The sequence below is a fragment of the Lipotes vexillifer genome, unplaced genomic scaffold, assembly GCF_000442215.2.
Source record: "Lipotes vexillifer unplaced genomic scaffold, Lipotes_vexillifer_v1.1 scaffold1486, whole genome shotgun sequence".
NCBI lineage: Eukaryota > Metazoa > Chordata > Mammalia > Artiodactyla > Lipotidae > Lipotes > Lipotes vexillifer.
Genome location: NW_006779719.1, coordinates 188,671 through 259,963, shown reverse-complemented (window position 1 = coordinate 259,963; position 71,293 = coordinate 188,671). Strand labels below are relative to the sequence as shown.

The 71,293-nt window shown below is 38.4% G+C and overlaps 2 protein-coding genes across 4 annotated transcripts; one reads left to right on the top strand and one right to left on the bottom strand.

Moving 5' to 3' along the window:
* The first annotated feature begins 10,925 nt into the window (after window positions 1-10,925).
* AK3 (adenylate kinase 3) lies at window positions 10,926-35,209 on the top strand. 2 transcript variants are annotated; one of them, XM_007452923.1, is made up of 5 exons: window positions 10,926-11,076; window positions 23,564-23,683; window positions 24,862-25,034; window positions 25,674-25,792; window positions 35,089-35,209. In XM_007452923.1, the coding sequence occupies exons 1-5, from the start codon at window positions 10,926-10,928 to the stop codon at window positions 35,207-35,209; spliced, it is 684 nt and encodes a 227-aa protein (XP_007452985.1). The 2 variants fall into 2 exon arrangements, with proteins under 2 accessions (XP_007452985.1, XP_007452986.1); XM_007452924.1 differs by lacking the exon at window positions 23,564-23,683.
* Window positions 35,210-41,047: 5,838 nt separating this feature from the next.
* CDC37L1 (cell division cycle 37 like 1, HSP90 cochaperone) lies at window positions 41,048-64,049 on the bottom strand. Of its 2 annotated transcripts, XM_007452922.1 has the most exons (7): window positions 63,816-63,976; window positions 59,679-59,960; window positions 56,918-57,011; window positions 49,986-50,101; window positions 49,501-49,623; window positions 45,602-45,766; window positions 41,048-41,652 (listed from the first exon to the last, which is right to left on the bottom strand). In XM_007452922.1, the coding sequence occupies exons 1-7, from the start codon at window positions 63,945-63,947 to the stop codon at window positions 41,551-41,553; spliced, it is 1,014 nt and encodes a 337-aa protein (XP_007452984.1). In that variant the 5' UTR covers window positions 63,948-63,976; the 3' UTR covers window positions 41,048-41,550. The 2 variants fall into 2 exon arrangements, with proteins under 2 accessions (XP_007452984.1, XP_007452983.1); XM_007452921.1 differs by lacking the exon at window positions 41,048-41,652 and having other exon boundaries at window positions 45,383-45,766; window positions 63,816-64,049.
* Between the last annotated feature and the right edge of the window lie 7,244 nt (window positions 64,050-71,293).

The following is a 71,293-nucleotide window of genomic DNA, read 5'->3' as shown; positions in this document are numbered from 1 at the left end:
CAAAAAAAAAAAAAAAAAAAAAAAAGTTATTTTTTAATAAATCTGTTTTATAATAAATATATTTTAGGTGACAGTATCTTAACGTGCTATCTTAAAAGATGTTTGTTTTTAATAGCAATCTTTAAAACCTTGAGTCGAAAATGGGGGTGGTAGGGAATAAAGAGAAAGAGACTTACAATTCCAAATCACAAGCTTTGCCTAAAGAGATAATTTGGAGACAGAGCCTTTGTTTACATAATGATAAAACGTGCCCACATTACTAAGATCCTAAGAGCGAGCCTCACCACCACTCTGGGACAGGCGTGATCTCCATTTTACTGTTGAGAGTGAGGCGCAGAAAGGTCAAGTACTTGCCGAAGTTTACAGAGCTAATGAGTGACTGAGGCAGAACTAGGACGCAGCTCTTCTACTTTGCACTTCATTCTTTGTCACTTCATTCTGTTGTAGAGAGTATTTGATGAGGCAGATATTGCAAATGTTCACTGAAGAGATAGTGATATTTAAAAGAATTGCCTGCAGATATAAATTTTCCTTTGCTTTATTATTATTATTATTATTTATTTTTTTCACAGTACTCATTACTATCCTCTTTCCCTTCCACATACGGGAAGGAAAACTTGAGTATAGAGGTTTTGCTGCGTTCACTGCTGCTACATTCCTAGAACATCAGTAAATGCTAATTGGATTAAAATGAATCTAATTCATGAATAATAAAAGCGTGATGTCATCAATTATACTTCAGTAAAGTTTTAAAAAGCTGAAGAAAATCCACTGACTTTTTTTTTAATAAATTTATTTATTTTTGGCTGCGTTGGGTCTTTGTTGCTGTGCGCAGGCTTTCTCTGTTTCTCTAGCTGCGGCAAGTGGGGGCTACTCTTGGTTGCGGTGTGCAGCCTTCTCATTGCGGTGGCTTCTCTTGTTGCTGAGCATGGGCTCTAGGCGCGCGGGCTTCAGTAGTTGTGGTTCACGGGCTCTAGAGCACAGGCTCAGTAGTTGGGGCTCACGGGCTTAGTTGCTTCATGGCATGTGGGATCTTCCCGGACCAGGGCTCAAACCCGTGTCCCCTGCATTGGCAGGAGGATTCTTAACCACTGTGCCACCAGGGAAGCCCTGTCTTTTTTTTTTTTTTTCCTAAGGTGATATATTAGATGGGATTTGTTGGGGTTTTTTTTAAGGTGATCTTTGGGGGGTAAAAATTTTATATGCTCATTAAATTTTTTTTCAAATGAAACAGAAAAGTAAAAAAAATCAACATGTCACATCTGTTATGATGGCATGCACACACAGAAAAGAGGCCATGTGAGGATGCAGTGAGAAAGTGGCCATCTGCAGCCCAGGAAGAGAGCTCTCACCAGACACCAATCCTAATGACACCTAGATCTTGGAATTCCAGCCTTCAGAGCTGTAAGAAAATAAATATTTAAGCCGCTCAGTCCATGGTATTTTGTTACGGCACCCCGGCAGATTAATGCTGGAAGTATGTTTACATTTCTCTTGAGTAAATGCCTAGGAGAGAGACTGCTTGGTTTTTTTTGGTAGGTGTGCATTTAACTTTACAAGAAACTGCCAAACTTTTCCAGAGTGGTTGTACCATTTTGTATTCACATCAGCAATGTATGAGAGTTGTAGTTATCCCAAATCCTCTTCAATATTTGGTGTGACCTGGTTTTTAAAATTTTAGCTGTTCTGGTATCTCATTATGGTTTTATTTTACATTTTCCTGATGACCAGCGATATTAAGCATCTTTTCATATGCCTGTTTTTCAATCATATAGCTTCTTTGATGAAGTATTTGTTCAAATTTTTTGTTCATTTTGTTATCAGGTTGTATGTTTTGTTATTATTGAGTTGTAAGAGGTCTTTACATATCTTAGATACAAGCCTTTTATTAGATATATATTTTGCAAAGATTTTCTCCTAGTGTATGTTTTTCCTTTACATTCTCTAAACATTGTTTTTCAAAGAGCATAAGTTTTTAATTTTGGTTAAACTCCAGTTTATAATGTTTCTCTTTAATGGTTCGTTCTTTTAGTGTCCTAAGAAATCTTTGCCTAAACAAAAGTCACAAAGATTTTCTCTTAGGTTTCTTGTAGAAGTTTTATCATTTTAAACTTTTACATGGAGGTCTATGATCCATTCTGAGTTAATTATGGCATATGGCATGAGGTAAGAATTGAGTTTATGTTTTTCCACGTGGATATCCTATTATTCCAGCAACACTGTTAAAAAGACTACCTTTTTCTCATTTGTCAAAAATGAACTGACTCTATGTATGAGTCTATTTCTGGACTCTATTCGGTTCCATTGATCCATATACCTATCTTTACATCAACACCACAGTCTTAAATACTGCGGCCTTATAGTAAGTCTTGAAATCAGGTAAAGTTCTCCATTTTTGTTCTTTCTCAAAATTGTATTGGCTAATCTAGGTTCCTTTTACTTCTACAAATTTTAAAATCAGCTTGTTAATTTTTATTAAAAAAACAAACCTGCTGAGATTGTGATTGAGACTATGTTGTAGCTATAGATGATTTGGAGAGAACTGAGATTGTAACCAAACTGAGTGGTTTTTTTTGTTTCTGGTTTTTTTTTTTTGCGGTACGCGGGCCTCTCACTGCTGTGGCCTCTCCCATTGCGGAGCACAGGCTCTGGACGTGCAGGCTCAGCGGCCATGGCTCACGGGCCTAGCCGCTCCACGGCATGTGGGATCTTCCGGGACTGGGGCACGAACCCGTGTCCCCTGCATTGGCAGGCGGACTCTCAACCACTGTGCCACGAGGGAAGCCCCAAACTGAGTGTTTTGATTCATATACATAGTATGTCTTTCCATTTATTTAGATCTTCTATAATTTTTCTCCGAATGAGTAGTTTTCAATATTCAGTTCTTGTATTCAATTTCTTAGATCTACCCCCAAATATTTTTTGATGTTATTACAAATGGCATCTTAAAAACTTTTTATTTGCAATTGTCTGTTTCTAGTGTGTAGAGATACCAATGTAGCTTTGTATTTGAATTTGAATCCAGAACACATTAGTTCTAGTAGCTTTATTGTAGATTCTTTATGACTTTTTATATACATGCTCATTTGTGAATAAGAAGTTTTGTTTCTTCTTCTTCAATCTTCCTTGCTTTAGTGCACTGTCTAGGAGCTCCAGAACACTGTTAAAGAGACACGATGACAGCAGATATCTTGGTCTTGTTCCCCACATTTGGGAGAATACATTCACCATTAACTGTGATGTTAGCTTAGGTTTTTTTATAAATGCCCTTTATCAGATTGAGATGGTTCCGATCTATTCCTAGTTTTCTGAGTTTTTAATCATAAATGGGTGTTGAACTTTATAAAATGATTTTTTGCCTCTATTGAGATAATCATATGGTTTTTCTTTTTAATTTGATAATATGGTGAATTATATTGATTGATTTTTTTAAAGGCTATTAAGATATATTTCACACATCATATAATTCACTCACTTAAAGTGTACACTTCAGTGGTTTTTAATATATTCACAAAGGTGTGCAACCATCACTACAGTCTATTTTAGAACATTTTCATACCTCAAAAAGGAACTCTGTACCTTTTAGTTATTACCACCCTATCTTCCTTGTTCCCCATATTCCGCAGCTCCAAACACTACTAATCTACTTTCTGTCTCTATAGATTTCCCTACTCTGGACTTACATATAAATGGAACTATATAATATGGGGCTTCTTTCACTTAGCATAGTGTTTTCAAGATTCATCCATGTTATAGCATGTATCAGTACTTTATTCCTTTTTATGGCCAAATAAAGTTTTGTTGTATGAATATATTACATTTCATTTATCCATTCATCCATCGATGAACATTTGAAATGTTTCCACCTTTTGGCTATTATGAACAATGCTGCTATGAACATTCACGTACAAGTTTTTGTGTGGTGGACATATGTTTTCCATTTTCTTGTGTGTATACCTAGGAGTGAAATTGGGTTATATAACTCTATGTTTAATTGTTTGAGAATTATCAGATTGTTTTCCAAAGTGACTGAATCATTTTACATTTCCAACAGCAGTGCATGGAAACTCAGATTTCTCCATATTTTCACCCACACTTGTTATCTGACTTTTAAATGTTAACCTCCTCCTTTCTTTCCAATTTTTCTCTTTCCTTCTGTCCTTCCCTTATTTCCCTACTCCCTCGCTTCCCTTGGACAAATCTGCACAATTTATAATATTATTGGGACTAAAGTATTTCCACCAAGAAACCCATTCCTCTGTGCTTTTAACCCCTAAAAGCCTCTTCACTTAAAATCACCATTGACCCACATTTCTACTACATTAATCTTTGAATTTCGAATTACAGTGGCCAAGCCTCCATCTGAATGCACTGCACTTCATCAATACTTCTAAGGACCTCAGAGCTTGAGAAGAACCTTGAAAGTTTCCTAGTCTAATTTATTTTGTTTAATGAAGAAAAGGGTGGAGGGAAGAGTGAATGAAAAGAAGGTGGGAAAGAAGAGGAGGGAAGCAGAGCAAGGAGAAGAGAAGCAGCGCCTAGCATATGCCTGGCATTTTACGTACACGATCCTATTTAAATTTCACAACGACCCTATAGGATTAATATCACCCTCCCCCTATTTCATAAATGAGGCAACTGAAGCTAAGAGAGGTTAATTATTTTGCTCAAGGTCCCTCAGCTTGTGAGAGTCAAATTTAGCTGTGTGCAACTCCAAATCCTGTGACCCAGAAAACTCTTGAATTTCAGGGAGGAGGACTACCCTCAGGGGCATATGATTACCCTATCCCTGGGTCCTGGGACAGAAATGCCCTGGATGGACACAACTTCAGAACCGACGAGGCGTTATTAGGGGAATAACACAGTGTCTCCTCTCTGGAGGGAAGTCAGTGCTCTGATAGGAGTAGTTTTGTCCCAAAGGACAAGCAATGCCTCAGGCTAGGACAAAATGGTGAGGAAGTATGTTCTAAGGCCAAGTTACAGTATTTGTCACCTGGCAGGAACGACAAAGTGAGCTATGTGAGATGGTATGGTAAATTCCAAGATAAAACTTCAGAACATGCGTTACCTCAGTAGCAAAGGAAGCAACTCAGATTTCTGCAAGCTATTCAAAGAGCAGTAGCAATTTATAAAAATAGACAGAACCAAGTCATTACACAGCCATGTTCATTTGTTTCATTTTGCCTTTAACTTTTAAGGCTTGCTTTTGGAAACATTAAAAAAAATTAAGTCTTGCTACATACTTAACAAAGTCACTCGTATAAACCAAAGTACAATCAGAGAAGTCTGACCTCCATCTGCCCCATTCCTTCTACCCCATTCCTTCCTTCCCCTAGAGGTAATCAGTTTTTGTTTGTTTAAATAAAACAAAAATTTTAATGTTTTATTTTATTTTTAAATTTTGTTTCTATTTTTCTAAGACATAAAGATATATTCATATCTTCCTCCCCACTCTGGTTAAGTGGTAGTATATAACCTTCAGCTTTGCGTCCTTGACTTTTTTTCACTGGCAATCATGCCATAGCACTCTGTAGAGATATTTCTTTCTCATTTGCTTTTACAGCTGTGTAGTATTCCAATATGTGAGTGGATCCTCATTTATTTGACCATTCTGATGGACTTTGGTATTGTTTCCACTCTTTTGCTATTACAAATAGTGTTCATTGAACAACTCTATGTATATATCTTTTTGTATTTTTGCTAGTGTATCTTTAGGTTAGATTCTTAGAAATGGAATTTCTGGATTGACAAGTGCACGTATATGAAATTTTGCTAGATATTGCCAAATTTCTCTCTCCATGGATTGTACCATTTTTGTATTCCCACTAGCAAAATGTGAATGCTTGTTTCCTCACTACCTTGTCAACACACTACGTTGTCAAACTTAGATTTTTGCCAATCTAATAGTTGAGAAATAGTATCTCACTATAGTTTTAATTTGCATTTCCTTTGTCATAAGTATGATTTAACATCTTTTCATACGGCCCTTTCAAGGGCTGTTAAATAGAGCCCTTTATTTTCATTTCTTTGTGCCTCCTCTTTTCTCTTCCCCTACTTTTGTCTAGATCTTCTCTTTCTTTTTTCTCTAATATCCTTGTTCTGGACAGTTTGAATTCTACTCACAGAATTCCCTCTCAGAGAAAGCATTTTCTATATTTCACCTAACATGTTTTGAAATTACTAATTCAGTTGTTGAATAGCTATGGGATTCTTGGCAAAACTATCCTCTGATATTTTCATCTATGCACTGTAAATGAAAAATAATCTTTTTTTTTTTTTTAACGCTTAGAAATAATTTCAGTCAGTTCTCAGTCCTATCAGCAGAATCTGACTCATTTAATCACTCCCTCCTTCTTGAAACACATTCCATCGACTTCCAAGATACTGCACTCACCTGTTTTCTTCCTAATTAACTTGCCTCTCCTCTAAGGCTCCTTCAGTGTTTCCTCCTCATCCCAAAATTCTGGCGAACCCCAGAACTCAGATTTCAGACCTCTTCTCCTCTCATCTAAATTCACTCCCTAAGTGACTTTGTTCTAGCTCATGAATTTAAATATATCAACAACTCCCAGATTTTATATCTCCAGCCTGGACCTCTACTATGTAGTCAAAATTTGTACATCTAACTGCTTCCTTATCAATTCCTGTGGATGTCCCAAAGGCATCTCCAACTTAACTTACCCAAAACAACACTGATATTCTCCCCAAACCTGTTTCTCCTACAGTTTTTCCAATCTCAGGTAATGACAATTCTATTTTTCTAGTAGCTCAGGGAGAAATTCTTTCTCCACTCTCTAATCCACCTACACCTGGGTTCAGTCCTGTGGCTACAACTGGCAGCTCAGCTGGAATGGCTGGACCGACTCAGATCGCTGGCCCTCTCTCCACGTGGTCTTCTCTCAGACTTCTTTGGATCTGGCCTCTTCAGGAGTCCTAGAGGGCAAGCCCCAACATACAAGCATTTTTAAATCTCTTTTTGACTCACACTTTCTGTTGTATTAATGTATTATTTGAGCTCAGTGTCTTTACCACCGGGGCAAGTTCAAGGGTGAAGAACCAGCCCATACAAATGTGTGTGCATGGCCAAATGACTGTGCTAAGCCCAGCTGCCAGGAGATTTCTCAGTTTGGCAGTTACTTATTCATTCCTCATTCATAATCCACAAACTTTAGCAAAGCTGCAGTTAGTTGGCATTTTGTGGGGCCTGGTGATGTGACCACAACACTCAGCTTTTCCTCCCCAGTGATGGGATGATTCCTCCGCTATTTTGTTTGTTTTCTTTCTAAGCCAAATATCCCCAGGATTTTCTTTCAGGTTTCTTTTGCAGCTAAACCCTCAAATGTTCCCAGCTTTGGAGATTAGAAGGACTCTCTATGCACCTAGTTCTCTAGTGTTTCGTAACTTGTATTTGTCCAGACCTTTTCATTCTTTTGTTAGTTCTGTTTCTTAAGTTCTCTGATCCTTTCATTTATGTTCTTTTTCTTTACTTAATCCCTTCCTCTGCTCTCCATGGGTTATTTTGATGTCTTTTTTCTAACTATATGAGTTGAATGCTTAATTCATTAATTTTCATTCTTTCTTTCTTAGTTATAAATACGTACGAGCTACTAAATTTCTTTCCAAGTACAGCACTGTCTACCTATTAAATACCCCCATCCACTCACCCCGCTCAGATTCACTGGGGAGCAAGATTTCCCTTACCACCTCACTCTGAAATAATTTCTGTCTTTTAAATTGAAAGCAGTTTGGGGCCACTCATTCGGCAACTTCTGAGGAGGATGGAACTGTGTTTATTTTCACAGAGCCTTCTCTCTGCCTTAGCATAGTGACCTTCCACTAAGAAACGATAATAATAGTGGATGACTTTAATGTAATATTGAACACTTAGCCTGTAGCTGGCATTACACACATTATTTTAACAACTCCATACTAGTCTTCCATGCCCATTTTACAGAGGAAATAGGTAGGAAATTTTTGTTTTGTGTTTCTATTCCTGGAACATGACAAACATGCCACGTTAGAGCCTCTTCCCCTTGACTTTGTCCCTCTCCCTCCACCTTCCCATTCAGTGCTAAGAGCAAATGCCATTTCTTCAAAGCTTTACTGACCACCCAATCTAAGACAGCCTCCCTCTACACATTGCATTTTATTTTGTTCATTGTACTATCTCAAATTACCTTGCTCATTTATCTGTTTCCTTGTTATGACCTGCTTCCACCACTAGACGTTCAAATCCAAGGAGCAGGAATTTTACTGAATAAATATTTATGGCATCCACGCAAACAGTGGAGCCTGAGGAGGAGCCAGTACTCGGCTGCGTAAAAGCAACAGTTCCTTTTGAATCCGAAAGTGTTATCCTGGGAAGTAAGAGACACCCCTCAACAGACCTGTGACTTAGAGCGCCTCACTCATTTTCAACTGGGATTCCTCTTCTGTGAAACGAGGAGGAAGGCCCTTTTGGTTCATTGCCACCCACTGGGACTCTACCTAGACAAACGTACCTTACCGGCCTGCGTGAGAACGCGAGGGAGCAGGAAAAGTCGCTCGGCAGCAGAGGAGAGGGGAGGGAACTGCGGGCTTGGGAGGAGGAGAGGCGGCCCTCTGACGACACAGGGAGCCGAGGGGCACGGGTGGTGGCGAGGCGGCAGCAAGTGGGAGCCGCGCGGAGGACGGCGCTGGGGTTGGGAGAGGCCCCGGGCGGGCGCGGTCGATCCCCTGGGACTGGGCAGGACGGGGCGGGACACTGACAGGTGCGAGGTGTGGATCTGAGGGAAGTGGGGGGCATTCAAGAGTCAAGGAGGAGGGCCCCCAGAGGCGGAGGAAAGCAAAGGGGATGCGGGGGGAGTGGGGGGGGGGGGGGGGGGGGTTCCCGGGTCGCCAGGGGCGGGCGCGGCAGCCCGGCGGGGCGTAGGTGGGGCTGGCCTGGAGGCTGTCGCCTCACTTCCGGGAGCGCCTGGGCGCGGAGGCCGTATCTTTCTTGCAGCGCTGCCAGCCGGCCGGCCCCGGCCTGCGGAGCGGGTGAGAGCGCAGCCAGGCCGAAGCCCCACACTCCGTCCCCAGCCTCTCTCGGCGGCCATGGGGGCGTCTGCGCGGCTAGTGCGCGCAGCTATCATGGGGGCGCCGGGCTCCGGCAAGGGCACCGTGTCCTCGCGCATCACCAAACACTTCGAGCTGAAGCACCTCTCCAGCGGGGACCTGCTCCGAGACAATATGCTTCGGGGCACAGGTGGGAGCCCGGGCGGGAGGAGTGTCTGTGCGCTGTCGTCCCGGTGGGGATTTGTGGGCGGAGGGACCGGGGCTCGGGAAGTGGGTCCCAGGAATATGGGTCCAGGGGTGCGGGCGCAGCATCTCCCAGTTGCCGCCCGGGGTGGGGGGTGGGGAAGTCCTCGAGCTGCTGAGATACTGTTCCCGGAAACCTCTGGCCTCTGTGGATAGCTTCAGGTGGGTTATTGAGGGAAGGCACTAGGAAGTTAGGACACATTCGAAGCTCAAAGATTAAAGAAAACCACATGGCTTTGAGAGGTATGTCCAGCCCCAGTCGCAGCTGCTCCTAAGGGTCCATGATCTGTGTGTGGCTTATTCTCTGCCAGCCCTTGCGCTTGGAGAACTGTTAGAGCTCTCTTTCTTTTCTTTTTTGTTTTATAAATTTATTTATTAATTTTTGGTTCTGTTGGGTCTTAGTTGCTGCGCACTGGTTTTCTCTAGTTGTGGCGAGCTGGACTACTCTTTGTTGCCGTGCTCAGGCTCCTCATTGCAGTGGCTTCTCTTGTGGAGCACCGGCTCTAGGTGAGCGAGCTTCAGTAGTTGCAGCGTGTGGGCTCAGTAGTTGTGGCGAGCGGGCTCTAGAGCGCAGGCTCAGTTGCTCTGCGGGATGTGGGGTCTTCCCGGACCAGGGCTTGAACCCCTGTCCCCTGCATTGGCAGGTGGATTCTTAACCACTGACCCCCTCTAAGAGCTCGGCCTATGCTAGGGGCTGGTAAACAAGCACAGATATGGTCCCACCTGGTGGGCACAGAATCAACTCAGAGAGACAGACATTCATCAGGTCATTGCATGGATAAGCAGGGAAATTATGTGCTGAACTAAGTTTCGTGAGGAAAGAAACATGGCTCTTTGATAGGGTTTACCATAGAACTTGACCGAGATGCTGGGGTCATGTAACGTTTCCCTGAAGTGGTGACCTCTGAAGTTATTGATATATCTAAAGGATGAGTAGGAGTCAACTAGGTGAAGGGAATGGAAACAGAAGGAAAAGAGTCCAGGCAGAGGAACAGCATATGCAAAGGCCCTGGGGTGGGAGGGAGCTCAGTGGATTTGAAGAACTGAAAAATAGAGCAATGGTGACTAGAGTGCAGAGACGGGGGTGGGCAAGGGCTTTACGAGAGGCTGGAGAATTGCCAGGGTCCGGAACATGTGGCCTTGCAGGCTGTGTTAAGCTTTTGGGTCTTAATCCAAAGAGCAATGGGAAGCCTTCAGTGTTTCAAACAAGGAGGTGTCACAATCAGATCGGCAGTTTGATGTGGACCACTCTGGCTGCTGTGTGGTGAAAAGATTGGAGGGAATCCCCTGAGACATTGCCAGGAGACCAGACAGGATGCTTTTATAAAAGCCTAGGCAGGAGGTGATGGTATCTGGAGTAGGGTGTTGGAGAGATGGTAAGAGAACATGGGCAGTAGCTGGTGATGGACTGGATACTGGGGGGGGGGGGGGGGGGGGTTCCCGGGTCGCCAGGGGCGGGCGCGGCAGCCCGGCGGGGCGTAGGTGGGGCTGGCCTGGAGGCTGTCGCCTCACTTCCGGGAGCGCCTGGGCGCGGAGGCCGTATCTTTCTTGCAGCGCTGCCAGCCGGCCGGCCCCGGCCTGCGGAGCGGGTGAGAGCGCAGCCAGGCCGAAGCCCCACACTCCGTCCCCAGCCTCTCTCGGCGGCCATGGGGGCGTCTGCGCGGCTAGTGCGCGCAGCTATCATGGGGGCGCCGGGCTCCGGCAAGGGCACCGTGTCCTCGCGCATCACCAAACACTTCGAGCTGAAGCACCTCTCCAGCGGGGACCTGCTCCGAGACAATATGCTTCGGGGCACAGGTGGGAGCCCGGGCGGGAGGAGTGTCTGTGCGCTGTCGTCCCGGTGGGGATTTGTGGGCGGAGGGACCGGGGCTCGGGAAGTGGGTCCCAGGAATATGGGTCCAGGGGTGCGGGCGCAGCATCTCCCAGTTGCCGCCCGGGGTGGGGGGTGGGGAAGTCCTCGAGCTGCTGAGATACTGTTCCCGGAAACCTCTGGCCTCTGTGGATAGCTTCAGGTGGGTTATTGAGGGAAGGCACTAGGAAGTTAGGACACATTCGAAGCTCAAAGATTAAAGAAAACCACATGGCTTTGAGAGGTATGTCCAGCCCCAGTCGCAGCTGCTCCTAAGGGTCCATGATCTGTGTGTGGCTTATTCTCTGCCAGCCCTTGCGCTTGGAGAACTGTTAGAGCTCTCTTTCTTTTCTTTTTTGTTTTATAAATTTATTTATTAATTTTTGGTTCTGTTGGGTCTTAGTTGCTGCGCACTGGTTTTCTCTAGTTGTGGCGAGCTGGACTACTCTTTGTTGCCGTGCTCAGGCTCCTCATTGCAGTGGCTTCTCTTGTGGAGCACCGGCTCTAGGTGAGCGAGCTTCAGTAGTTGCAGCGTGTGGGCTCAGTAGTTGTGGCGAGCGGGCTCTAGAGCGCAGGCTCAGTTGCTCTGCGGGATGTGGGGTCTTCCCGGACCAGGGCTTGAACCCCTGTCCCCTGCATTGGCAGGTGGATTCTTAACCACTGCACCACCAGGGAAGCCCAGCGCTTTCTTTTTTAACTTTTTGTTTTTCTTTTCTTTTATTTGCCCACCCCTCCCGCCCTTCTTTTTTAACTTTTTGTTTGTTTGTTAAACGCTATGGAATTTTCTGGTTTTGACCCTTCCCCCATAATCTGAAGGCCAATATTATTTACCCTCCTTGCTGTCGCAAAATTGGCTTAGATCTTTAGACACGAAAGCTGTTCTTGTGCATGGTTATCTGAAAGATTGTTTTGTTTCTCATGCCAAAAAAATTCTTGCAACTCAGCACGAAATCGAGTCAACAAACTGTACACTTTACAATGGGTGGATTTTATGTAAATTATATCTTAAGAAAGCTGTTTTCCAAAAGTAACAGCAAGATGAGTTTTTTTTTTTCTCTCAAAAGTGTTGACTTTTACTTTCCAGAACAAAGTCATTTTGAAGCTCCTTTTAAAAATTAGGACTAACCCCTTGCACAAGGTAAAAAAGGATTGGAAACAGGATGGAAGTACATAATATTAAAAGTAAAACGCTCTCTCATTCCCTGCCTCAGTCTCATTCTTCAGAGGGGAGCAGTGTCATGTGCTTGCTTTTAGAAATCTGTATTTGTGTATAAGCACATACAGGGTATATGTATATCCCATGTTTTATATGCAATATGTAATCCTACTAAATATGTGCTCTGCACCAGTGTGTTTTCACTATATCTAGGATATTTTTCCACACGAAAACACAGAAATCCATTTCATTATTTAACATTTGTATAGGTGTCTATTTGCTGGATCTGCCGTGGTTTATTTAACCGATCCCCTATTGATGGGTTATATAGGTTATTTCTAGGTGGGTTTTTTTGGTTTGTTTCAGAATACTGACATTCAAATGAAAAAACTGTTTTTAGCTTGTCTTGTGGAGTTCTTTGGTTTATCACCTAATCTGGTGAATTACTACTTTTATTTTTCTCCTAACATTGATCTTTAAAAAAATCATAAAGTATGAAACTTCAGAAGGTTAAACTGTTTGGCTCACTTTGTAGTGTTCTTGATGCAACAGCTTGCATTAGGTAACAATAAACAATCCCCGGTACTGCACCTGCTCGGGGCAAGGTTATTCAGAGTGGGAAGGAGTAAAGAATACTTAAGCGATTCTCTGAAAAATAACTCAGCAGTGAGGCATAATTGCGTGTTAGAGAACACCTTCAGTGAAGAGTTAAAGATATGTTAACTTGGGAAAACACAAAACATTGAAAAAAATTAAATTTAAAGCAAATTAAGTAAACTTTTATTTTAAATTAAGAAACAACCCTCTTTGTTTATCCTTAACATCCCATGACAAGCCCGCCGTCCTCTTCCTGACTCCACAGCATGAAAAGAGAGGCTAGAGGGAGGGAGGAGAGGATCACTGGGAAAGATGTGCAGCCTGCCTTAGACGCCTGCTTTCTGGAGTCTCTACAGGCAATTCTTTAACAAAGAAAACAGAAAATGGAGCTGAGGGAGGTGTCATGAGGTTGTTATTACAGATGTTCTGTATCTCAGGACTAAGAATATATTCTCAAAAAATATTTGTGAATGGATTGGATATTTCCCCCAGGATCAGAGCCAAAGGAGAGGTGTAACCTTTTATTTAAAAAATACTGCTTAATGTTTTTTGATACCAAGAGTAAAGTATATTTACTATAAAGGAAGGAAAACACTTCATGGGAGTTTTAAAAAGAAAATTGAAGTCCTGTATAGTTCTACCACCCAGAGACAATTATAATTAACCTTTTGGTGCTTTTTCTTACATTCTTTTTTTTCTTTCTCCTTTTTCGTTTCTTTTTTTTTTTTAATGTATATTTATTTATGTTATTTATTACTTTTGTCTGTGTTGGGTCTTAGTTGCGGCGCACAGGATCTTCGTTGAGGCATGCAGGATCTTTCGTTGCAACACAGGCTCTTCCTTGGGGTGCGCGGACTTCTGTCTAGTTGTGGCGTGCGGGTTTTCTCTTCTCTAGTTGCGGTGCGCAGGCTCTAGGGCATGCGAGCTCAGTAGTTGTGGTGTGCAGGCTTAGTTGCCCCGTGGCATGTGGTATCTTATTTCCCTGACCGGGATTGAACCGGTATCCCCTGCATTGGAAGGCAGATTTACCATTGGACCACCAGGGAAGTCCCTCTCTTTTTTTCTCTGTTGCATTTGTATGTCTTTGCAGACTTGTTATAGTCTAAATGATTGCTTAGATACCTTTTTTTCACACTTATGTGAGCATGTTCACACATCACTAAGCAGTCTTTTAGTTTCATCAAGATTGCACAATTGTTAATTGAAACATTTTCCTATTATTATACACTTACGTGGTTAACCATTCTTTGTTATAATTAATACTGTTATGAGTATCCTTGTACACGAACATTTGGCAGCATCTCTACTTATTTGCTTCAAATAAATTCCCTAGTGATGAATTTCTATAAATACAGTATCATCAGATATGCTAAGGAAGGATGGTGCCAATTTACTTTCCAACCACCATTTCATGATGATGCTGTATTATATAACCCATGGCTGTATTTTATAGCTAAAGTTTAAAATCATCCCAGCAGATGCGATAAAGACACTGGAAATATATGGGAACCTGTTGACTGTAGCAAACCTGGAGTAACTGTAGACCACCACTGAACCCTGCAGTCAGGAAACTTGAGTCTGCCCCTTTGTCATTAGTCTAGCCCTCTCATTTAGAGATGAGGAAACCGAGTTCAGGAGAGGTTAAAGAACTTGCTCAATAATAAAAACCAGTCACTGGGAGACAAAAGTGGACACCCAGGTCTCCTTGTATGCCGATTAAATTACTCTCTGCATTATGCAACATTTCCAAAATTGAGGTTCATGAGATAATTTTAGGTAGACAAAAACATTTCTCAAAAATTTTTCTCAAAAATTAAATGCAAATAAAAAATCAATAAAATTTTTTATTTCAAAGTGTATTTGAAAAATGATAACTGGCACACCAACCCTTTAATTTTGTGAACATTATAGCTTATTAAATTAAAAAGCTGGACTTCCCTGGTGGCCCAGTGGTTAAGAATCTGCCTGCCAATGCAGGGAACACAGGTTCGATATCCCTGGTCTGGGAAGATCCCACATGCTGCGGAGCACCTAAGCCTGTGTGCCACAATACTGAGCTTGCACTCAAGAGCCCTCGAGCCACAACTACTGAGCCCATGTGATTGAGCTACTGAAGCCCACGTGCCTAGAGCCCGTGCTCCGCAACAAGAGAAGCCACCGCAATGAGAAGCCCGTACACCGCAACAAAGAGTGGCCCCCACTTGCAGCAACTAGAGAAAGCCTGCACACAGCAGTGAAGACCCAACGCAGCCAATAAATAAATAAATAATTTTTTAAAAAAAATTAAAAAGCTGAGTCACTTTAAAGAAAATTATATAGTAAATAATAGTTCAGCTATGGCAGAAATTGTAAGGTTGCCATGTGATTGCCCAAAGTTTGAGAAACTGCACTGCAGCCTAGTGCTTCTCAAAGACATAATCCTGGACTAGATGGCTACCCCTTTTGAATCTCATTTGTTCTCATTTGTAAGTTGGGGAAGTTGAACTCAGTAGGTAATCCTCAAAGCCTCTGTCAGCTCCCAAGTTTCTGTATGTCTAACAAAACTTCTATTATGTACACACAGGCAGCATAGATGTGCCTAATTAGAATGATATTGACAGAGCAAATTACTTTTGTAATGGCAAAAATTTTGATTTGTATTGAAAATAGGCAATACTTTACATGGTTTTGAATTCCAAAAAATTTAAAAGGACATTTAGTGAAAAGATCCTTTCAGAGCTATCTCATGCACATACAACCCAGAGTTTACCTATTCTTCCCTCTGTTCTTTTTTTTCTGTTTTACACAAGTGATAGTAAACTGTAAGTACAGTTTTCTACCTTTAACAATATTGCTTTCTGTGAGGATTGCTCCATTTCTTTTTTTCTAACAAGGTAAGTTAGGCCTTTCTAAAATTCCATGGCTAGAATCCAGGATAGGGACTTCCCTGGTTAAGAATCAGCCTGCCAATGCAGGGGACATGGGTTCAAGCCCTGGTCCAGGAAGATCCCACTTGCCGCGGAGCAACTAAGCCAGTGCACCGCAACTACTGAGCTTGCGCTCTAGAGCCCACAAGCCACAACTACTGAAGCCCACGAGCCCAGAGCCCATGCTCTGCAACAGGAGAAGCCACCGCAATGAGAAGCTCACGCACTGCAACAAAGAGCAGCCCCCGCTCGCCACAACTGGAGAAAGCCCATGCGCAGCAACAGAGACCCAACGCAGCCATAAATAAATAAATAAATATTTATTTATTTATTGGGGAAAAAAAAAAAGAATCCAGGATAATCCAGGCAGCTCATCTCTCCAGCTCTCCATTCATTCATCCATCCATGGATTTGTCAAGCACCCAGTGTGTGCTGGCTACTGGAGATACAGAGACAAATATATTTTACTGCAGGTGCTCACAGTTGGAACATGGGCAGGCTGATGGCCATAAGTCTGCTCAGGCTGCCGTAACAGAATAGCACAGACTGGGTGACTTAAACAATAGAAATTTATTTTCTCATAGTTCTGGAGGCTAGGAGTCCAAGATCAAAGTGACAGCAGAGTTGGTTTCTGGTGTAGCCTTTCTTCCTGGCTTGCAAATGGCCACCTTCTCACTGGGTCCTCATGTGGTCTTTCCTCTTCCTCTTCTTGTAAGGACACCAGTCATATTGAATTAAAGTTCCCCTTTATGACCTCATTTAACCTTAATTACCTCCTTAAAGGCCCCATTTCTAAATACAGCCACATTGGGGGTCAGGGCTTCAACATATGGATTTTAAGGGACACAATGCAGCCCATACCAACAGGTAAACAGGTAGTTTCAGCAGTGTGATAAGTGCTGAAACAGAGATAAGTCTGTGACATTATGGAAGTCCAGAGGAGGAACTTTTGGTTGCTTCGGAGGTTGAGGGACACCTCATCATGAAGGACCCTTTCAGATGTATCTTGAAAGATGAGTGAGAGCTTGTCAGGCAACAAAGAGGAGAAAGGCGTGTGCAAAGACTAGGAGGACCCGGAGTATGTGGAGCTCCTTGCTGGGGCCATAGTTTGAGGGTTGGGTAGAAATGGTGGGGAGGTAGGTGGGGGAGAGATAAGATGAGGTCAGACCCACTTGGACCTTTATACTGTTCTTGAGTTGACATTCTATTCTGAAGCACAGTGGGAAGGGGAAGAATATAGACCTGGATTGGGAATTCTTTCTAGGTGCTTCACTGAAGAGGAGTCAGATTGAGTGATGGTTGGAGGGAGGACCAAGGTCAAGGGATGTTTTGATTTTCAGTATAATTCTTGTGAAATATCCCATGCATGAAAGTATTATTTCTTTGATGGTTAGAAGAAGAATAAAATGAACACCCATTTACCCACCATCAGACAGAAAACCAGTACTTTTGGGGTCCCCATATGTGCCTACCCATCACATTTCCTTCCTGCCCCCCCAGAGGTAACCACTATGTTGACTCAGTCTTTATTATTTGAGAAAGTTTTTTTTTTTTCAAGCCCGTGATTGGGTGTAAAGCTGTCATTTGACTCATTCCTGTTGTTTTCCTAGTTTTATTTTGTTTTGTTTCAACATGTTTTTAAAGTAAAGATTTATGTACATTATAATATGACAATGCTAAAAGCACTTTTTTTCGCGGTACGCGGGCCCCTCACCGCCGCGGCCCCTCCCGCTGCAGAGCGCAGTCTCCGGACGCGCAGGCCCAGCGGCCATGGCTCACGGGCCCAGCCGCTCAGCGGCACGTGGGATCCTCCCGCACCGGGGCACGAACCCACGCCCCCTGCGTCGGCAGGGGGACTCCCAAACACCGCGCCACCAGGGAAGCCCTAAAAGCACTTTTGGCAGGAGCTAGATTAATTCTCTGTAGCCCTTTCTCTTGGCATATATAAAAGAGAACTGGATTTACAGGTTGCTCAGGCCCTCTTTTGTACTTCATAGCTGCTCAAACAATAAGTTGTTTCCAGTTAGTTCGGATATGAGGTGTGGTTGGTTTGAGTATAAGAATGACCAGATGTTAAAAGGAGATATAGAAATAAAAATGGTTTTTTGTATAATACAAGCACCATCTCTCAGATTAATGAATGTTTCTGTGTTTTAGAATTTCTGATTATTATCCTTAAAATCAAAAGCTGGTTTTAACCCTTCCTATTCCCTTTTAAGCTTCCTTTTCTGTTTTTATTTGTGAATAACTTTATAGAAAATCAGTTTATTTTGAATGATTTACTTTTAAACTAGCTTTTTGTGCTTTGTAGGTGTGGAAGCTCCCAAATTTATTTGTTAATTTTTTGAATAAAAAAGGAAATTTTTTTTTAATGAGGAGTCTATTTAGATACAACATTAAATTATAGGCAATCAAGGGAATAAAAATTTACTAAATGTCCAAAGAATATGCTAGACAAAAGTCCTTGCGTAATTTTAAGAGGGAGTAAAAACTTGAAATGCAATAAACAAACTGCTTAGACTATGACGTAGAGAGTTGAATCATTTTAATTTTTCTTTTAAATGGAAGCATTACAGGCTTCAGATTTTGATAACTATGTAAGTGTTTAGTGATATAGAAAGTTGTTAGCGATATGAAAATGATTATTAGACTATGCATGGGACTATCTACTCATAAAACAAAATATTTGGAGGTTTTTATATTATCAGGTTTTTTTGTTTATTTTATTTTTTTTTGTGGTACGCGGGCCTCTCACTGTTGTGGCCTCTCCCGTTGCAGAGCACAGGCTCCGGATGCGCAGGCCCAGCGGCCATGGCTCACGGGCCCAGCCGCTCCGCGGCATGCGGGATCCTCCCAGACTGGGGCGCGAAACCGTGTCCCCTGCATCGGCAGGCGGACTCTCAACCACTGCACCACCAGGGAAGCCCTATATTATCAGTTTTGATGATAATTATTCCTGAGCAGTGTTGGTTTTATGAGTGGCTTTTTTTTTTCTTTTGTTTTGCTTACCAGGTATTTTTCATCTTTAATTTTTTTTTTTTCAGCTGTGTTGGGTCTTCGTTGTTGTGTGCGGGCTTTCTCTAGCTGCAGCGAGTGGGGGCTACTCTTTGTTGCGGTGCGTGGGCTTCTCATTTCAGTAGCTTGTCCATTTGCGGAGCATAGCCTCTAGGTGTGCGGGCTTCAGTAGTTGCAGCATGCAAGCTCAGTAGTTGTGGCATGCGGGCCCTGGAGCATGCAGGCTTCAGTAGTTGTGGTGCGCGGGCTTAGTTGCTCCACGGCATGTGGGATCTTTCCGGGCCAGGGTTTGAACTTGTGTCCCTTACATTGGCAGGCCACTGTGCCACTAGGGAAGTCCTACTTTTTTAAAAAAAAAAAATCTTTATTGAGATATAATTCACATTACATAAAATTAACCCTCTTAAACTATGAATCAGTGTTTTTTTAAAATTACATTCAGAGTTGTGCAACCATTACCACAATCAATTTTAAAACATTTTTATCACCCCAAAAAGATACCCTATTCCCATTAGTAGTCACTCTCTATTTTCCCCCAATGCTCCCAGCCCTGGACAACCACTGATCTTCCTTCTGTCTCTCTAGATTTGCCTACTCTGAGCATTTCGTATAAATGGTGTGATGTAATATGTGGGTTTTTTGTGTCTGGCTTTTTCCACTTAGCATGTTTTCAAAGTTCATACACTTTGGGACTTCCCTGGTGGCGCACTGGTTAAGAATCCACCTGCCAATGCAGGGGACACGGGTTCGAGCCCTGGTCCGGGAAGATCCCACATGCTGCGGAGCAACTAAGCCCATGTGCCACAACTACTGAGCCTGCATGCCACAACTACAGAGCCTGCGTGCCACAACTACTTGAGCCCGCGTGCCTAGAGCCTGTGCTCCACAACAAAGAGAAGCCACAGCAATGAGAAGCCCACGCACCGCAATGAAGAGTAAGTCCCTGCTCGCTGCTACTGGAGAAAGCCCGCGCACAGCAACAAAGACTCAACGCAGCCAAAAAAAAAAAAAAAGTTCATACACTTTGCAACATGTATCAGTACTTCACTTCTTTTTATGGCTAAACAATATAATTTTGTATGGATATTCCACATTTTATTTACCCACTTGTCATTTGATGAAGATTTGGGTTGTTTTCGCTTTTTGGCTATTGTGAATAACGTTGCTGTGAACATTCACATACAAGTTTTCGTGTGAACTTACATTTTTATTTCTCTTGGAAAAATATACCTGAGTTGAATTGCTGCGTCATGTAGTAACTCTGTTTAAACCTTTGAAAAACTGCCACACTGTTTTCCAAATTGCCTATACCATTTATAATCCCACAGGCAATATATGAGGGTTTCAATTTCTCAACATTCTTGCCAACATTTGTCTTTTTTTGTTGTTATGTCTTTTTGATTACAGCCATCCTGGTGAGTGTGAAGTGATATCTCATTGTGGTTTCCATTTGTTATTTCCCTAATGACTTAATGATGTTGAGCATCTTTCCATGTGCTTATTGGCCATTCGTATATCTGTTTTTTTGTATTCAGATCCTTTGCCCATTTAAAAAAATGGATTTCCTTTTTAAATGCTAAGTCGTAAGAATTCTTTAGATAGTCTAGATAAAAGTTCCTTATTAGGTATATGATTTACAGGAATGTTCTCACATTCAGTGGATTGGATTTTCACTTTGGTGATGGTGTTCTTTGAAGCATAACAGTTTTAATGAAGTCCACTTAAGAGTTTTGTAGTTTTAGCTCTTATATTTAAGTCTGTGATATACATATTGAGTTAATTTTTTAATATGGTGTTAGATAGAGGCCCACCTAACCTAACCTGTTCTTTTGTGTATGGATATTCAGTTTTCCCAGCACCACTTGTTGAGAAGACTATTTCTTCCCCCCATTGAATTGGCTTGGTATCCTTGTTGAGAATCAATTGACCATAAATGTGAGGGGTTATTTCTTGGCTCTCATTTCTGTTCCATGTGTTCACACAAAAACTTATATATGAATATTCATAGCAACATTATGTCTATCCTTATGCCAGTACAAACAGTCTTTTGAAATCTGAAGTGTATGTCCTCCAACTTGGTTCTTCTTTTTCAAGATTGTTTTCAGCTATTCTGGATACCTTGCATTTCCATATGAATTTTACAGTCATTTTGTCAGTTTCTACAAAGACACCAGCTGGGATTTTGATAGGATTGCATTGAATCTGTAGATCATTTTCAAGGAGTCTTGCCATCTTAATATTAACTTTTCTAATCCACGAATATAAGCTATCTTTCCATTTAGTTAGGTCTTCTTTAATCTCTTTCAACAATGTTGTGGTTTTCAGATTACCAGTTTTGTGCTTTTTAAAAAGAGTATATTGCTAAGTTTTTTATTCTTTTTGATACAATTGTAAATGGAATTTTCTTAATTTCATTTTCATATTGTTCATTTTTGTATACTTTTGATCTTGTACCTTGCAACTTTGCTGAACTCATTTATTAGTTCTAATAGTTTTTTAGTAGATTCCTTAGGATTTTCTAAATACAAGATCATGTCACCTGGAAATAGAGATAATTTACTTCTTCCTTTCTGGATGCCTTTTGTTCTTTTTCTGGACTCATTGCCCTGGCTACAGTCTTAAGGCTATAAGAATAAGGCTATTCTTATACTTAATATAAAAGTAAGTACTTTATTAGTTAATCCCATCATCTCAGTCCATTTGTTGCTATTAGTTGAGGACTTGGCCTGAAGAGTGAGAGGGGAGGGGAGGGACCAATACTAGTTTTAGGGACTCAGCCCTGGAGAATTACTATTTTCCTCAATACTGAGTTTGAGCTCTATGTCCCCCATAGCAGTGGTCAAAACCCTGACAATAGAGAGGTGCACACATATTAAATATTAAGTATGTGGGCCTTTCCAAGAGAGTTTTAGAGAGTCCTGGGCGCTCTCAGAACCCAGGGCCTCTTTCAGATGCTGTTCATAAACCCAAGCAGTACACCTGTCAAATGGCAGCCAATTTCCATGTAGTTAATGTGCTTAGTTAGAAATCTAAGGTTTCATGAATTTGACAATTTAGGATATGTTCTGAAGTCAGCATGTCAGTCCATACCAAGAATTATGAAAACAGTCATAAACTTAAAAAAAAAATTTTATTGGACTATGGTTGCTTCACAACGTTGTTAGTTTCTGCTATACAGCAAAGTGAATCAGTTATATGTATACATATACCTCCTCTTTTTTAGATTTCTTTCCCATTTAGGTCACCACAGAGCACTGAGTAGAGTTCCCTGTGCTATACAGTAGGTTCTCATTAGTTATCTATTTTATACATAGTAGTGTATATATGTCAATCCCAATCTCCTAATTCATCCCACCCTCTCTCCCCCCTTGGTGTCCATGAAAACAGTCATAAACTTTGACTGTTTAATCTCTGAATCCTGAGAATTTATCCATCAGAAATAACCCAGAAGCACCCCCCCCCAAAAAAAAGAAAGAAAAAAAAGAGTGTTAAGATCTTTAAAAGCAGAAGTGGTAAGGAAAAATCAAGACTAATTTAAAAATTTTAATGTCTAACAGTATATATTGACATGACAGAGTATATATTTTTAATTTTTTTTTTATAGTTTTTTTTTTGTTGTTGTAGACTTTTTTTTTTTGGCTGCGTTGGGTCTTCATTGCTGCACATGGGCTTTCTCTAGTTGTGGCGAACAGGGGCTACTCTTCGTTGCTGTGCTCGTGCTTCTCATTGTGGTGGCTTCTGTTGTTGCGGAGCACGGGCTCTAGGGCGTGCAGGTTTCAGTAGTTGCGGCACGCGGGCTTCAGTAGTTGTGGCTCGCGGGCTCTAGTGTGCAGGCTCAGTAGTTGTGGCGCACGAGCTTAGTTGCTCTGCGGCATGTGGGATCTTCCCGGACCAGGGCTCGAACCCGTATCCCTTGCATTGGCAGGCGGATTCTTAACCACTGTGCCACCAGGGAAGTCCGAAAGAGTATATTTTTATCAAACATAGACATATACTGATGGAGTATTAGTTACCAAAAATGACTAAATGACTATATAAAATCACTGAAAAATATTTACAAAATGATGCTAAGTGAAAAAAGAACACAAAACTATAAGTACACAGGTTTTTACAGTGGCATGAAAAATTCTGAATGTGTGTAAATAGTTTGGTAAGAGATGATGAGGAAATGAAAATACTGTTGTGTACGAATGATATACAATTATAGGTAATATAGAAAAGTTATTCAGAAATTCTTTTCAGGTATTTCATTAATAAAAATATAACATGATCACAGTGCTGATCTGGTCAAAAACTGAATTGTGACAGCAGCATCTCTTTTAGAGGATTAGAAAAATCTCTATAGTAACATGATTGCCGGCACTTAAACTGAGCCACTTAAAAATAATGACTATTTCAGTTTCTTATTTAAAAAGAAAATAATTTCAGTTAGTATATATATTTTTTCCCATAGAAAATTTAGAAAAACACAGAAAAGTGAAAATATGTTAAAAAAAAGAAAAGATAACATAATTCTATCACAGAGATGACTACTGCTAACATATTGGTTTATAGCTTTCCATTATTTTTATGTAATGCAGATTTTGAAATAGGCTTAGATTATTTTGTAATCTCTGTTTTTATCACAAAAGTTGATGATGCACATTTTCAAATGAGTGTGTTATCCAGGGGGTTTCTTTAGGTAACCAATTTCCTAGAGGACTAGAATGGGGTAGAATAGATGCACTTGCTGATTTTTCTTTTTTCCCGCTTCTGCTATAGAAATTGGTGTGTTAGCCAAGACTTTCATTGACCAAGGGAAGCTCATCCCAGACGATGTCATGACTCGGTTGGTCCTTCATGAGCTGAAAAATCTCACCCAATATAGCTGGCTATTGGATGGTAAGTGGAATATTGAGAATATTTCAGCTGCCCGAAAGGATGCATGCAGACAGGAGAGTGAGGATTTCATGCGCTACAGACATGGATGGTGGGCAGGGGACCTGAGTGCTGCCACTCCCCACCCTGGGGCCTTGGGGGCCAGTCATCTTCTCTGGCCTGCTTTTTTTAAATGCAAAGAGGGAAGTGGACTGCATGATTTCTAAGCTCCTTCAGATATGACTTTTTGTTCCTTCCCCGCTTTTTGAGAACATTTAGGATAAGGGAGGATCACAAAAGGAAGAAGGAAGGCTGGAGAGTAACTTACAATCAGCTGTAAACATTCCCCAGCCAGAGGTGTGGCGGGATCCTTGAGGATATGTTGATTTTTAGTTTCTAGAGAGAGGTGTTTGTTATAAGGAATTCGCTTACACAGTTATGGAGGTGGACAAGTCCTAAGATCTTCAAAGTGAGTCAGGAACCTGGAGACCCAGGAGAGCCGGTGGTGTGATGGTGTAGTTCCAGTCTGAAGGCAGATGAGACCCAGGAAGAGGTGATGTTTGAGTTCAAAGGCAGGAAAAAGCCATGTCCCTGTTGCAAGGCAGTCAGGCAGGAGGAATTCCCCTTTATCTTCTGGGGAGGCCAGCAGCTTTATTCTAACCAAGCGTATCCACATTAGGGATAACAATCTGCTTTACTCAGTCAACTGATTTAAGTGTTAATCTCACCCCAAAAGACACCCTCACAGACACCCAAAATACTGTTTGACCAAATATCTGAGCAACCTGTGGTCTGGACAAGTTGACACATAAAATTAACTATCACGGCTGCCCTACAACTATAACAAGGTTGTCATCAGCCTTCCTGGTGTTATTGCTTTTGTTCAGATTGCTCAATATTAACTAATTTTCTTCCTTCTCCCCTTTCTCCCCATGGCTCTTTCTTCCTTTGTTAATTTTTTTTTTTTTTTTTTTTTTTTGCGGTCCGTGGGCCTCTTCGTGTGGTGGCCTCTCCCGTTGCGGAGCACAGGCTCCGGACGCGCAGGCTCAGCGGCCATGGCTCACGGGCCCAGCCGCTCCACGGCATGTGGGATCTTCCCGGACCAGGGCATGAACCCTTGTCCCCTGCATCAGCAGGCGGACTCTCAACCACTGCACCACCAGGGAAGCCCCCTTTGTTCATTTTTAATTTACTTTGTAAAGGTTTTCCAAGGACACTTCCACAGGCAGAAGCTCTGGATAGAGCTTATCAGATAGACACAGTGATTAATCTGAACGTGCCCTTTGAGGTCATCAAGCAACGCCTCACTGCTCGCTGGATCCATCCATGCAGTGGCCGTGTTTACAACATCGAATTCAACCCTCCCAAAACCATGGTGAGTATTTAGGGGGGAACTGACTTGGCCTTATGCGTAGCCAACTGTCTCCAGTCCTCTTGCACTCACAGGTGACTTTGGATACCTTCGGATGACCAGAACTCCTGAGGGCATGTTCTCAGGTTACTTGGTGTAGTCATCTGGTCTAGTCCAGTCAGCTTGGTAGTAAAGGCATCCCCAGGAGCAACCGGGATTTGTTATTCCTTCAAAAGCATGTACTGATTTCCTACCCTGTGCCAGGAAGTGTGTTAGAAATTGGGGCAGTAGGGATTAACGACACCTTGGGTTATTTAGGGCTTGCAGTTGAGATTCCCAGTCTGTAGCTGAATCTTTTTGTATATACATGTTTTTAATGTAATATATATAATAATAACATAAATATATAATATAAAATTATCTAGAGGCTGTTTAGAAAACCTTTTGCTCTAAAGAGAAGGTGATTGACACTGTGGAAATGATCGTGGGGTTCTCATCGCTCTGTGTTGCAATGACCTGGATTTGGATTTGATTCCATTTATTTAAAAACACATTTTTGTTTGCTGCTTGCATAGATGTCTGTTTAAAAATCAGTTAACTACCTATAAAAATATCCTTCAAAAATATGATATTTGATGCCAGCATCTTCTAACTCCCATTTAGGGCATTGATGATCTGACTGGGGAGCCTCTTATTCAGCGTGAGGATGATAGACCAGAGACGGTTGTCAAGAGACTGAAGGCTTATGAAGCCCAAACAGAGCCCGTCCTGGAATACTACCGGTGAGTTGGTCACTTTTCACAACTTCTCTTGTATGATGAATCACTAAATCATTTTCTGATTATCCATGCTTTATAGCCAAAATGCTAAAATACCAGAAGATCCAACTCAAATTGGTTTAAATAAAGGAAATTTATTTGCTTGTGTAACAGAGGAGTCCAGAAGGTAGTTTGGGCTTCATTTGCCCCTAGGTTTGATCAGAATTTTGCTCTTCTCTCTGTTTTGTATTGGCTCTGTCTTTAGGCTTCCTGCATAGTTATACATGGTTGCCAGGAACAGCCACAGTATTCTCTTTATGAAAGGCTGAGGGGTCGCCTTCCCCGCAGTGAACAAAAGCCTTAGATTGAACCAACTTGAACAGCCACTGTGGTCAGGAAATGCTTTGTATTCTAGGCCTAGGTTACTGCCCATTCCTGAACCAGTCACTGGGATGGGAGAGATTGCACTCATTGGTCCACACGCAGAGCAGGAAGTGGGTCAGTCTCACCCAAACTCTGTTGTCTAGTGGAGGGAGGGCTGGAATGAATGCCGGGGAGGCAAACCTAATGGTGCCCACTCCCTGTGACAATAGAGGACACTAAAGCACAGAAGACTCTCAAAGGACATAATCCTCAGATCATTTATTTGCCAAACAGTCTTTAGAAGTTTATATTCAAACATAGTTTTGTTAACTCTTTTTTTTTTTTTTTCTTGCGTTATGCGGGCCTCTCACTGTTGTGGCCTCTCCCATTTGCGGAGCACAGGCTCCGGACGCGCAGGCTCAGCGGCCATGGCTCACGGGCCCAGCCGCTCCGCGGCATGTGGGATCCTCCCGAAACGGGGCACGAACCCGCGTCTCCTGCATCGGCAGGCGGACTCTCAAGCACTGCGCCACCAGGGAAGCCCCAGTTTTGTTAACTCTTAAGGGAAGTCATATCCCACCACAAATATGGGAACTCTACTGAATTAATAATTGACTCAGGCTAAGAAATAATTCCATTTCTTTACTCAGCCTTCCCCTCTCCTAACAGAGGATTGATTACATTCACTTTCCTTTCATTCATTCACTTACTGAAAAATGACTCAGCATTAGGACAGGACAGTGCTGTGGTTAGAGCACAGACACTGGAGCCAGAGTGCCTAAGTTCAAATCCCAGCTCACCATTTATTAACTTGACCTTAACCTCTTGTTTAACCTCTGTTTTCTCCACTGTAAAAGGGGGATGAGACTAGAGGGTTGAAAGATGGAGTTAATATGTGTAACTCTTAGAATTGTGTCTGACACACATTAAGCATTATATGATTATTAGCTATTATTATTGTTGTTGTAATGGGGTAACTATGCAGTGAATTCTGAAGCAGTAGTCTCCAAATTATTTTAATAGTTATTTCTGGAGGGTGAAATTACAAGGGAGTAGCTGTTACTATAATTTTGTGATTGATTATATAAAGAGCCTGGCTCTGCAGATTACCAGCTGTGTGGCCCTGGGCAAGGTGTTTCAACTTCTGTGCCACAAATTTTTCATTTGTAAAATCAGAGCAGTATTAAATAGTACCCACTTTATAGGGTTGTTAAGGGAGTGAAGTGAGAGAGCCCCTGTAAAGACTTACAGCAGTCCTGGCACTGTTTAATCACTCAGTGGTAATGATTATAATTTACTCGGTTGACACTGTGCTAGCTAGGCCCCTGGTCCACACAGATAATTAGACCCAGTCCCTGCCAGCCCCAAAGAAACTCACCTTCTTTATGAGGCAAAGTGCTGGATAAACAATATTCATCATACAATGTGATACGTGCTTATGTGAATCAGAGACCTAATTCACCCTAGCTTAAGCAAAAGGGAAATTTATTGGTCATGTAACTAAAGGGTCCAAAGGTAGATAGTTTGGGTCCAGGTGTTCAGTGTCATTTAGTCACTCCATTTCCTTATGTTGGCTTCAATCTCAGGTGGGCTTTCCCTGTGTGAGCCCCTCAACATTCCAGCTCACCTCCTACCAGTTTACCCCAGCAGAAAAGAGAGCCTCTTTGCCTGCAAAAGTCCTGGGGTTAGCACTAACTAGCTCTGATCATGTCCATACTTTGAGTCTGGGAAGTAGGGACAGTACCATCTGAATCTCACAGACTGAGTTTGGTGAAAAGGTTGTTTCCCTAAAAGGCGTTTGTTATTCGTTCAGAAGTAACCAGAAGAAGGGAGAACACATTGTTGCTGAGCAGATAACAACACTGAGGCTATTAACAGAGGTAATAACAGAATGCAGTGGAAATACAGTGGCTGTAGGGATTAGTTCTGTAAAATGTGGGAAGGGAATTTGGGGAAGACTGTAGAGATGAAGTGTATGGCCCGGGTCCCTATCTCAGGAGGTACCCTAGTCTTTCTCGGCTTCTGGCTTTTGCTACCTCTTGCCATCAATCAAAGCATCTCCGTCTAAGCTCCTGCACATAAAACTAGGACTAGACTTAACCAACAATTAAAAGTGGTACTTGCAGCAGCCTTAGAGTCTGCATTGTTATTTTAAAATACCGACAGTTGTATTGTTGCTCTTAAAACTTCTCAGCTGTGGGACATCTGATAGTGTAATTAAGTCTGCGTTTACAAGCGACATGATGCTCTTACTTTTTAGAGGAACAATAGCTGAAGCTGGCTCCATTTTCTTACGCAGAAATTAAGGTGACACATGTTCGTCCAAGGTACACAGCTTTAGGACTGAATAGGTGCCTATAGTTGTTCCTTCAGTAATTAACCCACTTCTGACATTGGCTTGACTCTAAGGTGGCTCTTCAAGAGGCTTACAACAGTTAAGAAGCTTGTTCTCTTGAAAGTTTTACAAGACGTCTGTGAATTTAGAAGCAGGAGGGCTTTAGCAGATATTTCTTACCAAGAAAACAGTGGGAATTATTTAACTTAGTCTTAACTGGCAAATCTTATGAGGTATCCAGAAAGGAATGCTTTTGTTCCCAGTGAAACATCTTAAAATCTAGTGCAAAGGTTGCAGAAGTATGACAGGTCCTGTTTTTAGAAAGTAATAAGCCAGAGTTCTTCATTCGCTCTTCTGCAGCCTTTAAGCCAGTGTGTATATGAGTAGCTGGAGGAGGAGAGTAAATAAGAGGAATGCCAGAATCGCTGGCAGGAATCTGTTTTGAAAAGCAGCCCCTGGATTCTGATACTTCTCACCACTGAACCCTCAGGAAACTGGAGTGAATAGACTTTGGCTGCTGGCATGGTAACAAGCCAGACAAATCTGCCCGGGGAGAAATGGAGAAACCCAATAGGAAACAATAAAAACAACGTTTTAAAATTCCCTTTTCCCTAAAACGCAGAAGGAGAGCATAGAGAAAAAATAAACCAAGTGAAAGAAGGAAGGATAATCAAGTATTAGAAAGCTGTCTTGCAAAGGGGTAAGTAGACAGAGAAAGCCAAGGATGTTCTGGTGTTTGGCAGGATGTGTGTTTGGAAACCTACTACCATTTTGGTGATTTGGGTTATTGCTTTACATCCCTAACACATAGTTTTATCAGTAAAATAAGGAAACTTGAGCTTTAAAGAGGATTAAATGAATTATTAGCACTTAGCACATGCTCAAAAAATGATAGGTGCATCTTAAAAGTGACCATTTGTGTTAGCCAGAGCGCACAACTGAAACCAAAATCTAGGTTTTCCAACACCCAGCCAAGTGCCTTTCTCTTTTGATCACACAGACCTATACTTGCTGACACCCTTAAATCTACACTATCATCTTTTAAGAATCATGTTGAAAAGCTCATTAGGAAAACTCAGACCCGTGGGGGTTTTTTCTTTAATTTTTTAAAAACTGAAGTATAATTGACTTACAATATTATATTAGTTTCAGATGTACAACATAGTGATTCAATATTTTTTATTAGAAAATGATCACAATAAGTCTAGTTACTGTCACCATACAGTTATTACAATATTATTGACTATATTCCCTGTGATGTATATCACATCCCCATGACATTTATTTTATAACCAGAAGTTTCTACCTCTTAATATCCCACACCTATTTCCATTATTGGGGAATATTTTTAATATTTTTTAAAAATTATTTAAAAATATATATATATATATTTTATATTGTATCCCGCCCCTCTGGCAACCAGCAATTTATTTTCTGTATGTGGGTCTGTTTTTGTTTTGTTAACGTTTGTTCATTTGTTTTGTTTTTTAGATTCCACAAGTGAAATCATACAGTATTTATATTTCTCTGACTTACTTCACTTAACTTAATACCCTCTAGGTGCATCTATGATTTTGCCAATGGCAAGAGTTCATTCCTTTTTTATGGCTGAATAATATTCCATTTATATACATACTACATCTTCTTTATGCATTCATCCAACACTTAGGTTGTTTTCATATCTTGGGTATTATAAGTAATGCTACAATGAACATGGAGGTGCATATAGCTTTTTGAGTTAGTGTTTTTGTTTTCTTTGGATAAATGCCCAAAAGTAGAATTGCTGGATCATATTGTAGTTCTATTTTTAATTTTTTGAGGAACCTCCATACTGTTTTTCACAGTGACTGTGCCAATTTCCATTTCCACCAATAGTGCATGATGGTTCCCTTTTATCCACATCCTCACCAACACTTGTTATTTGTTGTTGTTTTGATAAAAGCCATTTTGATAGGTGCGAGATGATATCTCATTTTGCTTTTGATTTGCATTTCCCTGATGATTAGTGATGATGAACATCTTTTCATGTGTCTGTTGGCCATCTGTATGTCTTCTTTGGAAAAATGTCTATTCAGGTCCTCTGCCCATTTTTTAATCAGATTGTTTATTTTTTTGATGTTGAGTTGTATAAGTTCTTTGTATATTTTGGAATTAACCCCTTATCAGATAAATCATTTCCAAATATCTTCTCCCATTCAGTAGGCTGCCTTTTCGTTTTGTCGATAGTTTCCTTGGCTGTGCAAACCCTTTTTAGTTTGATGTAGCCCCATTTGTTTATTTTTGCTTTTGCTTCCCTTGCCTGAGGAGACAGATCCAAAAAAATATATTGCTAAAACTGATTTCAAAGGGAATACTCCCTCTGTTTTCTTCTAGGAGTTTTATGGCTTCAGGTCTTACATTTAAGTCTTTAATCCTTCTTGATTTTGTGTAAATGGTGTGAGAGAGTAATCCAGTTTGATTCTTTTCCATGTAGCTGTCCAGCTTTTCAAACACCATTTACTGAAGAGGCTGCCTTCTCCCCATTGTATATTCTTGCCTCCTTTGTCATAGATTAATTGACCATACAAGTGCAGGTTTATTTCTGGGCTGTTTATTCAGTTCCATTGATTTATATATATGGTTTTGTGCTAGTATCATACTGTTTTGATTACTGTAGCTTTGTATTACAGTCTGAAGTCAGGGAGCATGATGCCTCCAGCTCTGTTCTTCCTCAAGATTGTTTCAGCTATTCAGGGTCTTTTGTGTATCCATGCAAATTTTAGAACTATTTGTTCTAGTGCTATGAAAAATGACATTGGTATTTTGATAGGGATTACACTGAATCTGTATATAGCCTTGCGTAGTATGGTCATTTTAACAATATTGTTCCAATCCATGAACATGGTATATCTTTCTGTTTTTTTTGTGTCTTCTTCAGTGCCTTATAGTTTTCTGAGTACAGCTCTTTTACCTCCTTGGTTAGATTTATTCCCAGGGTTTTTTGTTTTTGTTTTAATGCAGTTGTTAGTGGGATTTTATTAATTTATCCAATAGTTTATTAGTGTATAAAAATGCAACAGAATTCTATAAAAAGAGGGAGAGGACTCAAATCAATAAAATTAGAAATGAAAAAGGAGAAGTTACAACAGACACTGCAGAAATAGAGAGCATCATAAGAGACTACTACAAGCAACTCTATGCCAATAAAATGGACAACCTGGAAGAAATGGACAAATTTTTAGAAAGGTATAACATTTCAAGACTGAACCAGGAAGAAATAGAAAATATGAACAGACCAATCACAAGTAATGAAATTCAAACTGTGATTAAAAATCTTCCAACAAACAAAAGTCCAGGACCAGATGGCTTCACAGGTGAATTCTATCAAACATTTAGAGAAGAGCTAACACCCATCCTTCTCAAACTCTTCCAAAAAATTGCAGAGGAAGGAACACTCCCAAACTCATTCTATGAGGCCACCATCATCCTGATACCAAAATCAGACAAAGATACTATAAAAATAGAAAATTACAGACCAATATCACTGATGAATATAGATGCAAAAATCCTCAACAAAATACTAGCAAACAGAATCCAACAACACATTAAAAGGATCATACACCGTGATCAAGTGGGATTTATCCCAGGGATGCAAGGGTTCTTCAATATACACAAATCAATCAATATGATACACCATATTAACAAATTGAATAATAAAAACCATATGATCATCTCAATAGATGCAGAAAGAGCTTTTGACAAAATTCAACACTCATTTATGATAAAAACTCTCCAGAAAGTGGGGATAGAGGAAACCTACCTCAACATAATAAAGGCCATATATGACAAACCTGCAGCAAACATCATTCTCAATGGTGAAAAACTGGAAGCATTTCCACTAAGATCAGGAACAAGCCAAGGATGTCCACTCTCACCACTATTATTCAACATAGCTTTGGAAGTCCTAGCCACGGTAATCAGAGAAGAAAAAGAAATAAAAGGAATACAAATTGGAAAAGAAGAAGTAGAACTATCACTGTTTGCAGATGACATGATATTATACATAGAGAATCCTAAAGATGCCACCAGAAAACTACCAGAGCTAATCAATGAATTCAGTAAAGTTGCAGGATACAAAATTAATGCACAGAAATATCTTGCATTCCTATACACTAACAATGAAATATCAGAAAGAGAAATTAAGGAAACAATCCCATTCACCACTGCAACAAAAAGAATAAAATACCTAGGAATAAACCTACCTAAGTAGGTAAAAGACCTGTACTCAGAAAACTATAAGACACTGAAGAAAGAAATCAAAGATGACACAAACAGATGGAGAGATATACCATGTTCTTGGATTGGAAGAATCAATATTGTGAAAATGACCATACTACCCAAAGCAATCTACAGATTCAATGCAATCCCTACCAAATTACCAGTGGCATTTTTTACAGAACTAGAACAAAAAATCTTAAAATTTGTATGGAGACACAAAAGATCCTGAATAGCCAAAGCAGTCTTGAGGGAAAAAAACAGCTGGAGGAATCAGGCTCCCTGACTTCAGACTATACTACAAAGCTACAGTACTCAAGACAATATGGTACTGGCACAAAAACAGAAATATAGATCAATGGAAGAGGATAGAAAGCCCAGAGAAAGACCCACGCACCTATGGTCAACTAATGTATGACAGAGGAGGCAAAGATATACAATGGAGAAAAGACAATCTCTTCAATAATTGGTGCTGGGAAAACTGGACAGCTACATATAAAAGAATAAAATTAGAACACTCCCTAACACCATACACAAAAATAAACTCAAAATGGATTAGGGACCTAAATGTAAGACCGGACACTATAAAACTCTTAGAGGAAAACATAGGAAGAACACTCTTGACATAAATCACAGCAAGATCTTTTTTAATTCACCTCCAAGAGTAATGGAAATAAAAACAAAAATAAATGGGACCTAGACCTAATGAAACTTAAAAGCTTTTGCAAAGCAAAGGAAACTACAAACAAGACGAAAAGACAACCCTCAGAATGGGAGAAAATATTTGCAAACAAATCAATAGACAAAGGATTAATCTCCAAAATATATAAACAGCTCATGCAGCTCAATATTTAAAAAAACAACCCAATCAAAAAATGGGCAGAGACCTAAATAGACATTTCTCCAAAGAAGAGATACAGATAGCCAAGAAGCACATGAAAAGCTGCTCAACATTACTAATTATTAGAGAAATGCAGATCTAAACTACAGTGAGGTATCACATCACACCAGTTAGAGTGGGCATCATCAGAAAATCTACAAACAACTAATTCTGGAGAGGGTGTGGAGAAAAGGGAACCCTCTTGCACTGTTGTTGGTAGGAATGTAAATTGATACAGCCACTACGGAGAACAGTATGGAGGTTCTTTAAAAACCTAAAAACAGAATTACCATATGACCCAGCAATCCCACTACTGGGCATATACCCAGGGAAAACCATAATTCAAAAAGACACATGCACCCCAATATTCATTGCAGCACTGTTTACAATAGCCAGGTCATAGAAGCAACCTCAATGCTCATCGACAGACAAATGGATAAAGAAGATGTGGTACATATATACAATGGAATATTACTCAGCCATAAAAAGGAATGAAATTGGGTCATTTGTAGAGACGTGGATGGATCTAGAGACTGTCATACAGAGTGAAGTAAGTCAGAAAGAGAAAAACAAATATCGTATATTAATGCATATATATGGAACCTAGAAAAATGGTACAGATGAACCAGTTTGCAGGGCAGAAATAGAGACACAGATGTAGAGAACAAACGTATGGACACCAAGGGGGGAAAGTGGTGGGGGTGGGGGTGGGGGTGGGATGAATTGGGAGATTGGGATTGACATGTATACACTAATACGTATAAAATAGATAACTAATAAGATCCTGCTGTATGAAAGAATAAAATTTAAATATTAAAAAAATGCAACAATTCTATATATTAATTTTGTATCCTACAACTTTACTGAATTCATTTATTAGCTCTAACAGTTTTTTGGTGGTATCTTTAGGATTTTCTATATATAGAATCACGTCATCTGCAAAATGAGTTTTAGTTCTTCCTTTCCAATTTGGATTCCTTTCCCTCCCGCCCTTGTCTGGTTGCTGTGGCTAGGACTTCCATACTATGTTAAATAAAAACGGTGAGAGTGGGCATCCTTGTCTTGTTTCTGATCTTAGAGGAAATGCTTTCAGCTTTTCACCATTGAGTATGATGTTGGCTGTAGGTTTGTCATATATGGCCTTAATTACATTGAGGTATGTTCCCTCCATACCCATTTTGTTGAGAGTTTTTATCATAAATGGATGTTTAATCTTGTCCAAAGCTATTCTGTATCTATTTAGACAATTGTATGATTTTTATTCTTCAATTTGTTAATGTGGTGTATCACATTGATTTATAGGTATTGAACCAAACTTGCATCCCTGGGATAAATCCCACTTCATCATGGCATATGATCCTTACTGTTGAATTTGGTTTGTTAATATTTTGTTGAGGATTTTTGCATCTGAGTTCATCAGTGATATTGGCCTGTGATTTTCTTTTTTTATGCTCTCAGACCTGTCTTTTTTTTGTTTTTCATCCTTAGGAAAAAAGGGGTGTTGGAAACATTCTCTGGAACAGAAACCAACAAGATCTGGCCATGTGTATATGCTTTCCTACAAACAAAAGTTCCACAAATAAACCAGAAAGCATCAGTTACTCCTTGAGGAAAAGTGCGTATAACTAGTAAGATGAGCAGAAGCTCCTTGTCTGTGCATTTAGAAGTGCATTGTCCTAAGACTCTGGCATGTATAAATTCTTTGAAAATTGTTTTATTTCTGCTGATTTTATTCTGGAAATTAAGGATGTGCCAAATGAGTCAGATGTGAAGATTCATCTTTTGAAATGTCTATTGTGTTTTATCCAGTTATCTTCTATGGATGCACAATTAAAAAATATCAGAGATGTCTCAACTTTTGAAAATTACTGAGCATAATTAAAAGAGCAGTTGGTAATAATCTAAGTTTTGTTCAGGAGTAGTTGATAAAGTTTCCTTATTTTTCTTGAAAAGTAAAAAAAAAAAAATTCCATGTCACTTGTGCAGCGTCTTATCAGAGGCTTTTGTGTAGGCTAATGCTAAAAAAGAGATCTCTAGCACTGTGGTACACAGTTTTGTGGGACACTTGTCTACAGAATTCCAGAAAAAAAGCAACAGGATTTACAGATTAGTTGCAGAATGCAAATTCACTGCTGCCTTTTATTGACCTGAAACAAATAGACTGCCAGATATTTCTCCAGCAGCATGGGTTTATTCGAGATCATCAGATAATTGCAATTTGGGGTCTGCAACCATGGTGAGCCATGTGCAAGTCCTCCTCACAGCAAGGGAAGGAGAATGCTTTTATAGAGGGAAAAGGAAGTTGGGAGGGCTATAGTAAACAAAGAGTCCGTGGCTTTTCATTGGCTGAGTCCTTGCCAGGAAAGGAGAGTCTGTCTTCTTCTGTTGGGCTCTACTATCTTCACGTCATGAGAGCTCCCCCTTCTGGTCTCCTGACTCTAACTGAGGTGTCTATTATTTTTTTTATACTTTACACTAGCAAACTTATAGTAGCCATATATGCTATATTTTATTGTTAAACATACTTTCAGTTTACTCCAGATTTTCGATTTGCTATAAAAGTGTATTGATTAGCATATAGGAAAATATATTTTTCTATGACTTATTTTCTTTTGAAAATAGTTGTGTACTGAGGGATATGATTTGTTAGAAATTGACATCATAAGTTCTTGCAAAAGCACCAAAGTTGAATTTTCAATAGAATATGTAATTAAACTCTTATGTTTTCAGGTGTTACTCAGGTTAAGAAATGTGTGCTTTAGGATCTACTTGCCAGTTTCTCTTTTTGATCCAAATGTATGATCTGCCTTGATGAGTAACAAATTAAAGAGAAAGAAAGAAAGAGAAGAGAGAGACAGAAAGAAAGAAAGAAGCATAAGAGAAAACCCATGGCACTATGTAAAATAAGCATACTTTTTCATTAGGAAATCAATCATGTTTGCCTGGGGAAAATTCCCTTGACATAAATAACAGTCATGATTAGTAAAGGTGTAGCAATTAAAAGGATTTACATGACATGTTAAAAAAAAACAGGAAACTGATTGATTTTGCTTGGAAGAGTTCTTTATTCCTAATCAAAGAAGTTGACAGCTACTAGTGTTAACTGCTATCCTACCTTAATGGGGAAGAATTCTGCCGGTGAATGTAATCTGAGCAGCCATTTTAAAACGAAAATGATTTGATTCCTTAGTGGGGCAACGGGATGCGTGCTTACACGGTGGCCTGTTAGGAAGAGCAGGGCAATGAGAGGTAAAGGAGAAATCCGACAATATCTTCAGTCTCTTACTTGGTGCTAGATGAAATGAAACAAGTCATCGTATAAACAATTATTAACTGCCTTTGAAAATTTAGCCCGTTTTATGCTAGGCACTGAAAATACAAATGCCAGCAAGCGATTCTTACATATCTTGTGGGGAAAAAAAACTTACTTTTCTTAGATTTTAAAAAATTCAATACTGATTTTTCAAAAATGTACCAAGGCTTTAAAAAAGTATTATGGTAAACATTTCATCCTTCACAAAACTTCCTTTAATGCCTTATTTGAATGTTAATATTATGTGCATTCTAAAAATGTTGGGAACTACTAAACTTATGAATTATCAAACATACATTAATATCAGTGTATTAGAATTAAATGAAAATTTAGAACTGTGGATATTACATTGTCTTTGGTAATTCACAGGGCCCACTCTATCTCACCTTCCCTTCTGCTGCCCTGATGTCTCATTTGCTTCTGAATTAGTGTCTGCTTTCTAAATAATAATTGTCTTAAAACAGTACTGTTTTAGGTACATAGGCTGGTTTCATTTTACACTTTATCTCCTGCCATAGTACTGCAGCCATACTGGCCTTCTTGACACCTTCAGGAGATTTGGAAATCAAAAAGAGGGCTAGAAGAACATAGCTATGAAAATTAAGACCCTTCTTCCTGTGATCATTCCCTCCCCACTCCCAAAACAACCCAAAGTTTTGCACATACATCCATTTGGGAAACGCCTGCACTATTACAAAAAGAATTTGTTTTTTGCTATAATAACTATCATTATGATTTATGTGTCACATGAAAATGTCTGGAGTTGAATGCCATGGCCAGAAGCTATTATGCCTTAGTTAAAAGCTAATAAGACTTCAACCCATTACCTTATTTTCTAGAGTACCACAAGTTATTTTGGTACACATTTCATAAGCAGAATGTGCTGTGGGAAATGCAAAGTGGCAGTTAGTACCATCCAGAAATCTTATTTAATTCCATTTGAAATAGTTCAGATTTCTAAACCCTACCCCACAGCTGCTTCCCCTCCAGCTATTTACAATGGTATTTGAGCAAAATATTTTGGACATTCATACTTTGTGACAAAACTTACCTATGTTAACAACAAATCATGGTAATTACAGACCTCAGATTATATTAAATTTCTGTAATACTGTAACCAACAGCAATAAATTTGTATTTTAAGACATGTTTATAAGTTGTCTTTTCATTAACAGAAGAAAATATTCCAAGACACTGGTAAACTGCAGAAACAGCCTTCCTATCTTTGCAATTCAAGATTCTGATTTTAGAAGTTATAAAAATTTTAAACACAGAACAGTCTAGCTGTGTTTAAAGCTTCTGGTGAAAGCCCATATGCTTTGCAGAGTCCACACCCAGCTCTAGCTTTTTTTTTTTTTCTTTAGCTCACTAATGATCACGTTTTTCCATATAGCATTGAGTAAAAAGTTAAACTGTCGTGCATGTCAAATTGCACGACAAAGTGTAAATCAGTCTGGTGGTGTCATATTTTACCAAAGGACTCTTAAGTGTTTGAAGAGTAAATAGCATGACAAATCATGCCATTTAAAGAAACAAGTGAAATATGTGAGAATTAAAAAAAATCATTTTCATACTTAGAAAAGATCAAACCTTAAATCTAATTCTTCAAGCCTTATGAGAATGGCTTCAACTTCATTATTAGATGGTAAGCAATTCATAATCAACTTTTATTCATCTTTGTACCCTCCCCCCAGTTAGCTTACATAGTAAGCAAGCAAATAAATACTTATTAGATGAGTCAGCTTCTTAGAAGACCTGTGAAATAGTACGTACATGTCCATTACAGGTGGGAAATGAATGCATAGACTTTTAAAATGCATATGATATAGCAGCAATGAAATGAAAAGCCTGGCCCTCAGCTGAGACAAGTATGTTTCTGTCCCACATCAATTTAAGAACTGAAATACATGACTGACTTTGAGAACAGTAAACTGACATCTTTTTATTTTTCTCTGAAAATATGCCAAGATTAACTTCAGGATCACTTTGCCTAAACCCACAATGTTTTCATACTGTAAGAGAATCTACTTACTAAACTATATCCATGTTCTTTGAGCACCATCTAATTAGTTCACTTTTAAGAGGGTAATAGGAATGCCAGGCGGACAGAAGTCCCAGTTTTCCTAGAGAGAAGTTACAGGAGATTGTGAGCTTTTAGGCAATATTTGAAAGAGCCCACTAATGGTACAATTGGATGAGAATGTTACTCGTCTATCTCTCCTAGAGAATAATCTTAAATCAGTATTATTTCCACCACCATTAATAAAATGACACTGAGTTAACAGGGAATAGTGAAAACTATTTCTAAAAAATCTTAAATAAAATCTTTTATTGGAAGATTAATTTTCTCAAATGAAATTATCTCTGATGGACACTTTGATGTCAAAGTTGTTTCACTTATTTGTTTGGACTTTCCATGGTTTGTATAGTTTGGAGAAAATTGTCCAACGTGAAATATAAATTATTCCTTTGCTTAGTATACTCTTATTATTTAAGAAACAGAAGACATTTCTCCTAATAGGAGTTAGTTCTTAGTAGTAAAGCAAAATAAAGAAAAATAAAAAGGATATCAATTTATTGGTCTGAGTACTATAGTACTGCTAAATTTTAAGTTATAGTCTTTAAGTGCAAATTATGGCATCAGTCAGTAGTTCCCAAAATAAATCCAATCACTTTCACACTGATACAACACTTCACTTTGAAAGTAAAAGAATACACATAGCCAAAGTTTAAATAGTTCTTCTGTTTTAGAAAACAAAAGCCAAAAAATCCTTCTGGAATAGTTTACTCAGTTTGTTGATAATTTCCTTCCAGTCTTCAGTTTTTAATAGCTCTAACCTAAGGCAAAATGAAATTCAAAAGAATTTTAAAGCTTACAGGCAAATCCTGGGGAAAAGTGAGAAGAATGGAAAGTAATGGTTCAAGTTACATTTCTGTGAAACTGGGGATTTTATTCCTATGTTCATTCTCCATTTGATAGGAAGGAAAAAGCAAGAGCTTGCTCCAAAACAGAAAAAAACAAACAACAAAAAAACTTCTATAACTATGTCATTGGTTAAAAAAAAATTCAGGCTGATGAATACTACCATATAAATTAGTCAAACATTTTATTATAGAGTATGTATTTATATCAAAAGCACAAAAACAGCTTTATTCTTAAAACCAGGAAGATTGTGATGTTACATACGTAGATTCAATAATTCCAGTCCATTTCTATGGGTACTAAGTGCCTTATCACCTCAGATTAGTTAAAACAAGGTGCAAATGAGGCCAAGATAACAGGTCTGATCACCATGTGGGTCCCTTGGCATAATCTGGCTTCTCAAATTGAGACGTGTAGTCCAAATCCCATTTAGTCATCTTCTAAATGTTTGCTACTAGTCTCAATGGGACTGAGCCAAAGACTACACTGGTTTCAAATCAAAGCTCATGTTCCTATAAGTCAGAAGGTTAATCCTCAAATAATAAGGTTAGAATAATTAACATTGTCATCTCATTCCAAATAAAATGAATAATCAAATATCCTGGCATATTTAAAGTGAATTATATAGGAAGTAGTAAAGCTCAGAAGCATTCCATGGTAACTGAGCTAAAGAGAGGAATGACAAATGTAGTAAAAGCCATCATTACCAGTAAGGATCACCAAATTCTTAGAAATATGTAGTTAGCTCCAAAAGATTTCTCTTGCCTTTTTAAAAAAGTCTTTGGGCCATATCAGAGTAAAACAAACAATAACCACAATGTAAAAAATCAGATTATTTTTCCCTATTTGTTCTTACAGGCTATTAGTATTCTTTTAAAACTTGCTCCCTGAGAGATCCCAGACTATGTCAAATAAAGAAATTAAGAGTGAGATTGAAGTTCCTCTCAGTAAAAAAAAAAATCTGTATTAGCTTTATCACTTTTTATATCACTATATAACCCTAATATTAAAATGTCAACAGGGTAAAATCAACTACTAAGGAATATAGTTCTGAGAATACTTGGGGATAAATTTAGTATCTATATAAAATTGATATTATAGTCAAGGATTTAACTGATGGTGCCGAAAAAACAAATGTAATATTATTTTAAGGGGAAATATTTTGTTTTAATTTGTACCACCCCGCTTACTTAGTAAAGTAGATTATCAACTACTGATTTATTGCTTTTAATATGATGAAACACCAGATTTGACAGCTAAATTAGCAATAGGATACAAGTACATTTTTACCTTTAATCATTTTTGTAGAGTAGGACATGTACATATCCATATAAAAAGACTGTAGCAGATGCCTCCTAGAATCAACCAGTTCTTGTAAACATTGCATTTGTGCAGATTTTCATACTTTGATTCCAAAATTGAGAACAGTTAAGATTAAAGGCAAATTTAGTAGCTAAAAAAACCAAAAAAATGTCCAGTTTGACTTCTTGCAACATGTGGTACCACTCCTCTCTTCAGAAAAAAACAAAAACAAAAACAAAAAAACCTAGCAGCACATGAAAAAAATTTTACAAAACGTTTCAGTACTCTGTTTTCCCTCCCATCAAAAACCGAACAAAAATAAAGTGCAGCACCCATAAAAGTGTCAAGAAAATAGCCAAGTTCTTCCTTTCTTGTAACAAAATAGCACTTGGCTTCAGCAGTCTTAACCAAATTATACAGTGTCCATCATTTTGGGTTCATCATCATCTTTATGTACCACTGAGTTTAAACTGCAGAGAGCTGTATTGATAGAATACTGAAGATAATCTGGATTCTGAAAAGAAAAAAGAATGAATGAATGATAATCAGTTTTATGCCAGTATATGCAGTTGCATATTCAGTTTTGCATTCTCTATTTCTCTGCAGTATAGCAGAACAGGAAAAAAGATGGACTTTGAAGTCAGACTTGGGTTGAAACCCAAGAAGATAAAGAAAAAAATTAGATTATTACCACTTAATCCAAAGAGATGTGATAAAGAGAGAATGATGTATGTGAAAAATAGAAATGTAATAAACACTACCTTTTTCCTCTGTTTAACAAAACTCTATAATTTTAATTATTTAATCATATAAGACTATATCTTCCATATGATTATATGTACATAGCTATTGATAATTTAAAAGATAAACATGGCTTTAAGCCAGCAATGTATTATATGTATTATGAAGATTACTAATTATAACAGTAAATACTAAAATTAAAAAAACACTTGAATAAGGAAAAAATATATTTACTAAGTAAATATTATAGCTATCTTCAGAGTCTATTTTGGTTTCTCAAAGGTTAAAACAAACCCAAGTGAGAAACTGTTAATCTTTTGAAAGGTACTTAGACTCGTATTTAAAAAGTTGAAAACAAAAGAACAGTTTAATTTAGGTTTGGTTTATTTTTTAAACAGAAGAACTCAAAAATATTCGAATTTGTTCATTTCTAAAACTAGGAACAGAAAACTTTATTCAATAAATGCAAAAATAAACCCATTATTATTAAAGCATCATGAATAGAGACATAAGCCCTTAAGACCTAGGACTTCTTCTTCCCCAAGAATTGTTTTATCAGTTGTTCTGAATATCTGCTCATACTTAGAGTTTTATTATGTATCACCTACTTTCATCTGTTTATTTTATTTAATAAACATCAATGAGGAAAATAGTCCACACAGGGCATAGATATCTTAAACCTCCCCATACCAAAGGGAGGCAGGGTTTTCAAAAGGTCTCCTTAATAAAGTACAATAGTTTGTGATTCTTTTATTGTAAAAGTCAAATAGTAAGCCAGAAGTTAGTTGGATTATTCTCAATCAGGTTTTTATGAAGGAAGTGGCACAAATAACTGACTGAGGTCTGGAACACTAAAATAACTTTGGACCTCAGTTCTAACCCTGCCTCTTCCACTTAGTATAATGCCATCCTCAAAGAGAAAATAATTCATCAAAATTTAGTAACATTAAAAGCTAGTATACAGGATAAGCCTAAGGTAACTGTTACTTATATCTCTGTCCAAGAGGCCTTGGTTTACTTCTCTCAAAGCTAAGGATAATGGCATTTGGCTTATTTCATGAGACTGTTGTCAATTAAAAAAAGAGATTAAAAGCTAAAGTGTTATCCAAATTTAAGTTTTATAAAAAATTATTAATAATCTTGTTACATTATCCCATTCTCCAAAGAAACAGAGCGCTAAGATCTCTTCTGACCATTCAGGCCCAATTCCAAAGGCCTTCAGAACAGAGCTTACAATTACTCTCTATTAAGACTAGGCTCCAGATTTTCATGGAGAATTTTGAGTATTAGAACTGGCTAAAGAGATTCTCTAGAATTCATCTACCCACCTCCTTAAGAACTGAAGACATCACCATGGAGAATTTTGAGTATTAGAACTGGCTAAAGAGATTCTCTAGAATTCATCTACCCACCTCCTTAAGAACTGAAGACATCATCATGTTTAAAAAAACAAAAAGCAATCAATATACCTAACCTAATGTACACTTAAATTCTACTGATTATCCTATATTCTCGTCTAATAACATACTCAACACATTTCTTGTCCCAGAGACCAGTTCCTCCCAAGAGCACACAACTGAGTGTCTTGTCCTATTTCTAGCATATGATTCAACAATATTCTATGATGTAGGTCAGTGGTCCCCAACCTTTTTGGTACCAGGGATCAGTTTTGTGAAAGACAATTTTTCCACTGGCCCGGGGTAGGGGTGGAGGGATGGTTCAGGCGGTAATACAAGCAACGGGGAGCAGCAGATGGAAGCTCCGCTTGCCCGCTGCTCACCTCCTGCTGTGTGGCCTGGTTCCTAACAGGCCATGGACCGGTACCAGTCAATGGCCCGGGAGTTGAGGACCCCTGATGTAGGAGAATGAATGAGCAATGGAGTAGAACAGAAATCCAGGATTAGCATATTAGCTCCATCACTTACTGTATTGACTTCAGGTAGATTACTTAACCTCCAGGAGGTTCAGTTTATTCATCCATAAAATGAATGAAAATGTGTCACAGGGTTTTTGAGAAGATTAAATGAGACACCATGTAAAAGTGTTTTGCAATTTATAAACTGATATAATAAAAATGGGATGTTATTGTTATGGTAAGCTCTTCTTCCAAATCTCCTCTCAGTTGACAACTTAGTCCCTCAGGTTGTCTCTCATCTTATCCTATCATCTTATCCTTCTCTCAATAACAGTGTTTCTGTGGATCTAGCTGAAATCTTATCTTTTCCCTCTTACGTTTAGAATCAACAACATCCTTCAAAAGTCTTTTTTCCTCTGCATTCATTATGTAACACCTTAGTTTTAGAAGGTTTATATGTTGAACTTACAGAGACTTAGTTATAAAATTCCTTTGGAAAGACTGCGTCCCTATGGGCTATTTCTCACAGAACTGAAGAGAAAATTTTCATTTTATTTCAACAGCATTAAGAGGTAATGTGTAGGACAAATTAAGAGGGAATATTGCTTACATGTCTAACTAAGGATTTACATTACTAATTATTTAAAAATCAGACCTTAATTATTTCTATCCTTGAAAATAATATTTTGGGCTGAGTTGAATGTGATCAATTGCTTTCCTTAAATTGTCCCTTTGGCCTACAATACGTATAACCAGAATAGTGAAATTATAGATACATAAGGTCAAGATATTGAAAACCTCAATTTCTACCACTCTGAGATTTAAAAATAAATACAGGGCTCTCCTCACATTGCCTTTTTTTTGTTTTTTGGCGGTACGTGGGCCTCTCACTGTGTGGCCTCTCCCGTTGCGGAGCACAGGCTCCGCTTGCGCAGGCTCAGCGGTCATGGCTCACGGGCCCAGCCGCTCCGCGGCATGTGGGATTTTCCCGGACCGGGGCACGAACCCGTGTCCCCTGCATCGGCAGGCAGACTCTCAACCACTGCACCACCAGGGAAGCCCCACGCTGCCTTTTGAGTGAGACTTCCCTTTCACTGTGTAGGCAACAGGCTAAACTGGCTAAAGCTGTTCCTAAAATCTTAGGGCCTGAAAATGAGAGATGACTAGTTCAATTTAAATGCTACTAGAACCAAAATGGGCAGTAACTTTTAATAACTTAAAACAGTAATCCTAAGTAGAATTAGGCAGACCAGTGGTCCAACCTCCTCTTTGACATAAATTCTTTCACACTAGTGACATGGTTTTATCTTATTCTAATAGCAGATTTCCAAGGGGCTCAAAGAGTTGGCCAATATTACCAGAAAGAACAGCTTAGCATAAATTACGTTAATTTGTAGTAAAATGTTACATCTGGTAGGCAACACCAACATTCAAAAAGATACTACTACTAAACTCATGCAACAGATCATCTTGGTTGCTACTTGGACATATGCTTTGAAGCTAATTCATCTCAATAAATTCTTAACAGTATAGTTCTACTTAGAATGAGATGTTCCTCAGAAGCCATCTTGAGAAGTTTATGATTGAGATGATCAATAGGAAACACTTGCCCTTAAGAATGCTTAGGTGGTCCTCATCCCTTCTGTATTTAAAGGATTGGAATTTGGTATCTCTCTAAATACCTAAGAGATGGACAAGATTTAATGCCAAAACATGGCATGAGATGAAACTCAGAGTTATCTTTTGAGGCAAGAATATTTAAAATGACCACACATATATAATGTATAAGAAGAAAGAGAAGTCCAAAAGAACAAAAATTATGTAAACTAATACATTTATAAAATAAATATTTACTTTTCCAACTTACCTGTGGTAAGGATTCTAATAAACCTATAGATCCAACACCAGAATGGGGAACATTATTCTGAACTGTCAGAGGTTGGAAACTTGGCGATTGAGAATAAAGTCTTACTCTTGACTTGAAAGCTTCAAGTTCATTTTTGAATGCTTCAAAATAACCTTCTTCCTCTGCCTAGAAAACACAAAAAATAAAGACTGTGTTTTTCAAGACTTCCAGACCACACAGTAAACTCTAGCAAGCATATATTAGGCCTGAAGTGGAAGAAGTAAAGATGCGGTGAATAGTTTCAATGTAGAAACCACCAAGCTCTCTGTCAGATTTCTGAAAACTGCCTGTTTTATATGAATATTAAAGATGGGTTTGTTCCATTTCCCTCTGCTTCAGCAAAATAAAACAAACTAATAAGAAACAACCCGTCTTTACACATACACACTAATAAAATGAAAGAAGGTAGGCTTCCTCTGTATTTCTCTTGATTTATCTATATTCTTGACAGGATCCAAAATAGTCCTCATTTAACCTCTCATGTTCTCCTCTCCTCTTCCCACTGCCAAGCAACAGCCAAGGGATATTCTTTAAACCTTCTAATTCTCCACCAATTAATGAGGGAACACTATTACCTGTTATTAGTAATTCTCTGACCCTAAAATCCCTATTTGTAAAAGCCATGAAAACCAATTAAACTCAACATTCAACTTCGTCATGAAAATACCTTAGTGTTTTAGTTAAGGAAGTACCTTCTTTTCAAGATTATGGAAAGAAAAAAGTACGATGAGTTATGTTGAGGGAAGGGAATTCTCTCCCAAGGTGTATATAATATAAAGCAAAATTCTTAATGCAAAACATCCTTTTGGCAGTAGCCTCCAATTATAAACGTTTCCTTTGCAGATTAAAAAATGACACAGAGCACATCCTACACAATAGATCATGGAATTTAAGTTCAAGTGGTGGAAGAGATTTTGTCGAAGTCTCATTCCTGAATATCAGTGGGCCCATTCGTCTGCAGTGCGATTTTTTTCTTTAATGTAGTTTACGTAGTGTGACTGGATTAAAACCTATGGATTAGTTACTAGCATCAATATCTATACAAATAATGCAGACAATGTTCTGTGCTGCCATTCTATCTTTTTAAGAATTTAGGAATCATTTTTTAAATTATATTATAGCATTTCACTTTAGTCAATATATGGTACTCGTGTAGACACATGCAATGTTAGCCTTCATATTCAAAAGTAGTCCTTCTGAAATGGTTATGTAGCAAACCGTTAAAGGAAATCAAGTGACACAACTGCTGACCTTACTTCATGCCTAAGGCCTAGGGATTTAGATCTAGAGAGACTTGATTGACTTTTGTTTTATTAAGCAACCTATGGGTCACTTGCTCAGTTTCTCTATGCTAATTTCCTCATTTGTAAAAAAAGAAATAAAAATCCTTATAAAATGTTATGAGGATTTAATGAGTTAATCCATGTAAAGTGCCTAGAATAATACCTGGCACAAAGCAAGCACCTCATGAAAATTATTCCTTAATTTAAAAAAAATTATTAAGAACACAATGTTAAGATCTAAGACTGCAGAGCTCTTCAGTTCTATTTCGTCAAAGTAAATTTCAAAGGATACATATAGTTTGACTATGTTCCATTATCTTACTAAGCACTAGTTCAAACATATCCATTAATGTAAGATGAAAAAGAAAGTATGATTTTTTTTTTTTAATGCCTATGTGTCAAGTGAAAATTTAGAATAGTCATCAGAAGCCTAACTAAAGTACCAACTCAATCGTTTACTCATTAAGGGCTTCCCTGGTGGTGTAGTGGTTAAGAATCTGGCAGCCAATGCAAGGGACACGGGTTCGAGCCCTGGTTGGGAAGATCCCACATGCCGTGGAGTAACTAAGCCTGGGTGCCACAACTACTGAGGCTGCGTGCTGCAGCTACTGAAGCCTGTGCACCTAGAGCCTGTAATCTGCAACAAGAGAAGCCACCGCAATGAGAAGCCCGCGCACCGCAATGAAGAGTAGCCCCCGCTCACTGCGACTAGAGACAGCCCACACGCAGCGACAAAGACCCAACACAGCCAAAAATAAATAAATAAATATGTTTATTTTTTTTAAAAATTGTTTACTCATTAAAACTACTGTCTTGGGAAAATTTCGTATTTTAACAGTAGAAGTAGAAGGTAGTACTACTGCCGCGCTACTTTTTTTTATTTTAAAAACACAATGTTTTTCTCTATTTATAAAAGGAAATATGTTGACTGTAGTATATGAAAAAGAAAATGGAAATCACTTATACTTCTATGACCCAAGTATAATCAAAATTAAACTTTTGGTATATTTCCTTCTAACTTGTAATTGTGTATGCTAAAATGTATCATATATGCAAAAAAGAGCATGTAAAATATTTATGTACAATTTATTGGGCAAAAATCCCACTATGTACCCACAAAAATTAGGAAATAGATCATTACTAGTATCTTAGAGATGAGTTTCAAAGAGCATTCCATCTCTTTCTGAGGTTACCATTATTGTAACTTGTCCTAATCACTCCTTTGCCTCTTCAGTTTTACTGCTTAAAATTTATGAATCGTCAACAATATATTTAGTTCTGCTTGTTTTTGAACTTTACAGAAAATATAAAATTTTAAAAATGATACCAGATATATCACTCTAAGACTTGGGTTATTTTGCTTTCTTGTCTTTTTATCCATGCCAATGCTAATTAGTATATTACCAAATGAATACACCACAATTTATTCATTCTACTGGTAACAGACATTTGTGTTGTTCTCAGACTTTTTGCTATTATGAACAATTCTAATAGACACATACATGAGTGTCTCTAGGGCAGCAGTTCTCAAACTTTATAGTCGCAGGACTCCCTCATACTCTTGAAAATTATTGAGGAACCTAGAGTTCCTGTTTATGTGGGCTATATCTATCAATACTTATGTGTTAGAAATTAAAACTAAGGAATTAAATATATATTAACTGAAATATAATAACAAACTCATTACATGTTAACATTTATAACATATATTTTTTTAAAACTCTATTTTCAAAACAAACAATTTAGTGAGAAGTCTGGCTTAACAGAAGATAGCTGTATTCACACATCTGCTTCTGTATCAATCTATGCTGTACACTGATGAGAGAATGAGAGTGAAAATGGCAAATAACACCTTAGTATTATTATGAAAATAGTTTTGACTCAGGACTAATGGAAAGGGTCTTGAAAACCCTCAAATGTCCCTGGACCACATGTTGAGACATTTTTCTCTAGGGTATATACCTAAGAGAATTTCTCGCTGTAAGCACTTGTCTTGTTCAACTTTACAAGGAAATTTTCCAAAATGGTTATACCAATTTATACTCCTAGAGTCAGTGCATGTGAATTCTTATTGCTCTACTTCTTGTACAACTTTTAAATTATAGTAATAATTTAAATTAGTAAATTTAGTGAGTGTGAAATGTTATTTAATCTTTCTAGACATACCTGTTTTTCTTTAATATAGCTGACTTCATCCTGTATATATAAACATGTATCACTTCTTTTGACTTTATAGCAAAGCATTTTCTCAGATTAAAAATTTTTCATAAATATAATTTTGATGGCTGCATAATATTGCAGATTTTTTTTTAACCATTCCACTAATTTTCCTGAATACATACATTCATGTGAATGGCTCTCAATTTCACATACATGCTGTATAGTAGAGCTTCTTATATAGCTCCTTTAAATCTATATTAGCATGAAAACAACAATATAATTTTTCTTTTCCTTATAAAAACTACAGAATTTAGCCTGTGGCATCCTGGTTGGATGGCTTCCATTGATGTGTATGGACAAAAGAGGTCTCAGCTAAAACCTAACCTTCCCATTTAACAATACCAAATAGCTACTCACTTTGGCTTTCTGGAAAAATAAGCGAAAACATCCTCTTGGATCCACATTACAGTTTTTGGCCATTTCCATAATAAACTGCATTACAACTGCTTGATGTGCTATTTGTTCCATCAGAGCCCCTTTCTGAAAGTAACAGATTAAAATTATAAGAAATATATTTAATATTGTGATTACTATTTGGATTTTTAAAATAAGATTTTTAAATAGGTTAAAAAAGAAAAAGGTTTATAGTATCAATACATGGAAACAAGAGAGGTGAGAGGGCAGGCAGGCAGGGAAAGCACATTGGAAACAAGTTTCCCTATGCTAACTGAAATAACTAAAAAAAAATTCTAACAGTAAGCTCAAGTAGATGTGAAAACAAAACAAAATTATAATTTCATTTAATGACCTTCCTACTTTCATTTAAAGTAACGGAAAAACAAAACAAAAAAGTAAATCAGAATTCCACTAATGTTCCCAGAAATTCAAGTTTCACATGATACCTGTTCAGCTTCTAGATGAAAACACCATAAAATAAGATATTTAGCAGTTTCTTCACATACAAGGTATGGATGGTCAGACAAAAATCTCTGACTATCATCCCATCGACTTAACATACCTGTAAAAAAAAGAATTAAACCATGAATGTCAAATACTTTCCTCTTGTAAGCAAAGAAATGGTATTTTAAAATGATTCTCTTTAAAGACAACTCACATTACCATAGCAGTAGGTTATGGTAAAAGAGCAAATGAAGAGCAATAATAAAGCAATACCCAGCATATTGGAAATAGCTTTCAAAATTAATAGCAAACTTTATTTCAAATAATGTCAGGCTAAAGTAGGGTGATTGGTTTAAAGCCGTAAGTTCTACATCTGGGGAATGCCCGAAGTCCCAGGCAAATACAGACTCCTGGTCATTCTAGGCTAAAGTACAGATAATTTCAGGAGATTCAATATTATTTATTCAGAGAATACACATTTTTCTGTTAGAAAGATGCATAAGAAAGCAAAACCTCAAGAAACTACACTGAGCAAAGACTTAATAAAAGATTCAGAAAAACTACATTTCTTCTAATTTATTAAAATATGTCTAAGATAATATGGTAAAATGTCAACAGTATGGGAAACCAATCCAGTAAGTGTTATAATAGTAAATATACTTTAACCATTTAGTCATGTTAACCATTTAGTCATGATGACTGTTTATACATAGAAAACAAAATCTTTTTAAAATTAGTTAAGCATATTTGAAAATAGCTGCCATTTTGCTTCAAAATACCAAACCAGTCCAAATACTACTAAAGGTGTGCTGTCATCTTTACCCAAATTAGTTAAGAAATTTGGTCAAAAAGTTGATACCACCCAAGTAATTAACAGAACCAGCAAAGTGTTGAGCTTTATTTAGACTCATCCAACCAAGAAAGTTACTGAGTCATCATGGAAATTTTATAAGGCTATCTCAATAGTTTGGCAATAAATCTTTCCTCTAGACACAAAATGAACTTCTGAAGTTCCACATCAGAACACAAGTAAAAACAAAACTGAGGACAAATGTCTTACTGAGAAATACACAGCAACACATGGAAATTAAAAATAATGATTTTTTCCTAATTTAAAAAATTGGAAAAAAGCATTTTAGCATTTTCTCATAAAGAGTTTTACAAGCTTTAGAGATTTATTTCCCCAACACTTTGGATACAGTGACTAGGTCATTTTAAATTCTGAGAAACAATGATTATTTAAGTTACTTTAAACTACTTCTCAAATTATATAAAGAATCTAATTAATAATTTCTGTGGGTCAGATCTAAAGAAAGCATAATTCTATTTCTTATACCTGAAGCCATAAAATAAATCCTATAAAGCAATTTTGCCTTAGCTTTGTTACACTTCTGAAGAGGGAATATTTTCAACTCTATCAACCATTCAGAGAGATCATTGCTTCTCCGTTTACTTCTCCATGGGCAGCATTGTGACTTACTCAGGCACCAAATTCCTACCCATTCCGGTTTCTTTTGCAGGAAAGATATATACGAAAGGGTTAGTGACACTTGTAGGGGCCATGAAGAAGGGTGTCACTAAACGTTAAAGGTTTTAAACTATCTACTTAATAACTGAGACAAAATTAACACTTGAGGATGACCATAGCTTTTCTTTACCTGAAAAATAATTGTCAATACTTGATTTCAAAAATGCATACTAAATTATTATGAAATTGAGAAGTTATGTTACAGGTAGTCCATTAAGACCTCTGTGGGAAGAGTGTGGAATTTTATGAACAAAATATATCAAGAGAATCAATGGCTCAGTGGAACAGAACATACCAGAAAGTACACGTATTACTTTGGAATTTATAAAGAAACTTAAAATCAAATGGAGAGTAACACAATCTAACATGATGACTCTAGGACTAAACTGCCTAGGTTCAAGTATTGGCCTTACCACACCTTGGGCAAGTTCTATTATACCTCTGTGCCTACGTTTCCCCATGTGTAAAAGAGGGCTAAAAACAGCATCTAACTCATAGGATTTTTGTGAGGACTAAAGGAGTTAATACATATAAAGCACTTAAAACAGTACCTGACAGAAAGTAAACACCTGATAAATACTAGGTATTATTAACACAATATGAACAATTCATTCATTCATTCATCCATCAAATATTAAGCTAATCTTTTTTTTTTTTTTTTTTTTTTTTTTGCGGTACGCGGGCCTCTCCCTGTTGTGGCCTCTCCCATTGCGGAGCATAGGCTCCAGACGCGCAGGCTCAGTGGCCATGGCTCACGTGCCTAGCTGCTCCGCGGCATGTGGGATCTTTCCGGACCGGGGCACGAACCCCTGTCCCCAGCATCGGCAGGCAGACTCTCAACCACTGCGCCACCAGGGAAGCCCTGAGCTAATCTTTTGGTTAAGGATAATCTAGTCATTTAAACTAGCCAACCAACTTCTCTGAATGCTTGAAAAACCTTACTTTGACAAATTAAAATATTTTAATTATGTATCTTCGCCCATATATTTTTTTCTGGTGAATGTCTAAATCCCAATCCACCCTTTAGCTCTCAATATTCCATCTGATTCCTAAAATGGTCCCCAAATACACTTCATTATTTATTTCCCTTTCCTTTTTGCATTATACTGATAGAATGATAGATTTCAATCCTTTGAATTATACTAAGTATCTTAATTTGTCAATGTACCAAAAACCTCCCAACTAGGTTGTGAATTTCTTAATGAATGATATATGACCTATTTTTCAATATATCCTGAGCTCCAGATCTCCTGTATTCCCAATCACCTACCACCAGACAGCTACTTCTACCTACATGCCTGCACATAAACTCATCTTATTTGAAAATGAACCCATTCTTCTCTCCCTGCCCATCTACATTGCTTCCTAGGTTCCATGTCACCCAATCAGGTATTTCAGAGATTCTTCTGACATTTCCATTCCTCCCACATCAAACTTATCACTAAGTCCTGTGGTTATGCTATTGCCATCTGTTAATATGGTGAATCACATTAATGAGTCTTCTAATGTTAAGCCATCCTTGAATTCTTAGGATAAACTCTTTAAAAATATTTCTTTTTCAGATTATAAAAATAAAGTATATTCATTGTGAAGAATTTGAAAAATCCAGAAAATAAAAACCACCTGCAATGCTTACAAGAGATAATCAATGTTAACATTCTGATGTATTTCCCTCTGGCTTATTTTTTAATGACTTTTAGAGAAACAAAATTAGAATCATATCATACATATTAATTTCCTACTCATTTCACTTCACATTCTAAGAGTACTTTTATTAAGTGTTTTTCAAAAATAGGATACTGATGTGTTTTTGAAAAGCAATATGTAAGTGATTACATTGAAGAGACTGAATATCCACCTACAGCACAACTAACATAGTATCTATGCAAATATTTACAGCTTTTAACAAAATCTCCAGTGGCAACATCCCACACAGATTCAAAAAAATGCTGAATCACAGCTAACTTTGGTTGGAAGTGAACAGATGATGTGCCATGAAAAACTGTGTTAGATCACCAAAAATCAGCTCTGATCATCATAAAGACAGTGATGTCAAAGATGCATATGACTTTGAAGAAAACTGTTCTGTGAAGTTTAAAAGAAAACAGACTTTATTTATAAATTGGTATTTTATATTTATAAAACATGAATTAACTAAATTAATAAGTAAACATAAATATGGGGGAAAAAATCTATACTTCACAATATTCCATGACATGGTTGTACCATTAATCAGTAGATGGTAAATTCCATCTAATTACAAGGGGTAATAAAAGCAATATAAGAAAGACAATCAAAAAATATCAAAAAATACCATAAGGGAAAGTTAGGAGGAAGTCTGAAGAATATACGTACGCATGAGACCACAAAGTAGTACCGTGTCAAGCCTTTGCAGCCCTTCACAACCTCCCATGTTCTAGGCCCATGTCTTCCAAGAGTCTGGAATGCAAACCAAGTTTGGAAAGCCTCCAGCTAGAAGCTCTAATCACAGCTGCTATTCCAAATGTGTTTACTTCAAAGGGTTATATCAATGTAGTCATTATTCTGACAAATGCCTTTTTATCCTTTATTACAACAAGCACACAACTCCAGAAACATTTGCTTCCACCCAGGTGGGACAATTATTAAACTTTCACTGTCTTGCCTCAGGTCTCTCCATAAACTCTGTGCCATAATTTAGTCCCCAGAGACTTTGACTATCTCATCATCCCACATGACTGCAAACTGGTCTACTGCACTCTGATGGAACTTGGTGAGCAAGAAGGAGCAGGTATCCCATTTGTCTCAGTATGATACAAACAAACGTGCCAGAAAGTGGGAAATAAAAACACAGGAAAATTTTGGGAGCCTACTACCTTAGTAACATTTCTGGGGATCCAATGGGCTGTGGCAAGTAGGATATCTTGCCCAAAGTGAAAAGTCAAGTGTATTTCCACTAAGAAACAGGCACAATGTGAATCTGGGAATGGCTATCAGGTCTGGTTGGCTCTGAAAACAGTAAGGCTCTGGTTAGTATTACAGGATAAGACATGGAAGCCCACTCATGCAATGGCAAAACAACTGTTTATTAGTCACATATTTCCTCAGCCATCTGATTGTTTGTACAATATTTTATAAACTAAGGAGTCATGGTGGTAGATTTGAGATTATGCAGAGATTCAACAGCATGGGATCTCTTCATCAAGGGTATTCCAGGTTAGCCACTGAATACCTAATTTACCAGTAGCAGAAACCAGTGCTGAAACCTCAATATTGAAGAGGCCAGCCAACCATCAAGCTGGAAGGACCAGCCAACCATCAAGTAATAGGTTGATAATCTTGGTCCCGTTTCATTTTGGAGGGACCAGTGGTTCCTCACTTGAACAAGACCATTTGAGATCTGGTATTGCCCTCCCTCTTTGCCATGCTTCTACCAGTAATGCATCTGTGGTCTTACTAAATGAGATGTTCCCCATACCACATTATTTCTTGACCCCAAAACTCAATTTACAGCAAAAGAAATGAAGGCAACAGGCTCATGAAATTCACTGGTCTTATGAACATTACTACACAGAAGCAGTAGGTTTTATAGGATAGTGAAATGTTTTATTGAAGACCCACATAATTATAGTGCCAGGTGGGTTACTACACCTAGTGAGGTAGGGATATTTTCCCAAATAAAATTCCTTCTGACCACAGCACTCAGTTTATAGCAAAAGTGAGGGAACTATTTTACATGCACTAGGTTTCCCATGGCTCCAAAGCAACTGGCCTACAGAATGCGAGCTGTGTGAAAGCACCTTGAGGGATGCTATTCTACCAGATGCATCATGCTCTGAAAGAGTAATCTGTACATGGTACTCCTTTTCCTACAGAACACGCAGGCCTGGGAAGTAAGGACTGTAGGTGGGAGCTGCAACTCACATTATCACAACTAAGATTCATTTACAAAATTTTTGCTTTTTATTCTTTTAATTCAGGGCTCCGCTTATTTAAAGATTTTAATATCTACCCAAGGGATGACTGTATATCCATTTTTTCTATTATAAATAATACTGGAATGATAATATTTGCAAAAATAAACTTCGCTTACTTTTTCAGACACTATTCTTGAATTAAACAGAATATGTAACTTATTTCACTTTTTAAAAATAAAAAGTATGAGGGCTTCCCTGGTGGCGCAGTGGTTAAGAATCTGCCTGCCAATGCAGGGGACACAGGTTCATGCCCTAGTCCGGGAAGATCCCACATGCCATGGAGCAACTAAGCCCGCGAGCCACAACTACTGAAGACCGTGCGCCTAGAGCCCAGGCTCCTCAACAAGAGAAGGCACTTCACCGAGAAGCCCGCACACAACGAAGAGTAGCCCCTGCTCGCCACAACTAGAGAAAGCCCGCGCGCAGCAACGAAGACCCAACATAGCCAAAAATAAATAAATTTATTTAAAAATAAAAAGTATGAGAAAAATTAATAAATTTTATGAATAAACTTTATGAAATAATTCTATGAAAAAACTGCAAAAAAAGGAAAAAAATCTAAAGTAGTATCCATTGTACTGACATAAGGATGAATGAAATTCTAAATACTTCGGGAGAGAAACACCAATAGGAAAAAGGTCTCAAAATGTCATTTAAAAAGCTTATTAACATACTCCAAATAAAAACTATGTTTACTAAATTGACACATATATACTTCCCAGTAGCATTTTCACTCCAGCATTATTGTCACTGCTTATAATTCTTAGAACATAGCATACTGTTTCCCGACTCTGCCTTTGGACATGCTGTTGCCTTGCCTCCCTTATCTACATGGAGAACTCTTACATGTTCCTTATAATCTAACTCAGATGTTATCTCCTCTAGGAAGCCTTCACTAAAATCAACCCCCATCCCACTGCTTTTCCCCAATAGAGAAAACTATTTTTCAGTTCTTTGTATATGTATTTCTATTACTTATTATTTATTATAAATTATATTCTATTACTTATTATTTATCTGAATAACAGTTGAAGGATCTACATAAATTGTACAGCATCATATCCAAAACCTGAAAAAAATGAATGCTAATCTTACAACCATAAAATAATCAGACACAAAGGAAGCAAAGATGAAAAAAGACAAAATCAAAGACTAGTTGGGAAATGGAAAGAGTCTAGGTAGTAAAAAAGACCATGTTTTAGAGGGTAGGATTATATAATAATAGATTGAATTTTGCTTTTCTTCACAATTCAGTTTACTCTGTCACTCTATTTTTTTACAACCAAAAAAAAGTCTAAAACAAGAGCTATACAACTGTGCCAGAAGCAGCTATGTAACTGGAGTTTGTCACTTGTCTTCTTTTTGGTCCCCATTTTATAAATCCACCTTTTGTACACATATTTATGATACCAAACATTACAAAAGAAGGAAACTCAAGTAGTAGACTTACCAAAATGTCTGATTTTCTGCTCATGTTTCTGCATAAATGATTTTGATTTATCTTCATCTTCTGTTTCTTTTCTTTTATCTTGATTAATAAAACTCTAAGAAAAAAATTTTGAAGTTAAAATCAGATTTTATATTCTAATTGGATTTTCTTTCTCACTTATTGAATGCCTAGTAATCCTTCTTATACACACTATAAAAAGGTGATGTAGTAAACTCATATTATATCATTAAATTCATCTGTAAAACTCTATTAAAAATTAAAATTTTCTTGTAATGAAGTTTCATTAGTCTTATTTAAAGTGATATATATGTAGAAAATTATACAATTATTTTAGAAATCAACAGAGAAAAACAAATGGATTAAGACCTTTCTGTAAAACTGAATTTCCCTATCAAAGGCAGGTATAGAAAGATCCTTTACACGCATAATTTATGTTTTGCATTATTCATTTCCATTAAATATTTGCAGCTGTACTGTAATCTTTGGAGTTCTTGCTGGAAACAAACTCAAAGTCAAAGCATATAGAGTATATTTACGACAAAATTTTTGATAAGACATAAACCTAAAACAGACCTTTGCTGTAAACTTTTTTTAGGAGAGGCTAAACAGTTTGATTCTGAAATCAAGTACAAATTTCTATTAAGGAAGTGCTTCTTTCCAGTTAAATAAGTCATAAAACAGATGAAGATGAAGTTTTTATCTGGCCAGAAAAACTGGCAGAACAATTTCTCAGAACATTATGTTACCACGTTTAAACCTTGAGATCATCACTGCCAAAAATGAAAATTGAAAACTAGCTCTCTGACAGTTTACAATCAGGAAACACACAAGTTTATATATTTCAAAATAAAAGCATTTTTTTCCTTTATATATTCTCCATCTAGACCAGCACTGTCCAACAGAAATATAATCCAAGCCACAAATGTAATTTAAAGTTTCCTATCAGCCACATTAAAAAGCAAAAGAAACAGATGAAATTAATAACATATCTATTTAACCCAACATATCCAACATATTATCATTTCAACATGTAAGCAACACAAAAAAATTATTAATGGAATATTTTACTTTTCTTGGTACTAAGCCATCGGAATCTTGGTGTGTATTTTACACTTACAGCACATCTCAATTCGGACTAGCCACATTTCAAGTGCTCAGTGGCACATGTGGCTAGTGGCTATCAAGTTGGACAGAGCAGACCTAGACCAGTCCTCTCAAGTCTCAAGCTCCCAGACAAAATCAATGTACTATTTTGAGCAAATGACTGGAACATAGAGTCCTAATTAATTTGTGGTATAAATGTAAGCTATGTTAGAATCCAACTTTAAAAAAGAACAATTAAGAGACAAACATATTTTCTTTGTGACCACTGTGTTAACAGAAGAGACATTAACTTTATAAACAAAGAAACATTGTTTTGACAATTCCCTCTGGAATAAAAAAATTATTTTAAATAGTTTTGGGGTATAAATGCAAACCAGAAATAAAGTAATACTTAAGATGACACATCCCTTAGAACAACATATACAGAGAGAGCGAATCATTCAGTGAAAGAATTATTCTGTTGAGGGGAAAGAAAAATATATAAATTAGTACAATCACAGAAAAAGTCTATAAAGATATGACTCATTGTTAACAGTGGTCATCTCTGGGAAATGGAAATGAAGGAAGCCTTTCAATTCTACTTTACAGGTTTATGTTTTTGTTTTTTACAAGAAGCATGTTGTACTCTTACAATTTATCTCCGTTAAAGAAAGAAGTACTGATAGGGCTAGTGGTACTAGACATTTACCTGTGTGTATTACTTATTGCTGTAGCAGGACTAGAGCTAGTCCAGGGGAAAGAAATTAAAGGTGCTTGGGAGGGAGTGTTGAGAGTGGATGCCAGAGCAGAAACAAGTAGTGTTACACACTACATCTAGAGAATAATGACGGTTAAAGATAAACTGAATGTGGACTTAGACAAGAATGAGCAGTCCATACCTAAGTCTTGAGAGTTAAATTTAGTACAAATAGAAAGAGTACTACTTTAGACATTAGATGAAAATGACTTTATTTCATTGACCACTTCTTTTTCAGATACAAAAGTCAAAGAATAAGGCCTATATATGTAATCCAGTGAGAAACAGAAGACTGCTCTTAATAAACTACTAACTTGGCAAAAGTATTTTACTACTCCTTTCAGCAATAATGCTTGTAACACTAAGACCAGATTACTGTCTGAGGTTTACTAAATACATACTGGTAAATAACAGTGAGAGACTTTGTTTTATTTGATAAAACCAGTAACTATACATTAGTGTTACAAAATTGAAAGCAAGCTGATAAGCATAGCAACATCAGAAAGCACTGGTAACATCTGAGCTTTACCACATAACAGGCCCCATGCTATCTTCTTTTAAGATGTTACCTTATTTAGTTTTCATACCCACTCTTTATAGTTGATGAAACTGAGCCTTAGAGAAGTGACTTGCCCAAGGTCACAAAGCCAGCCTGTGAAAAGTTGAGATTTGAGGCAGTCTGACTCCAGAACCCATGCTTATATTCAGCGTGCTATGCTGTAGCCATATAATTGGATTAAGGACTACCCACATTAGACACTACTGGGGATAACACATTTCTGTAACAATCACTTTTCCTAAACTGTCAACACTGAATACTGTTTATAGGATTCTGTTGCTTTGTTAACAGATATGTACAACTGGTCTGTACAAACACTTCAGTCTTTCCTTCTTTCATTATGGTCCAATAAAAGAGAGTACCTTATTAAAAACATCCTTGCTAATGGCATCCATTTTCCACAGACACATTCTCTCTCTTTGTACTAGAGCCTCTTCTTTCTGCCGCCATTCTTCTTCCCGTTGCCTCAGTTCTGATACTGCTGTTTGTGCTTTGGCATGTTCCTGATCCAAGGACTCAGAGTTATGCAGTGCTAAGCTACCAAGTTTCTGCTGAGCTTCAGCGAGATTCCATTTGCACGCCACAGAGCTCTTCACAAACTCTTTCTGCTTTTGGCAAGCCATTTCAATTCCATGGCTATACATCTGGATTAAAAAACAAAACAAAACAGTATTTTTAAGAAATGAAGAAGGCAACAGAACAGGTATGTTTATGTAGCACGGTTCAAATTTCTATTAGTCATGGATTTCTGTACAATGTTGTTAGTACACAGGCATCCAGCCTTCTGTGTTTGCAGTTAAGAGTTTTATATTATAGACCTTGTTTCATCAACTAGACTCTAAGCTTCGTTGTTAATTTGTGCCTCTCCCCTGACAACTAACAGCAACAAAAAGCCTGGCAACTAGCACAGTGTCCTGCATACAGCGGGGCCTCAACAAACATTTGATTTATAGTCTTCATAATCCTGAAACAGAATAATGAGAACAAAAGCTTAAATCTAGTTCATCATCTTATCACTCAACATGCTGAAAAGCAGACCTTTATAGAGTTTTGCTTTGCAAGTTCTTCACTCAAAGAACCTTTTATTTAGAAGTAATCACTTCTTGGTTTCTATTTTCTTTCTGTGTTATCCCAATCCTTGGTAATCTGAGTTGTTATTATTGGAAATTTCTATTTAAAACTGACGACATCAGATAGATAACCTTTAACTTAATCCTAATCAAAACAGCCAAAGTTGTTAAAAAAAAAAAAAGTCACTGGTCCACCCTGGTGACTCTTTTTTTTTTTAACATCTTGACTGAAGTATAATTGCTTTACAATGGTGTGTTAGTTTCTGCTTTATAATAAAGCGAATCAGTTATACATATACATATGTCCCCATATCTCTTCCCTCTTGCGTCTCCCTCCCTCCCACCCCTCTAGGTGGTCACAAAGCACTGAGCTGATCTCCCTGTGCTATGCAGCTGCTTCCCACTAGCTATCTATTTTATGTTTGGTAGTGTATATATGTCCATGCCACTCTCTCACTTTGTCCCAGCTTACCCTTCCCCCTCCCCGTATCCTCAAGTCCATTCTCTAGTAGGTCTGCGTCTTTATTCCCATCTTGCCCCTAGGTTCTTCATGACCATTTTCTTTTTAAGATTCCATATATATGTGTTAGCATACGGTATTTGTTTTTCTCTTTCTGACTTACTTCACTCTGTATGACAGACTCTAGGTCCATCTACCTCACTACAAAAAACGCAATTTCATTTCTTTTTATGGCTGAGTAATATTCCATTGTATATATGTGCCACATCTTCTTTATCCATTCATCTGCTGATGGACACTTAGGTTGCTTCCATGTCCTGGCTATTGTAAATACAGCTGCAATGAACATTTTGGTACATGACTCTTTTTGAATTATGGTTTTCTCAGGGTATACGCCCAGTAGTGGGATTGCTGGGTCGTATGGTAGTTCTATTTTTAGTTTTTTAAGGAACCTCCATACTGTTCTCCATAGTGGCTGTATCAATTTACATTCCCACCAACAGTGCAAGAGGGTTCCCTTTTCTCCACACCCTCTCCAGCATTTATTGTTTGTAGATTTTTTGATGATGGCGATTCTGACCGGTGAGATGATATCTCATTGTAGTTTTGATTTGCATTTCTCTAATCATTAATGATGTTGAGCATTCTTTCATGTGTTTGTTGGCAATTTGTATATCTTCTTTGGAGAAATGTCTATTTAGGTCTTCTGCCCATTTTTGGATTGGGTTATTTGTGTTTTTGTTACTGAGTACAGATTGAAATACTAAGAAAGGTAAGGACAAATGGAAATATCTTGCATTGTCAAATTATGCGGGAGCAAATTCTCAAATCACCTCTCAAATCAAACACAGAAATTTATTTCTAAATTCTAAAAATGATTTATGTTTATATCCTTCTGCACAGACTACACAGACTATGTTTGGGCATTTGAGTAAACTATCCAACATGTATTGAGATGACTGATTATATTTTAATAAACAAAGATTTGAAAAACGAACTGTTAGCATTAAGGTCTACTAATGTAACTTTACATAAAAAAAATTCCCAAACAGGATCTCTAAGTTCCAAACTGCATTTAACTGGATCTCAGAACTATACATCACATATGACATTAATATAGCTAGGTTCCCTATATTTGGTAAAATTACACCAAGGCTGTTTTTATAAAGATTATAAAATGTTTATAAACTGAATTAAATATTTTATTCTTTCCAAATATTCCAAAAGAAAAACTTAAGTTCTAAAACTTAAATCCAGCAAGACAAGTAAGTAGGTTTGTTATAAACACATGAACTAATTTAGGATTAGAAACCATTTTGCAAATCTTAGTACCATTCAAAGTTAGTTTCAGCCAAATAAAATTTTACATTACATCACAGGATGGGCAGTACAGTAGGTGGGAAAAAACACTGTACTAGGTGTCAGAAGTGGATTCTAGTTTTAATTCTGCCACTGCCTAGCTACATGGCCTCAGGGAAATCACTTTTAATGTAGGATTTAAGCCTAATCATTTCTAAAATTCCTTTCAGCTAAATAAGCTTATAAATTAATATACAGCTATTTTTAAAATTTAGTTTCTCTTAGGTTACTCTTTAGATTCAACCACAATGCAGTGAAATTCTTGAGACCTTTCTATCCTCTCTATACTCCTTCAAAACTGACAATGGCAGCTGCTGTTCATTATTTTTCTATCTCTGTAACACATTCATTATGTGCTTATATAACACATTTTGTATATAAAGATGACACCAGTGATCCATAATTAGTGGGTGACTACCAACCTATCAACTCTCATTCTGTCCTCCTAAAAAAATGTCTTGTACTTTCCCAGTGACTGGCTGGCCGAAGTACAGTCTGTGGTTATGAAACAGCATTTTTCTCTGTGCAGCCAACCAACCCTGTGAGCCGGGCATAGGATTGACCTATGTAGGATCGACCCTACACTTATTGGCAAACAATTTAAATCATTCATTTTCATTAACAGCTAGCAAGATGAGTCTAGAGAAAAACTGTTTTAATTCAGTTAAGCCCTGGGGGACCCCATTTTGCAAGAAGCCTAGAAGGCAATACCTATAATCCATTTCATTGAACATATTAGCGTTTAGTCCGTGATCCTGAAATATACTTCGAAAACACTCAGGTTAGGAGAAAAACCGGGACAAGGTGATATGAGTACCTAAGCACTCCCTAAGATAGGTCCAAGAAAATCCTAAGTGGCAGTATATCACATTTGGATAAGTTTCAGAGGAAAGAAGGCTGGGCTGAAAACCACAAGTAGCGGCAGGAATCTGAGGAAGAAGTCTGAAGGAAAAGGCAAACGTGTGCCTATATATTTTTCCTGAAGAATGGTGTGAAACAAAACTAAAATCAGAAACGTAAGGGGAAAATGGTCACGCGAATGGGCGAGATTTACGCCAGCATCAATAGCAAGGTTTACAGAATTTGCTCAGATGTCAAAAGTCAGTGAAATAAACTGGATCTGAAATCTTTATGTCCGGAGCTCAGTGAATTATTGAAATACAACCATTCACTGTTCCCATCAACTGTGCACAAATATTAGTGCCTTCAAAAGAATAAAGTGCTCGGATAAGAGCAGGCACAAGAGGACAAAGGGTCAATGTTATAGAGTGAGCTGTCCCAAATCTGGGTACCGTCAGAAGTGGGGTGGAGGGGAGAAACTTCTTCCAAGGGTGAGGAATTAGCCAAGGTAAAAAGGTGTGCGTGGAGATGAAGGTTGGGGATATATGGCCAGACCCTCTTCGAAGACCTCAGTAGATGCTACAAAGTGATGGGATGGCTTCAGGCTCCCGACGCCCGAGGTTGGGGGTTGGGGGTCGGGAGTCGGGGGCGGGGGAAGGGGGAGGTGGGGGATCAGAACAGGGCACAGAAGAGGGTCGCAGAGACAGAGGGCTCTGGGGGCTGGTGACGGCTCCTCTCCATCCCCCCGCAGAACACGGGCCCCTTCTCACCTGGGTGCCGCCTCCCGGCAGCTGCGGGTAGCGAGGAGAACCGGGGGACACGTCCAAGTCACTCTCTTCCTCAGCCTCACCTTCTGCCCGAGGGAGGCTCCAAGGTCCTGGCGGCGGCCACGGCTGCTCCATGTCCGGCTGCCGCCGGCCCTACAATCCCCACTGCCAACAGACTTCCAGTGAGCGGAACCTACTGCGCGGGGCCAACCGCCCCAGCCGGCTGGGGCCGTTACCCAGAATCCCACTGCCGGCCGCGACGCCGACGCACGCCCGGCGCCAGCCTGTGCCGCGCCACCGGCGGACGGCGGAAAAAGACGTACTCCGCTTGTTACGTCACTTCCGGATAGGAAGGCGTGGTCGAGGGAGGTGCGTCCCGGAACCTGGGAGGAGGTTGTGGGTCTGGAATGGGTTCTTGTTTAAAACTTTTTCTGAAGCTTTTCAGTGCTGCCAGTCGGGGGACACGTCCAAGTCCCTCTCTTCCTCAGCCTCACCTTCTGCCCGAGGGAGGCTCCAAGGTCCTGGCGGCGGCCACGGCTGCTCCATGTCCGGCTGCCGCCGGCCCTACAATCCCCACTGCCAACAGACTTCCAGTGAGCGGAACCTACTGCGCGGGGCCAACCGCCCCAGCCGGCTGGGGCCGTTACCCAGAATCCCACTGCCGGCCGCGACGCCGACGCACGCCCGGCGCCAGCCTGTGCCGCGCCACCGGCGGACGGCGGAAAAAGACGTACTCCGCTTGTTACGTCACTTCCGGATAGGAAGGCGTGGTCGAGGGAGGTGCGTCCCGGAACCTGGGAGGAGGTTGTGGGTCTGGAATGGGTTCTTGTTTAAAACTTTTTCTGAAGCTTTTCAGTGCTGCCAGTTTACCCTCAACGGCGCTGAGGGTCATGTAGTATTAAATACTTGTTGTCTGGAGTTTCCTACGCAGTAAACGGTGGGTCCTAGGGGCCGGGAGGTGTTCGGACCAAGTGTTGTTCTCCACTGCGTATTGTGTAAAAACTGCAACTCATTCCTGTACTCGTTACTGATACGTAAACCAGTTTCTGAAGCGGGGGTGAGGGTGGGGGCAGTTGAAGTGGAGAGAAATTTTAAAAACAGACAACTTTCCTCTCGTTCTGAGTTACGAGCAACGAGGATTCTGCGAAACTTGGCTGGGAAGAAGAGTATGCCAAAGATAAAGTACTGGAAGGAGCAGGACTTTAAAAAACACAGTACCATATATACAATGGAATATTACTCAGCCATAAAAAGAAACGAAATTGGGTCATTTGGATGGATCTAGAGACTGTCATACAGAGTGAAGTAAGTCAGAAAGAGAAAAATATCGTATATTAACGCGTATATGTGGAACCTAGAAAAATGGTACAGATGAACCGGTTTGCAGGGCAGAAATTGAGACACAGATGTAGAGAAGAAACATATGGACACCATGGGGGGGAAGTGGTGGTGGGGGGCGGTGGTGGTGTGATGAATTGGGCGATTGGGATTGATACGTATACACTGATGTGTATAAAATGGATGACTAATAAGAACCTGCTGTGTAAAATAAAATTCAAAAATTATAAAAAATAAAAAAATAATAAAAAATACAATACCACTAATAGCGGATGTGTTGGAAGGGCTTCAGTGTATTTCTACGTATCTCGTTTAATCGTAAAGATTTGTGCTCTCATTATCCCCTTTTTTGAGAAGAAATAGACCCCATTATGCCTAAGGTCACACATTTTAAGGGGAAGAGGTAGGATCAGCCCAGGGCGTATGACTTCAAAACGTGCACGTTTAACAATTAGGCATTGCTGCCCTACTCATAATTAGAGACCCAAATAAAAATAACGAGACGCCATTTTTTCAATCTTTTGAAGTTTGTCGATACCGAGTGTAGGCAAGGTGTGAGGAGATGTTAGAATGTCATTTGTGTAACCTTTCTGGTGGGGTAACCTGACAGTATCAGAGGTTTAAGTGCTTTGATTCGGCAATTTAACTACCAGGAAATTATCCAACAGTTATTTTTGCACCAATAACGAGTGATTTATCCACAAAGATGTTTATTGCAGCTTTTTTCTTTTTTCTTTTTTTTGTGGCAAGGAACAAAAAGCAGAAAGTATATATAACTGTGCTGATATAGAAATATCTCCAAAATGTGAGTAAAAAAAGGCAACTTACTTTCTTATATGTATATTTATATAGCTATATGTATCTATCGAGAGACAGTAATCCAGTTTGTGTAAAAACAGTTCTGTGTGTGTGTGTGTGTGTGTGTGATCATGTGATAGAAAATTCCTGGAAAGTAAACAAGAATTATTAATCATTACTCCTAGCGGGTAAGGCTGGGGAGGAAAGTTTCTGAGCATCTTTACTTTCTTTTCTTTTTAAATTTTTTTGCCGTACCCCGCAGCATGTGGGATCTTAGTTCCCAGACCAGGGATCGAACACACGCCCCTTGCATTGGAAGTGGGGAGTCATAACCACCTGACTGCCAAGGAAGTCACTGAGCATCTTTACTTTCTACTCTTAGTTTTCCTGTATTATGCTGTTCCAGTATTTTCCAGTGACTATATGTTATACCTTAGTAACTAATTACAAATAAAAGTTGAGGAGCACTGTGTCTGAACCTTTTGAGTTTAAGAGTGAAAGCCATAGGAGAAAACATGACAGCAGCTAAAGCAGGAAGTGAGAGGAGCCAAAAACAGCTTTATTCACTTGTGGCTTTTTACTACTTGAAGAACATTTCTCAGAAACTTCAAGTGACTTCCCCTTATATATTATTGGCCAGAACTGGCTTAAATAAATTGATTCATTCCCTGGACCTAAATGCATTGCCACCCACACAAAACAGGGATTCCATTGGCAAGGAAGAAGAGCTTATGGCTCTTAGGGAGGCAGTCACATTGTCTTCCATAACTGTTTAAGTTCTTCCATAACTGTGCCATCTAGTGCCAGCCTAACTCCTGAGTGTCATTTCTTAACTTCCTCTACCCCCTGCCCAGTTTTCTCTTAGTATGCTCATCGGCCTCCTTTCCGTTCCTCACACATATCAATTTCTTTCCTGACTCATGGCCCTTTACATTTGTTGCTCCTTTTGCCTGGGTATCTTTTCTCTTTGTTCTTTAAAAGTCTTGTTAGTGGTCATGCTTTTCTTTTTAGATCTTAGATCAACTGTCATACCCTTAAAGAGGCTGACCTGTCCACTGGGTCTAAATTAGGTTCTTCCCTCTAACGTGTAACTTTCTATCTCACCCCCCTGGATATTTCCTCCCTAGCATTTACCATACTGTTATTATCTGTGTTCACATATTTATTTTATTTCTTGCTTCACTAGAATGTAAGGTCCACAAGGCCATAGATTGTTTCTTGTTCACTCTTCTGCCTCCGTGGTCCAGAATGGTACCTAGCACATAGTAGGTACTCAATAATATGTGTTGAATTGATGAATAGGGAACAAATGAATGGAAACAAGGATAAAAGGAAAGGTGTAGGATTACACACAGACAGAAGAGGGTAAAACGGGAATGGGAAGAGTTACATTTTGGTAGGAGAAGAAAGGGTAGATATAATGACATCAGAAGTAGCCTTGTCTTAGCCATGGCTGACTTTGGGGCCTGAATCCTGTGCCCAAGTACAGTGGACACTTTTTACAAGTCTTGGAACTATATCATACTCTTTTCTACTTTTTTATATTGGATAATATAATTCCTTGGAAATTGCTTTGGGTCATAGTTATCCTACTTCTCCCATGGACATAGAACTAGCCAGCTGAAATGCAAAGGAGCAAATTAATTTTTCCTGAAGAGAAATTACTTTAAAATGGAAGGATATACACTATGTACATAGTCCAGAATGCCCAAGGGCAGTCCTTGTGGAAGGTTTTGTGTGGTATCATTAAGTAAGTATTGAGCCTACAAAAGCCAGTCAGTCAAAGCAGAAGCCAAAGAGTAACATGAGTTTGACTCATGAACTCTAATATAGTTTGTGAAATAGATTTCATGTGTGGGTCCAGATCCCAAATGACTTCAAGATTGTTAAAAGCTGTTCAACTGCAAGTTAATTCCTTCCCTGGAAGCATTCCTGATACTTGGGGAAAATTCTCAAGAAGTATGTATGCTTAAAGAAATAAGCAAATTGCCAGCTCCTGTTTTGGATATTCATGCAGAGACCACAGTTCTTATAATACACTGCTGCTTTTTTGAATTACTTGTAAAGTATTACACACCACAATAATTTTCTTCTGTTATCTGAATTTGAGTTGAATAGATCCACCATATTTTTTCTTTAAATGTACATAAGACTTTTTTTTTTGGCTGCGATGGGTCTTTGTTGCTGTGTGCAGGCTTTCTCTAGTTGCAGCGAGCAGGGTCTACTCTTCGTTGCAGTGGGAGGGCTTCTCATTGCGGTGGCTTCTCTTGCTGTGGAGCAGGGCACACTGGCTTCAGTAGTTGTGGCTTGCGGGCTCTAGAGCACAGGCTCAGTAGTTGTGGCACACGGGCTTAGTTGCCCGTGGCATGTGGGATCTTCCCGGACCAGGGATTGAACCCATGTCCCCTGCATTGGCAGGTGGATTCTTAACCACTGTGCCACCAGGGAAGTCCCAAATGTATGTAGGACTTCTGTCAAAGGAATTCATAGTGATGCCACCAAGAATCCTCTTGATGGGCTATCTTAAGACAGAATGAGGTTTACATAAGGATATGATTACTTTTCTTAAGTATGTGTTAAAGATTTTTAAATTGTTATAAATATTTTTAAATACACAAAAGTATATTATTATAGTAAACTCCATATGTCCATCTCCCAGATCAACAATTATCAAGATTTTGCTACATTTCCTTTATCCATTTCTTTTATTAATTTGCTGGAGTATTTGGAAACAAAATCTTAGGCATTAGATCATTTCTGCTACATACTTCAATATGCATCTCTAAACAATGTTGCTATTTGTCTTCCATAAACACAGGGACATTATCATACCTATCAAAATTAATTAATTTTGATTAATTAATTAATTGCTTGGTGTTATCTAATACCCAAACCATAATCAAATTTCCCTAAGAGTGTTAAATATTCTGTTTAAGTTGGTTTGTCTGAATCAGGGTTCGAACAAAGTCCACATATTACATTTGGTTGTCAGGGCTTGTATCTTTTAATCTAGAACATTTCTCCTCCCCCCTTCCTTTTTTTTTTTTTTTTTTTTAATTTGCAGGGTTTGACTTGTTGCAGGCTAACTGGGTTAGTTGTCCTATAGAATGTTTCACATTCTAGATATGTCTGTTTGCTGTCTTGTGGTGTCATTAACACGTTTCTCGATCCTCTATGAAGTGAAATTAGCTCTAGAACAACACCGTTCAATAGATGTTTCTGTGATGATGGAAATATTCTACTTGCACTATCCAGTACAGTAGCCACTAGCCATTGTGGCTATTGAGCACTTTACGGGTGACTAGTGTGAGTGAGGAAATGAATTTTAAATTTTATTTAGTTTTAAATTAATTTAAATTTAAATTAATTTAAATTTAAATTAATTTAAATTTAAATAGCCATATGTGGCTACCTTACTAGATCTTGCAGCTCTAGTGGCTCAGATTAAACTTCAACTTTCTTGGCAAAAGTGCTTCATAGGTGCTTCCTATGAATCACATATGAAGAAGACATGTGATGTCACCTTTAGTGATGTTAAGATTGATCAGTGGATTCATATGGTGACACCCTGATCCCTCTAATATGGAGTTCCCCCAAAGGATATGATTTTAACATTAAGATTTTAAAAAAATATAAACTTCATCTTTATGCAGTTTTTGAGAACCAAGGAAAGAGCCCAAAATAGCTCATTGAGCTCTTTTATACATTTATAGTAAAAGTCAGAAAGGTAAACTTTTCCCCTCCATATATCAGACTCTGAGGAAACTATACTGTTAAAGAACATTTCAGAGAAAGATTTTGAAGAAGGCCAGACATAAAACACAATTAGTTCCTGAGTCTTGAGGCTGGGTCTACACTTAAAAAAAAAAAATCAGTAATCTGCCATTGCTTTAGGGCTGAAATAATCCAGATTGTTTCAGATACTTGAGGTTCCCCTGCCCGCAGGCATTTCTCCCAAATCCTAATGAACAACTCACTTTGGAAACTCAGTTTGCTGGTGTTATTCACATTTGCTAATGAATAATTCACTGGCACAAAAGATTGTAGGGCCTAACAAATGACTCTGAGTCCAGACATAAAATAATGGCCTAGAACAGGACTTTGAAGATCTTTCTCACTTACTATTGAATCCAGCTGCCGTTGGAGAGACAGCTGGCTCTAATAAGTGGGCATGAATTTGATGGAGAGAAGAGCCCCTCTTTCCTTATCTGCCTCATTGTCAGGTAACATGGGTGGCCCTTCTTTTTGCTATAGCAGGGAACTGATGGCAGGACAGTGGTTCCAAAACCTGATTTGACTAACTACCCCTTCCAGACTCCAATGAAAACTACAGGCTCTCTTCCCAGAAAAATGCACATATGCACATGCATGAAAGGTTTTCTATCATCTCAGGGCCTTTAGGATCCCTGACACATCCAGGGGTCACAGCATAAGACACCCTGCACTGGAAGCAAAAGTAGCAGACACACTTGCATGGATATTCTCACAGTATGTGGTATACAGGATGGAGCCCTAATGCTGAAGAAGCCAGTTCCTGGTCTTTCCTATCCTCCCAGATTTATCCTTTCTATTATTTTATATTTTCTACTTGTTTTAATTCATTTTTCCTTTTTAGACCAAATAATGCAAATATTTTGCAAAACTATTTTAAAAGTATCTAAGGCTATTCAATGAAAAGTAAGTTTTCTCTCTGTGTCTCTACTCTAGGTCCTTTCCCCAGAGGCATCCACCATTAGCAGTTTATAGTTTTTTCTTTCAGAAATATTCTAAGCATATATGTCTATATCATATTCTCTGTCTCTTCCAAATGGCAGCACAGTTTACACATTTTTGTTCCATGCTTTTTTTTTCTTAGCTCTATATTTTAGAGAGTTTTTACTGCTGGGACTTAGAGGTCTGCTTTATTCTTTACCCATGCTGCATACTATTCCATCTTGAGGCTTAACCATAATTGATTTAATCTGACCATACTTAATGAACATTTAGATGGTTTCCAGTATTTTTTTAAACTACAAATATTGCTGCAGCATATATGTTTTGTACTTGTGAAAGTATACCCATATATGCCTATTCCTAGCAGTGGAATTCCTGAGTAAAATGAAAAATTTTGATATTAACAAATTGCTCTCCAGAGAAGTTACATGTGATAGACAGAATAATGGCCCCCAAAGATATCCATGCCCTAGTACCTGGAACCTGGGAACATGTTACCTTTCATGGCAAAGAGAAATTAACTTGAAGATGGAATTAAGGTTTCTAATCAGCTGACCTTAAAATAGGGAAATTATCCTGGATTATCTGGTGGACTCTATATGGTTACAAAGGTCCTTAAAAGAACCAGAGAG

Bases quoted from the DNA above. Each gene is read 5' to 3' on its own strand.
- AK3 (XM_007452923.1), top strand. From the start codon at position 10,926: ATGGGGGCGTCTGCGCGGCTAGTGCGCGCAGCTATCATGGGGGCGCCG. The intron at 11,077-23,563 runs GTGGGAGCCCGG...CTTCTGCTATAG, and splicing joins CAATATGCTTCGGGGCACAG to AAATTGGTGTGTTAGCCAAG. The intron at 23,684-24,861 runs GTAAGTGGAATA...TACTTTGTAAAG, and splicing joins ATATAGCTGGCTATTGGATG to GTTTTCCAAGGACACTTCCA.
- CDC37L1 (XM_007452921.1), bottom strand. From the start codon at position 63,947: ATGGAGCAGCCGTGGCCGCCGCCAGGACCTTGGAGCCTCCCTCGGGCA. The intron at 59,961-63,815 runs GTGAGAAGGGGC...TTTTTAATCCAG, and splicing joins TGCCGGGAGGCGGCACCCAG to ATGTATAGCCATGGAATTGA. The intron at 50,102-56,917 runs GTAAGTCTACTA...TTTTTTTTACAG, and splicing joins GCAGAAAATCAGACATTTTG to GTATGTTAAGTCGATGGGAT.